Source organism: Helianthus annuus, chromosome 7 (genome assembly GCF_002127325.2).
Source record: "Helianthus annuus cultivar XRQ/B chromosome 7, HanXRQr2.0-SUNRISE, whole genome shotgun sequence".
Classification (NCBI taxonomy): Eukaryota; Viridiplantae; Streptophyta; class Magnoliopsida; order Asterales; family Asteraceae; genus Helianthus; species Helianthus annuus.
Window position 1 is genome coordinate 94206899 of NC_035439.2, and position 72089 is coordinate 94278987.

At 34.9% G+C, this 72089-nt stretch overlaps 4 protein-coding genes and 1 long non-coding RNA gene across 9 annotated transcripts; 2 read left to right on the forward strand and 3 right to left on the reverse strand.

Moving 5' to 3' along the window:
• Nucleotides 1–7549: 7549 nt before the first annotated feature.
• On the forward strand, nt 7550–10338 carry LOC110866309. 5 transcript variants are annotated; one of them, XR_002551320.1, is made up of 7 exons: nt 7550–7933; nt 8260–8348; nt 8677–8897; nt 9149–9325; nt 9505–9836; nt 9930–9988; nt 10056–10338. It is a non-coding gene; the product is annotated as an uncharacterized LOC110866309 (long non-coding RNA). The 5 variants fall into 5 exon arrangements; XR_002551321.1 differs by having other exon boundaries at nt 9505–9616; XR_002551318.1 differs by having other exon boundaries at nt 9026–9325; nt 9930–10338.
• A 14735-nt stretch (nt 10339–25073) lies between these two features.
• LOC110866649 (ATP-dependent DNA helicase PIF1-like) lies at nt 25074–26640 on the reverse strand. Its single transcript, XM_022115791.1, has 2 exons — nt 25740–26640; nt 25074–25654 (listed from the first exon to the last, which is right to left on the reverse strand). Exons 1-2 carry the CDS (start codon nt 26638–26640, stop codon nt 25074–25076), a joined length of 1482 nt encoding a protein of 493 aa, XP_021971483.1.
• A 216-nt stretch (nt 26641–26856) lies between these two features.
• LOC110866651 lies at nt 26857–27969 on the reverse strand. The gene has a single exon (XM_022115792.1). It carries the CDS (start codon nt 27967–27969, stop codon nt 26857–26859), a length of 1113 nt encoding a protein of 370 aa, XP_021971484.1.
• Nucleotides 27970–28112: 143 nt separating this feature from the next.
• LOC110866652 lies at nt 28113–32322 on the reverse strand. The gene is made up of 10 exons (XM_022115793.1): nt 32236–32322; nt 31830–32159; nt 31584–31736; nt 31406–31487; nt 30527–30565; nt 30032–30421; nt 29689–29937; nt 29174–29612; nt 28631–29062; nt 28113–28551 (listed from the first exon to the last, which is right to left on the reverse strand). Exons 1-10 carry the CDS (start codon nt 32320–32322, stop codon nt 28113–28115), a joined length of 2640 nt encoding a protein of 879 aa, XP_021971485.1.
• A 1368-nt stretch (nt 32323–33690) lies between these two features.
• LOC110866653 (putative B3 domain-containing protein Os04g0347400) lies at nt 33691–35412 on the forward strand. Its single transcript, XM_022115794.1, has 6 exons — nt 33691–33876; nt 33982–34311; nt 34387–34443; nt 34556–34624; nt 34719–34850; nt 35161–35412. Exons 1-6 carry the CDS (start codon nt 33691–33693, stop codon nt 35410–35412), a joined length of 1026 nt encoding a protein of 341 aa, XP_021971486.1.
• The last annotated feature ends 36677 nt before the right edge of the window (nt 35413–72089 follow it).

Below are 72089 nucleotides of genomic sequence, written 5' to 3' on the forward strand. Positions count from 1 at the left end.
CAACGATCGCTGAAGCCATTAATCTAAGTGTGGCCTTGACTGAGGAGGCAATCAGGATGAACAAATTTTCAACCTCTGAGGAGAAGAAGGAGACTCATGTAGAGTCATCTGGAGACAACAAGAGGAAGTTCGCAAACTTCAAGCAGAGTACTCATACGAATAGCAACAACAAGGTCAAAAAGAGGAAAGAGTACATGGGTAGACTACCTAAATGCGACAGGTGCCGACGTCATCATACCGAGCGATGTAAAAATGGGAAGTGTGACAGCTGTGGCAAAGTGGGACACAATAGGGAAACGTGTTGGAGTGAGATGAAACGTAGAAAGAAAGGAAAGGGGAAAGATAAGGGATGTTATACCTGCGGGGATATGAGGCACTTTAGGAAAGATTGCCCAAGGGAGATTAAACAAAGTCATGGGAAGAATGTCTAACACTGGAGCTAGGGAAGCACGCCAGGATCCAAACATGGTCATTGGTACGCCTCATAGTAATCAATGTTATGCGCCTGTACAATTTGATATTGTTGTCAAATTTTAACTTCAGAATATACTTGTTTTAATAGTAAGTAAGATAGATATCCAATATTCGATCAAACTAGCTTAAGGGAAGCTTCGATGTGATGCTTGGGATGGACTGGTGGTCGAACAACCAAGCGAAGAAGGTTATCCGCATCCAGATGACGAACGGAGAAACGACCGTAATTCATGGAGCAGGATACGCTCCTACGGATTATCAGGCATTGAAGATACGAAAGCTTTCGCACAATGGGTGTGTTGCCCTCTGAGCTCATGTCGTGGACAAGGGAGCCGAAGAACTAAAACTCGAAGATGTCCCTGTGATAAAAGAATATCCTGAAGCCATCCCGGAAAACTTGCCAGAATTATCTACTCAAGGACAAGTCGAATTTTTCATCGATTTGATTCCCAGGCGCCGCGCTTGCAGCCAATACACCTTGGCAATTTACACCTTCAGACATGCAAGGATCGACAGTGTAGCTTCAGTAGCTGATAGAGAAGGAAGATAACAGACCAAGTTTCCCATTTTGGGTAACCCCAACTCTGCTCATCAAGAAGAAGGATGTGACTTTCAAATGAGCATCAATTACTAGGAGCCGAACGAGCTAACCCACGAGAGTCGGTGACTCTCGCTAAGGATTAACGAATTACGTATTTAACTAACTATGAGGATCCAACTACTATTACATGACTGATTGACGATCAAGTGTCGTTAGCGATGAATTCAGGAAGAAAGTATACCGGGGAAATCGTGGGACGATAACTTGTCTTTAGACGCACACAAGATGGTGTTTCCTACACAATGCACAAAATCGAGTTACACAGAATACGAAACCTTGAGGGTCTAGAAAACATATGATTAGGACCCTAGGGAACCCAGGTCCAAACGTGTAAAGGTTGTTACTTAGACACCATATCTGTTAACTCAATCGAACACTATTAACCTGACATATATGCCATTTCAGTTAACAAAATAGAAAGTACTTGAAAATTCTTTCGTTTAAATCTTCACTTTTGCTTCTAACCGAGTAGATGTTTGCATCTCTACTCCCCTTAAAGTAGTTGTATCGCTTTGAATTTCTTCGCTGAGAGCGAACACACAATTGCTTCGATTTGGTCATTACCTCATACTCATTGTGTCATTACTTGAAAACTCACATATTACGCATGCACCTTTTGCTACGCGTGCGGTTTCATTTCGAACGCTTCATTAAATTCGAATATTATGTTGCTAAATCTAACTACTGGGTTGTGATTCGAATGGCCTACATTATTGTAACGGTTGACTCTTTGCTATCAGGTCAACACACCTTCTCGAAAACTTCTTTTGTTTCAAGATACATTCATGGTTCATTTTTGTAACCATGTTGGGATTCCCTTGTTGATACATACGTTTATTGTCGGGTTACGCTGAAACTAAGTTCAATTGCTTGAACTTATCCATTTCACACGTTTGATTTGAGACGCAATATGATGTATTGGGAGCATCATATTCAAATATTCTTGCAAAAGTTCTTTCATTACGAGTCGTAATGGATTCGGTTGATCTATGACTCCACTAAATCGTTTGATTGACTTCGACACCTTGAGGTGATATTTTCACAAAATTGAAGCTTGTGCTAATTGGGTTACTCACTTCATATACGGATTTAAATTATTTATTTGCTCTAAATCCGTCTCGTTTATCACAATTAAAGCAGTCTCAACACAGTTGTGTGTTAAGGCAATGGTACATGGATTCATTTCATAGCACGATGTACCTCCTAAGGATTCTTTCATTGTCTATCGTATACCTTGCGGTACTTATTGCTTCCCACCTTCGATTGGAAACAGTGGCTCTTTGATGTTCCGAATTCAACTAAAAACATTGCAACATTGGGTAAATCAAATCTTCAGGCTTGTTTCGGTTCACTTTCATTTGATTTCAGGCACGGTGAACTTGTTCAGTCACCATTATTATCTCTCGTCATTTCGATACCTTGTGGTGTCATTGCAAATTTGCAGCTTGTGCTAATCATGGTCGATCGTTTTACACAAAACTACATATACTTTCGTTTGAACTAAGTCATTTAAACATTCCTGATGCAACTACGAATCAAGACAATGATACACCAGATTCACTTGTATTTCATTCAGTGTATATTCGCAATTCGAGAATGTCAACACATAAATCCTTACCATTTATTTATTTGACAGTTGACAGGTCATTTTCATCTCCAAGTTGTTGATTTTGAGTTCATATAGCGGATGCTATGGTTTGTGAAAATTTGCATACTACGACCAATCATTAGAGAATCCTATTGGACAAAACTCCTCTTTTGTGGAACTCCTGTAACTGGATCACACTAGACTACACGTCAATACGACTTATGCCTTTGACATTAAATGCTAAAAGCACATACCTTTTAACCATTGGATTCGTGATATTATATATATTCTTGGACTCACTTGATGTGAATAGGGTTTGATTTGATTTGGTAATTATCTACCTCGGTGCTATTCATATGCATACATACATAATGAAACCCTAAGGAGCTAAGGTAGTACAAATTTCGAGGACGAAATTTTCTTAACGGGGGGAGAATGTGACAACCGTCAATTTTGCATGCATCCGTACAATTAATTAATTTTAATTATGAGCTTAATGACTGTGCTTGATTACATCTGATGCTTTAAACTGCTTACTGATTTATGTTATATACATACATGTGCATTCTTTACATACAGTCACTTCAATTATTTCATACAGACTCTTAGTGACAAACCTGATGCACAAAGCACAGTTAGTACAATGAGCGAATAACTCAGACACGTGCTGACAATGCCAGCACTTAGACAGATACTATTTTTAGGCCAGTATGGCCCAGGGATAAAACACTACACCAGTATGGAGTGTAGGGAAGTGAGGACCATAAGACTATGTCACTAGGTGATAGTGTGAGTGCCGGAAAGTGCCTAAAACGCAATTTAATTACAGAATTCCGCATTTTCAGTAACAATTCAGCTTTTAACACACTCATATTATACAGAGTATTGACTAAATGGTCCTGGACACTTTCCTAAGTGTTGGAATTAAATTCGTTACAAAAAGATGCACAAAAGATGCTTTACGGGTCAATTAAACGCTTTAACGGAACGATGCGAAACCGAACAACCAGACATTACCCGGGACATGAGAATATTGTTAGAAATATTATTTTATTATTTTAAATTAATCATGGTCACAAAAATCCCCATGCATTATGTAAACATGACTTACACCCACTATACTTGTAAATACCCTTAACCTTTTAGTAATTACCTACTAATTAACAAAAATTTTACACTTTACCCCCCCCCCCCCCCATAACCGAAAATCTGCCATAATCATTAACATATATTTTGGTTAATCTTTTGTAAAGAAGATCTTGTATTCATTGGCCAATTTTTCATGTCATAATTCCCCTACAACCTAGATACACATTTCCAAGAAATCACCATCACTCCTCAAGATTTACTACTCCTCTCTCTCCTCCCTCTAAAAATCGGCCCACATACACCCCCCTCTCATCACAACTGATTTCCATCTTCATTTCCCTCACCATCTTCATCTCCTTCACTAGTAAACCCCATTCCAAGCTCCAAGATCCTCCATAGAAGTGAGAAGTTGAAGTGCTCTCAAGAAGCCTTGTTCAAGCCGTTTCTCACTATCATTCTTCATCATCCCATCTCAAGATTACAACCCTAGCCTTGTGCTAGTAGTAAGTCCATTCATACTCTGGTCTCACTTCGATTCTTGTTCGATTATTGAATGTTCTTCACACACAAAAGCTTAAACAGCTTGCTGAGTTGGATTTTCAGCCAACTTCAACAGGCTGTAACGGGATCATTTTAAAATGAAAAACGGAATTTCTAAAGCCTAAAATGAGTATTTTGGAATAACTAAACAAATGGCACTGGAATCATAATTTTTCGAGACCGTTTACTATTTTTAAACGGTTATTTTTGGACAGCAGCTCAAGCTGCATTTTTATTGCAGAAAAGTGGGTTATTTTCGGAGTCACAACTTAAAACCTGAGTAAAATCAACTCATGAAATTTTTACAGTAGATAGACACCATTGTCAGGACGACCCTCCAACTGGAATTTCGTCAAACGGACTTACGGTTGATTTTTAGTGAATATTTCCATAAACTGCGATCAGAAGGTAACAAATCTGATTGCAGTCGAGAAAATGATTTTCTATAAAATATGGGTAACGAATTGGACTTTGATATTTTTACACAATAAACTTTGGAACATGTGTGACATTCTGTAAAAATTTGGTAATTTTTAGAAAAGGTTAACTATTTTATAAAAATCCTCGAAAACAGTCCGGTTTTGAGTAATAAAGCTGAAATAAAGTAAGTAACGTTTTGTTTGTCGATATGTCGGTTTGATTATTGAAAATGAACTATTGGATATATATAAAAGAAAATGATATGCTATTTAAGCATGGACACCTCTATTTACAGAGGAGACTCTGCCGAAATTTTCCGAGAATCCGAACACTTAGTAAAATATTCGAGAAAATAAATACGAAATAGTTGTCTAACTATTTTTCTAATAAAGTTAAAATAATTAATATTATTTTAACAACATAATACCAAAGTAACGTAATTCAAAACACTAAACTCTAAGCCAAGGCACGGCCCGTTCGTCTAATAAACGTTAGACCATTGTAGGTAGTCGTGTTTGCTGAGGAGATTTGGGTTACGAGTACCGAAGACGCAATACTGTGAGTTCATGTCCCCCTTTTCTCTTAACAATTTCCAGTTTTATACTTCGGGGGTGAAATACATGTTACAATTATTACAGACATTTACAGACTTTTACGGACATTTACAGACACTTACAAACATTTACAGACATTTACAGACATTTTTATACATGGTATGATTAGCTAAGGAACTTACTGTTAGATCACGTGAATGGATAGGCTATTATCGTAAGACCATTAATCCTTGTATAAGGACCGAGAGGCATGAGTGATAGATCTATTGGGTGTTGCGAGCCCCACACATGGGCCAGCGTGTGGCTGCATGTGGTGACTATGTCGTTCCGCCGGAAGGACCGGTATGAAGTACGCGTTACAGGTTTGAGTGCTTCCTAGGCCATATCACTTATTAATGTATTAGCTACACATTAATTGATCTGTTTTTCCTTATTGCTACATACCAAGGACATACAGACACATTTTAACAATTTATGCAGACATATATTAATGATTTGTACAAAATCACATACACATGAACTCGCTCAACTTTTTGTTGACTTTTCAAACTACATGTATTTCAGGAAATTAAGTATGGATCTGGCGGGCGTTGGAATTTCAAGTCATGTTAAGTATAAAGATGTCATCCATGGTTTTTGGGTTTTGGCCAGTGTGTCTTAATCTTGGACGAGACACGTCTTCCAAACTTTGATTTCAACTATTATCTTTTGATGAGTCCTTAGCGAACTTTTACACAATTCATACGGTTTGTAAAATTTAAATTTCGAAGTCTACGTTTTAGACAATGTTGTTATGTTTTAAACTCATTTTATGGATGACAAATCTTTGGTATTATCATATAGATTGTTTGATATGGTTGAATGCAATGATAACAAGTAAGTCACCCCAAAATCACGCTTCCGCAAAAGTCAGGGTGTGACAGTGGTGGTGGTGGCGGTGCTGTGGTGGTGGTGGTGGTGGCGGTGCGGTGGTGGTGGTGGTGGCGGTGCTGTGGTGGTGGTGGTGGTGGTGGCGGTGCTGTGGTGGTGGTGGTGGCGGTGGCGGTGCTGTGGTGGTGGTGGCGGTGCGGTGGTGGCGGTGCTGTGGTGGTGGTGGTGGTGGTGAGTCGAAACGGTCCGGGTCGAAAACGGTTCTGGTCGAAACGGTACGCGTCGAAACGGTACGGGTCGAAACGGTACGGGTCGAAACGGTACGGGTCGAAACGGTCCGGGTCGAAACGGTACGCGTCGAAACGGTTCGCGTCGAAACGGTACGGGTCGAAACGTTTTTTTATGATTTTTTTTGATTTTTTAGAATTTTTTTGATTTTTTTAGAATTTTTATGATTTTTTATGATTTTTTTTATTTTCTTAGAATTTTTTTGATTTTTTTAGAATTTTTATGATTTTTTTTGAATTTTGTTGATTTTTTAGATTTTTTTTTATTTTTATGATTTTTTTATAACTACTGGGACTGTTTGTGTAATAAATAAAACTTAAAACTAGTAAATTATAACTACAGGGACTGTTTGTGTAATAAATAAAACTTAAAAACTAACTTCAGTTAAAAAAACTAACGGAGGTCCATTGATTACCAACATATTGAAACATAGGATTATTAATTACCAAATCTATAGGTAGGATTATTATTTTCCAATGGGGCAAAGGTTGGTTTATTAAAAACCAATTTTCTTATATATAAATATAATTTGACCATATTTAGGTTAATATGTTACTTGTATTTCATAACTTGGATAAAAAGTGGGGTATCATTATGAACACAAACAAAAATAAATTTGTTAAATATGGAGTTTTGGCAATTATCAAAGGACTATTCGCCGACATTGGGCAAAATATAAATTAGAGAACGTCATAGAGTTTTATAACTTTTCACAATAACTTTACATTTGAATATTGTTGTTGGCCGTTGGGGTGTGTTTTTCACTTTTTATATGTGAAAAACTTTCATCTAAACGTCGTTTTACTTCACACCTATTAGATGTGGTTTCACATTATTTTTATTTTTAATTGCAAATAATATTTTAGTTTTAAGAATTTGTGATAAAACAACATATTTAAACGATTAAAAGTAGTTCTAAAAAATAACACAAACAGACTAACTAAAACCCGAGTTATAGAATTTTGGCCATTAATTTGGCCCCTCACCAGCCGTTATACAAAATTATATATATATATATATATATATATATATATATATATATATATATATATATATATATATATATATATATATATATATATATATGGAACCCATTAAGTCTAACCAACTATCAAATCAACATCCACCATTGGATTTGGCTGAGATTAAATCTCAGCCACTTAAACTCATAAAAATAACCTCTCTCTAATGGCAGTTCAAAGCAGTTTCCTGGGCCTCCATATTTTCCTGCCCATGTTCTCCCCAAATCACGTTATTTTGGCGGTTCTTAGCAGTTTTGAAGGCTAAGCGCCTAAGTTCATCCTTATAAACCCCCATTCTACCTCCTGAATCAATGCGTCCTCTGGCTCCTTCTTCCCATTCAACTAATCTTTTCTCTCTCATCCAAGCATCTCAACATCATCTGGTATCCATTGCTCAAATTTGAAAAATTAGGAGCCACCAGTGTTCATCGCCGCTACCACGGTTTACGATTACGAGAAGTGGGCACCGCAATACGACCACAATCTGGTAATTCGTTCTCTCCGGAGTCCGGTCTTGGTTGTTCTCCTGCCATGGCTTGGAGCACAGTCAATCTCTCTCACTCTTGGTAGTTCGTTATGTTTCTCAAAGCCCTAATTAAAGAGACTTTGTTAGATGTCTGTTTGTTTTGATGATGTCTTTATATTGTCGATTACAGTTTAGGGTTACACCGCTGAAGTTCTTAAGTTCCAGTTTGCTTTATCTGTTTCTATTTTGAATTTGTTGGTCATTGTGGAAATTGATGGGATGTGTATAGAATTTATGTCTGTTGTATAACTTACATAATGTTTGTAATCATGTTTTTGTGCTTCTAGGGCTTTCCGAATCAAAACAGGTCGTCTGCGATGCTGCTAAGATCCATGGTGTTTCTGATCTCCAATTCAATTCATCCAATGAAGGAATTGTAAGTGTAAACTAACTTTCACTCCTGTTGCATCGTTTCTTCTAATTGAAGCCTTCAATAATCTTCTAAATTCAGTGTGTTGATTACTTGATGGAAGTGGTAATTTTCTCTGACATAAATAGTTTCTGCCCTAAACCGATTTGACCTAATTCTGGCCTATTATGCTTTGTTAGTTTGCTCAATGAACCTTGATAGATGTTTAGATCATTGTGCCAAAGTTAAGTATGAAGTATGTGTAAAGTTCAATTTCATAATTGATTTTTTTCTGTTTTTATAATATGCTAATTTTGTTGTTCAATGTAATAAATGTATTTAGTTTTTTGGTTAGGATGATGAAGAAGAATCGTTAAGCACTGAAATAACATGTGCAACCACGTTGGGAGGTGTTTTGTAAGCATTAAGGATTCATACAAACGTCTTTCCAGTTCATCACACTTCATCACACTGATGGTGAATCTGATGATTTTATTGTTGTATTGATGTTTCTAATTAAAATCTTTGTGGCACGATACCCCGTGATGGCCCTTTCACAAGCTTCCCAATCTAAAGGTATATCCCACCTATACACCATGAAAGTTTGTACCTTTTCAATCTTTCGTTCATCGGTTTTGATCACGTGTATACTAAAATGGGGGACAATAGTTTTGTTTTGAATGTGTCAATTTTTAAAACAACAGACTGAACGGGCTAGAGCTAATAGGACTCATCTCTTACGAATTTGGATGCTAAATTACTGTAAAGATGTGCTTGGTTTGTCATGGCAGCCAATTTTGATCAAGTGTCTACAATTATGTTTTCAGGTACCAAATGCTACCCACCATGTTTCTTTTTTGTCCTACAAACTCTTAAATTTGAGTGTGGTGTCTACAATTTTATTCAAGTTAGAAGTACTGGATCTTAAGGGCATGGAATGAGCTGAAATTATAACACCTGGCTCACCTATTCCTGTACATTTACCAATTGAATCTGCAGTTGAGGTAGGAGCCCGCGCACCTATGTGTGTCTATATACACACATATATATTATTGTGATCCATGTCTTTTTAACTGGTGCACTTTTGTGTGTATATATTACTTCATTGCCTGGGAGGACTTGGAGGCTTTTATGTATATATTGTGATGGTTTAAGCTATTATAGACAAGTTTGCATTTTGTAGGAATACATGGTTCGCAAATCGCAATGATGATACTACTTTGTGCATTTTGAAGCTATAAAGCCAGCATGTCAAATAAACAAAGCAAAAGAAGAGGGTTTGTTGAAAAAAAAATGTAAGCTAACTACCACTTTAAGCACAAGCAATATGCATCTCTTCAATGCAAATGGTATTATAAATAAGTACGAGACCCCATGACAAAAGTAAGGATGGCATTCATGAACAAAAAAACCAGATATTTAAGCTAATTTGGTTTATTGAGGTTCATTTTCTTTGTGATTACAACTCTTGAGAAATTATTTCACCTTCGTCTTGACTTTTATGAGAAGAGGAAGGTAAGATTATAGTCATGAAAAGCATATTGCTTCTATATCCAATTTAATATTAGGACGAGTATCACGATTTTAAATGAAATCAAATATTTACAGGTGCAGCTATGCTCAAGGGAATGACTACCCAGTTCCTCCTCCTCCTCCGTTCCTTTGAGGTCAGATTTTCACTTAAATATTCTGGGTCAATCTGTTACTGAAGAATTGTAGTTGTACTTATTGCAGTCATATTGCATTCTTGCTGATTTATTTTTGACTAAGTACTTAATTTGAACAAGTAAAAAATGGGCATATGGCCACGTGCGTGCGGCAACTGATGGTGTTGGATCGTGATTGGGTCAATGGGCAAATGCACTGGTGAGTGCATCCGTTTTTTTACTCACCCTTACCATTGGATTAGGCCAATATTAAATCCTAATTATCTTAATATCATATATTTATTTTTGTTCGTGGGCTGTGGAGTAGGTAGATCAGAGTACCAGACATGTATTTTCAACATGTTTGATTTTATGTAGTGTTTGAAAATTTTGGAGCCTAATGTAACACCCCGTGTTTTCGAATGTCAAAGTCAAAGTCAAAGTCCAAGTCAACTTAGACTTCATTGACTGATAATAGTTCTTTTTGCTTTTTGTATTATGTGGAGTAAGTGTTGTCTAAATGAAATGATCGAATGTTTAATCAATGCGACCGATTTACGACTGTGAATAGTAGGAAGTAACAATGCGATAAAGTTAATCAATCGATAATCAAGTTAATCAATCAAACACCGAACTCGAACCTCGAATTATGCGAATTTTGGTATTACTATATGTGTGTGTGTGCCTTATGTGTTACTTGTGCATGTTTACTTTATGTTTTGTGTGGTATTCAATCGAATCAATCGAAACTTGAATCGAAACTCGAAAAGCAATCAAACTCAATCAAAACCGACATCGAAACGTGACTTATAGATGATTGTATGTTAGATATAGTAGTTGGGACTGAAAGTAATTTGACTAGGAACTTTACCGTACTCGAATCATCGTCCATCGAAATCGAAATATCAAAAATCGTCGCGAAACACTCAAGAAGGTGTTCCTGATCGAACAGGAATCACCGATCGAACAGGCTAGCCGATCGAACATGTTGTTCGATCGAACAGCCCAGCCGATCGGAGGTCCTGGCCGATCGGCTGACACTTTCCTCTTTTGGAGCCTATAAATAGCCCTGTCATTGTCACTCTTTCTACTTTTGGAAAGCTCTGACCGAACCAGCCCTTATTCTTCACCTTTTCTCAGATTTCTCTCAACTCCGGTAAGTTTTCACTCTAATTCTTGTACGTTTTTTATCATTACACGATTCTACACCTTTCTATCTTTCAAAACTTGATTTCTAACCATGAAATCACCAAGATCTAAGTGTTCTTGGGTGATGTCATCATGGTGTTCTTGAAGAACATCATACTTTGGCCTCATTCAACCGTGAATAGCTTAGATCTGACCGATTTCCACATAAACAAACTAGGATTTGTAAGAATCTTAACATTTCATGGAAGGATTTCCAACTTTCTTTCAACTCTTTTACACTCAAAACCTTAAAATCGATAGAAACGGAGCTCGAACCAACTAACTAATCATTCTAACAGTCAAGAGGTTCAAGATTCGGATTCTATCTACGAGGTTCACCGATTTCGGGTTAAACCTTAAACCGTCGTTCCGAACAGTTCACCGGCCGGACTTGGGTGATTCCTGTCTGAACCGGTGAAGCAAGTAAGAACCCACGTTCTATAGTTTAACTCGCTATCAAAACACCTCAAAATCATATCAAAACAGCCAAAACAGCCAAGTGTTAGACGAAAGGCCGACCAGGTCAGAAATGCTGGCCGAACGGCTAGGCTGTTCGAGCAAACAGCCCAGCCGATCGAACATACCAGCCGATCGGCCAGGCCAGCCGATCGGCTAGCACATGGTTCCACACTTTTCAAACTCCAAGAAGTATGATATTGACGAAGTGATGTTCGATCGAATATGCTACTCGATTGGTAAACATTACTCTTCGGATCATGAGATCCTATGCTTCAGCACTTAATCGATTTTTGCAACTCGTTCGTAGTATGGAGTGCCAGCCGATCGAACAGACTGTTCGATCGAGTGACATCCTGCTGAGAACTACTTCTGAGGTTCCTAACCGATCGGCTAAGCCGGCTGATCGAACAGACCGTTCGATCGATCAACCCGAAAGGTAAGAACACTTCAGTGTTCTCAAATACTACAACGAAAACTTCAAAAGTTCAAACCATCATACACAAACACATCAGAGGAAGAAACAATCCACTCGAATGGACCATCCGATCGAGCCTACCGGCCGATCGAACAGGACTGTTCAAACGGACTTTCAAGCCGATCGAACAGCCCGTTCATTCGAACCTGCTGTTCGATCGACCAGGCTATTCGATCCATTTACACTTGTTTGCATTTCCGCGTTACTCATCGTTATACTATCAAACTATTCAGGCTAACCCTACTCTCAGCGCTCCCTTCAATCCATAATCAATCACTGTGAGTATACTCGATCCCTTTTTGCTTTTAGCACTTTTGGGTGTTACATACGTTACTTATCGAAATCACAACCGAACACACTATTCAAACTATTTGAACGCTAACCGATTGCATGTATTACGTAACTAAATGTATGCTTGTTGTTATGTTTACACGTGGAATGCTGTCTACCTGCCTTAGCAACGTAGTACTATAGTTTGGACTCAGCACCCGTTCACACGGGGGTTGTTAAGGACAATTACTTGCATGGATTACGGTGGTAATCATGTATTGCGAACTGTCTCGGACAGTCAACCCGCAGTCGTTGGTATCGATAGGTCCATGTCGATAATTAACGTGCATCATTTCCCTATGTGTACGTGCTGGTTATGCGTAAACTATTCGAACTCTATATGCTATTATTAAACTTGTATGCTCACCTTTACATTTTATGTATTGACTTTATTTTAACGTATGTGACAGGTGTTTAAGATATTTGATTGCTAGGGAAGTGAAGCTAGAATAAAGCTTTAGAGGCCCCCAACAGATAGTTGTCTGTCAGGAACAAGCAACTAGGGCATAGTTGTCTGTAGATCTTGTCAGGCTGGGTCTTAGAAGCATTGGACAATATTTATTTATGTTAAAATCTGAATTGTCGAAACAGAATTACTTGTTTGGATGTTATCTGTAATAATGTATTTGTTTATTCGGGATACGGTATGGGACGTATCTATAACTGAATTTTATGAATAGTTGTTGTGGAAACTTCTGAACAATTTGTTTCGCTCAGTGCCATGCCCCGATGATTCCGTCATCGGTTGGGGTGTGACACCTAATTATGTTGAAGTTAAGAATGCAATTTAAAGGGCCCTTTATCATCATAATGCTCAGTTATCGTCCTTACAATATGGTTATGTTGCTCATGGGAGGTTGCAGTTAGCATTAACTATGGAAGCCCTCAAAAAGATGACCAACTTGTCTTAAATGGTAAGTTCACTTGGTTAGTTTGTCACACCACACCAAAACACATGTCCACTTGGTTACAATATAAATAAACATATTTCTATTTCAGGATGCCCCATAATGAATATTTTGATTTTCAATATCTTTAATTTTCATTACAATAAAGTTCAACAAAAAGATTTTGAACTTCACAGTGTAAATAGTGGATGCAAGTTGTTTCAAGGTTTTTTTTTTTTTTTTTTTAAGAAAATTGTATAACTGCAATCCAAAGTATACAAAATAATAAGTTTTTAGGTAAATATGGACGCAATTTTTTTTATACTAAGTTTGCCCTTGATTTTGGAGGATGGTAGGTTTGTGGCTGAGCATAAAGGATTTACATACCTACACTTCCGTTAAAGAGGTATTATTGATGGCTAGAAACCTGCAGTTGAATTAAAACAAAAGCAAGGCAGCAGGCTGCATAGTTGTAGCTACACTGTGGGAAATTGGTTAGAGAAATGAAAAAATATTTAAAGGGGTCCAATTCTCATTTGCAAAAGTACTGGACGAAATTAAAGAATGTACTTTTATGTGGTTAAGAGATACAGAGCTAAAATGAGTTATATTGGTATAGAAGGTTGGAGTGATTTTGGTTTGTATATAATAGTGTAGTAGGAGAGTGACAGTATGTACATTGGGCTCTTTAGCTCCTGGTTAGAGACCATTTTGTTTGAATAAATTTTTAACCTTATCTGTTCCCAAAAAAATGGGCCCTTAGGACATATGTTAGACTAAACTCACTTTTATGAAGTGGCAGATGAAAGCTATTTCGTTAGCTACATGTGGTATGAGGGTGGTGGATGTGATCATGGATTTTCACGTGGGCATAATTCTCATGGTATACCACCCCCTTCTTACCATGGCGGTTTGCATAGTTTAATCCATGACAACCATGACCCTCTTTCAATTAATTAGGGGATTTTGATTGGTGGAGGAGAATGGTGGATGGTAGTGGGGGTCATTGTCCATACCATATAGAGTGATGGATTAGGTTGGTGGATAAGGGTGGGGTGACGTAACGCCGACGTCAACTCAACTCTTCTATTCACTCCTCATTTTGCACTCAAATGTAAGGGTTGCTCCCCTCTCCACTCCCCAACCAATCATAGCCATTTGACGGGTCAAGTTGTCGAAAAAATCAACATGGCACAAGGGGTGAGTAGTCCCCGGGTGTTTGAGTGTGCCGCATACAAAATGGGGATGACGACAATGTTACCGCGAGGTAACAACTTTACCGCATACCATCCCCGCTAACACTCGGTTCACCCTTATTGTGGATATGGGCCGATGGCTAATAACAAAAGGTGGGCCCAAAAAGATAAATTGATTGAGGATGGTTGTGAGGTCCATTATAGTTTCGAGCAAAGTGAGGATGGTTTGCCAACATTCTCCATGCTTTGACTACTTACCACAGTTTCATATGGACCCATAGCAAATTTTTTTCCTTTTTAAGTTTTTAGCGTAGTTTTTTTAATATAAACATCCTTACCAAATGTTTGTTACAATAAAGGGATCCTGGCTTTTAATGGATTATTTCTAAGTGTCCCCAATAGATGATATTAAAAATACACCAAACTTAAGGGATGGGCATCGGGCATCAAGTCAGCAGACTGAAAAGAGCCCCCCCATCTGAGGTCAAAGAGGACAATCCAAAATCCAAAAAAAAAATGAGGCAGTAAACCATGTTTGAATGTTATTACACTTTCCGCTCATGTTCTTGTACGTTACCACACATATGTTTTGCCTACCGTTTACTTTTGCATTAAAATGACACCATTTCATGTTTTAGTACTCTTATCAGTTTTATTTTCTAACGTTTTGTGGTTGTAAACTGTTGACGTTCGTTTTCCTTTTGTAGATTAAAAATGGTGCTTTTGTTTGTAATGTTGTTTAAATTTGTGTACACTTAATATAGATTAGCTTTGTTTGTTACGTTGTTCAACGAAACCCGTCCACCGGACGAGTATTAAACTAGTTAGATATTATTATGAACACAAACAAAAATAAATATGTTAAATATGGTTTGAAATAGAGGTGGCAATCTTGATCCAAAAACTTTTAAGTGGGTTAGTTTGGGTTACTTTTAAAAGAGTTAAATGCCCGGATAGTCCCTGTGGTTTACCCTTTTTCACCTTTAGTCCCTAACTTTCTAAAATTACAGCTATAGTCCTCAACTTTTCAAATTTTGTTCCCGAATAGTCCCTGGCGAGAATGAGGGTTAGTTTTCTCAATTAAGTTGGTGTGAAATGACTATAATACCCTTGCTATTAAAAACCTAATAAATAAAAGAATATAATTAAATAAAACCTTATGACCCCACCCCACCTCTTCTTCGATACAACCTGCAACATCCATGATCCAACCTCCTTCCACACACTGCCTCATATCACCCCCACCCCTTTCTTCCCCGGCCAGCGACCAACCACCAATCGTGCTTTTGTAGAAGAATAAATGGAAAAAAAGTCGTGCTTTTGTAAGTTATACTCTTGCAACCGAAATTGTTCTAATATGTTCCACTAAAATATGTCCAAATTGCAAGGAACCTATGATAAAATTAATAAATCAGTTGATATCAATAAATGTAGTATGAATCAATTTAGCAAAAGTGACAGAATCCAAGCTGTTCTAGCAATTATGAAGAAAAAATTATGATCTATGAACACAATAATAACAATTTTAATGGTGAATTAGTGGATTACTACACCTATACGAATATAACCGCCACTAGCAGCACTGAACACGTGACCGTAACCGTTGCGGTTCGTTGCGTGAACCATAAGTTTCTCTTTATTGAATCATTAACGACTAACGTTAAAGTCATCAGAACATAAAGTTTCGCCGGAAAATGTAGATCTAGCATGTACGGATCAAATCTATTGTGAATCGGTGTTAAATTCCGACGATGAATGTGTATTTTGTTCCGAGCTACTACATCATCATCAATGTCATCAGCCACCACCAAAACCCTTCACCATCCTTCGGTAGTGGTTCGTTTTTCCTAGAGAGAAGAACGAAAATGAAAGAGAGAAAGAAAAGGGGTTGGGTGTTTTAGTGGTGTGAAGGTGGTGGCGGTTGGGATTTGATGGTGGTGGTGGTGTGGAGGTGTGAAGGTGGTGATGATGGTTTGGTTATGTAGAGCAGACGAGAAAAAGAGAAGAAAAAGGGAGAGAGTGGGTAGGTGGGTAAAAGGCTTAGTTATTTATTTATTATTAAGGGCATTTTAGTCATTTCACTCTCTATTTAACTGAGAAAACTAATCCCATCTAAGCTAGGGACTATCCGAGAACGAATTTACAAAACTTAAGGACTATAGCTGTAATTTTAAAAATGTAGGGACTATAGGTGAAATCTGAGCAAAACACAGGGACTATCCGGGCACTTTTCTCCTTTTAAAATTATATGAGTTAGTTTGGGTAAAATATTTTAACTAAACGGGTCATAACCGATCAATTGAAATTCCATCTTGTTATTTTCGGGTCAAAGGGGGTCGACAACTTTAAAGAAATGGGTCGATGTGGGTTAGCACCTTAAATAAACGGGTCAGATTTCGGATCAGAATGGGTTTCGGGCCGGCACAAGTATCCGCACAAGACGTGTTATGACACGAAATACGTTTTGGATCAGAACGGTTTCAGTTCGAATTGAGTTTCGGACCGAGATGGGTTTTGGCACACGACGGGTTTTGGATCGGAACGGGTCGGTTCGAATCGGGTTCGGGCCGACACGGGTTTCCGCACGGGACGGGTTTTGGATCGCAACGGGTTTTAGGCCGACATGATTTTTCGCACGGGACGGGTTTTAGGCCGACACGGGTTTCCGCTCGGGACGGGTTTCGGATCGCAACGGGTTTTAGGCCGACACGAGTTTCCACACGGGACGGGTTTCAGATCGCAACGGTTTTAGGTAGGGTTGTAATCGAACTGAACGAACACGAACAAGGTCTTGTTCATGTTCGTTCTTTAAGGAAAATAGCATGTTCGCGAACGCATACGAACATAAGTTACTGTTTGTGTTCGAGAGTTCCCGCATTTCGGATGGCGCGAGTCGATAAGGGGCTTTGGCTACGGGGTTAGCTCCAGGAATGAGGTCGATACGGAAGTCGATATCACGACTGGGCAGTAATCCGGGAAGATCATCAGGGAACACCTGAGGAAATTCACGGACCACAGGGACGTCTTTAACTTCGGCCTTCTTTTTCTTTTCCTTCTCCGCTACTACAATGTTAGCCAAGAAAGCTCTGTATTCCTTGCGGAGATACTTGCTAGCTTGGACACATGACTATGAGCTTGAGACCTTTCGAAGCAGTTTCACCGTACACACATAATAAATCACCATTCGCGAGCGAGAATCGAATCATCTTGTCGAAGCACACAACTTCAGCATGGTTTTCACGAAGAAAGTCAATGCCTACTATGATATCAAAACTTCCGAGCTGCATCGGAATAAGGTCGATTGGGAAGATGTGATTGTTGAGCTCAAGAGTACAATCACGAAGAACATAATTAACGACGACAGTTCTTCCAGTAGCGACTTCAACTTCGAATGACGAGGGAAGATGAGAACGCTTACGACTAAGGAGCTTCTCGAATTCAAACGACACAAAGCAGTTATCGGCTCCAGTATCAAACAAACACGATGCATAAATACCATTCACAAGGAACGTACCATTAACCACGTTGTTGTCAGCCTGGGCTTGACGAGCATTGATGTTGAAGGTTCTGGCGCGTGCTGCTTGTTGCTGCTGCTGGGGTTGCTGCTGCTGCTGCTGCTGGGGCTCTTGCTTCACAACCCTGTTCGGGTACATGTTTGCAAAGTGGTTAGGGTCACAACATGCAAAGCAGACTCAAGCATTGACCGCGGGTGCCTGAGCTGCGTGTTGGCCTTGCGGGGCTGGGAGTAGAGCTTGCTGAGCAGTGGCTTGAACTGGGGGCTTGACGAGGACCATAGTGACAATTGGCAGTAAAATGGCCGTATAAATTGCAATGAGCGCAGAAGCGACAGGCAAGACCCACCGGGTGATGATATGAGCATGTCGGGCAGAGCGGGTGGGGACCTGTGTAAGCACGCTTTGCTGGCGGCGCTTGAGTAATTGGTGCTGGTCGATGATGAGACTGCTGCTGAGCCGGTACGGCTTGCAGAGGAGCAGCAGTGGTAGTGACAGCACAGTTCTTGTTGCTGGAGCTGTTGTTGTTGTTGTACTTCTTCCTGCGGCGTGATGACTTTGATGGTTGAGCAGTGGCGGTTTCGGCGGTCGATGCAGTGGTAGCTTGATGCAGAGACTTGGAGGGCTTATCCAAGAAACCAGCTTTTACTCGCTTGTCATTGATCTCGGCGGCAAGCAAGTAGGTCTCTTCACTTGATGACGTCTTCGCGACATGAACAAAATCGGCAACACAATCGGGTAGAGCTCGAATGTACTTCTTGATGGCCATGTCTGACGTCTTGACTTGATCGGGGCAGATGATGTTGAGCTGTTTAAAGCGAGCAGTTAGGGCAGCGCTATCTCCATCCTTCTGCTTAATGTTCCAAAACTCATCCTCCAGCTTTTGGCGTTCATGGCGAGGGCAGAATTCGTCCATCATGATGGCTTTCAGCTCTTTCCATGTCAGCTCATAAGCTGCATCATTTCCGCGTTTGTTTTGTTCGGCCGTCCACCAGTCTAGAGCTCGGGACTGGAAGACGCCAGTTGTGTTTAGGGTACGGAGATTTTCTGGACAGCCACTTTGGCGCAGAGTGACTTCGATGAAATCAAACCATTGAAACATAGCTGTTGGGCCATCTTCTCCGGTGAATTCCTTTGGTCCGCATGTCTTGAACTGTTTATAGCTGAAAACAGTCTTGGTAGCGTCTTTGGGAGCTTCGGTTCTCGACTCCTCAGAAGATTTGCTGACGTTTTCATAGACATCGCTCACAGCTTTTGCTACTTGCTTGGCGATGATAGCAGCAAGACGTCTGTCTCTCTTTTCTTCGCGGGTAAGTGGGGTTCGGTGTCCGGATGACGACATGGTCTGCAACAGACATCGTCGTAGGTCTCAGACACATTAAATCGAATCTCACCTCACACGTCTACTACTTACTAAAGCTTAGGAACAGATCAAAACACGTATCGCATAAACACATAAGCACATAATCACCGATTCACGTAGTCCCAGAAGCACATAAGCACGTAGGGCACAGAAGCACAGAAACACAGAAAACACATACGTATTTAATCACAGAGGCGGCCAGAATACAGAAACCTATCCTTCAAAGTTCGCGTGTCGTTCGAATATAGCGATCGCGTATAGCATATCGAGTAGCATAGTATAGTCGTATAATATATCGAGTATAGTATAAGCGTATATCATAGCATGATATTGTCTAGATTTGCAGCGACTTGTTATCGTCTTGAGATAGGAGAGCAATGCGGGTCATGTGTGTCGATCGAAATGATAGCAAAATCGAACAATTCTTCACATAAACAGATAAATATACACAAAACACATAAAATCGACGAATTATCAGAGTCAGCAGTTGCGGGCTCAGAATCGAAACACATAAAAATCGAGAAGTAGATTGTCTCCGGCTATTAGACATTGACTACCCAAGGCGATTTGACTATTCTCATTAGACTTGTCATCACATTTCGACTTTCGGGATCGTGTTTCCGCCTTGATTCTTGGGCATCCAGCACGTATTCCCTAGGTCATACTCGTGAGTTCAGGTCGATGGAGTCCGTCGAGGCTTTGGTGAGATAAATAAAAGTCAGAACAAGTTGTCAAGGTTAGGGTTTCACCCCTAGCTTAGCAACTTCTTCCTTGTTTTAGTGAAATTGAGGAGATTATTCATCAAAATATGGATTTCACTCCTGATTTGGTATAATTCTCCTCGTTAAACAAGCGTTCGTTATTGAAATGTAGTGAAGAAATCATTGATAAAACAACATTGACCTATCGGTTTTCACACCTAATCCCGACTGAGTCACTTGTCGTTGTCTGAAAATTCGAGTGCGGTGATGATGAGAATTAGCAGGATATATATCACATAAGCTTGGTCTGTTGGTTCCTAACTGTAGTCTAGGTCTCTAAGACTTCGACCAATACTAGGTCGAGTCTAGCCTAATTCCCTATAGTTATGGCTCTGATACCAATCTGTCACACCTCAACCGATGGCGGAATCATCGGGGCATGGCACTGAGCGAAACAAATTGTCCAGAAGTTTCCATAACAACTATCATTACCATTCAATTTATATAATACGTCCCATACCGTACCTCAAATAGCAAACAAATTATTACATATAACATCTAGTCAAATATTCTGTTCCGAAAACTCAGATTTAAATATAAAAATTGTTTTTCTATGTCTAGAGACTCGATCCGCAAGATCAACAGACAACTATGCTCTAGACTCTTATTCTAGCTTCGCCTTCCTAGCAGCTAAGCATCTTAAACACATGTCACATACGTTAAAATAAAGTCAATACATAAAATGTAAAGGTGAGCATACAAGTTTGATAATAGCATAGTAGGGTTCGAAATAGTTTACGCATAACCAGCACGTACACATAGGAAAACGAAGCATGTTAATTATCGACATGGCTCTATCGATACCAATGACTGCGGGTTGACTGCCCGAGGCAGTTCGCAATACATGATTACCACCATAATCCATGCAAGTAATTGTCCTTAACAACCCCCGTGTGAATGGGTGCTGAGTCCAAACTATAGTACTATCGTCGTTAAGGCAGGTAGACAACATTCCACGTGTAAACATAACAACAAGCATTCATTTAGTCACGTAATACATGTGGTAACGGTTAGCGTTTGAAATAATTGAGTAGTGTGTTCGATTGTGATTTAGAATAAGTAACGTATGTAACACCTAAAAGTGCTGAAAGCAAAAAGGGATCGAGTATACTCACAGTGATTGATGGATTGAAGGGAGCACTTGAGAGTAGGGTTAGCCTGAATAGTTCAATAGCATAACGATGAGTAACGCGTAAAATAGAAACAATTGTTGGAGGGTCGGACAGCCTGGTCGATCGGACGGTAGGTCCGATCGGACGGCTTGACCGTTCGGTTAACCAGTCCGTTCGGACATCCTGTCCGGTCGGTCGGTAGGCTGATCGGATGGATTGTTCGAGTGGATTGTTTCTTCCTTTGAGAAGGATGTGTTTGTGTATGATGGTTTGACTTTTGAAGTTTTCGTTGTAGCATTTGAAAACATTGAAGTATCCTTACCTTTCAGGTCGATCGATCGAACGGACCGTTCGATCATTCGGCTTAACCGATCGGTTAGGTACTTCAGCAACAAGTTCTTATCAGGGTGTCACCTGGTCGGACGGCTTGACCGATCGGGTGGCACTCCAACGCGTTGAACATGTTGAAAATCGGTTAAGTGTTGAAGCATAGTATCTCATGATCCGAAGAGTAATTCAAATCAGACCGTAGTCCGATCGAACAACATTTCGTTCAATACTAGACTTCATGAAATTGTTGAAGTGTGGGGCCATGTGCTAGCCGATCGGTTGGCCTGGTCGATCGGCTGGCTTGTCCGATCGGCTAGGCTGTCTGTTCGGACAGTCAGCCCGATCGGGCAGCTTCTTGACCTGGTCGTCCTGTTCGTCTAACACTTGGCTGTTCTGATGGTTTGTCGTTATATCAAGGTGCCTTGACAACGAGTTGAACCATAGGACCCTCGTTCTTACTTGTTCCTCCTGATCAGACAGGAATCACCCAAGTCCGGCCGGTGAACTGTTCGGAACAGAGTTTAACGTTTAACCCAAAATCGGTGAAACTCGTGAATAGAATCCGGATCTCGAGTCGTGCAACCACCGAAATGATTAGCAAGTCGGCACAAGCTCCGTTTCTATCGGTTTGAAGGCATTGAGTGTAAAAGAGTTGAAAGAAAGTTGGAAAACCATCTTTCAATCCTTTTCACTGAGAAGTGTTCAGATCTATGAAAGATCTTTGCTTGTTTATGTGGAAATCGGCTAGAGAAGTGGAAAACCATCTCAAACACCCGTGACCCCTCGTTTCGCACAATCTGGAGACGGCTGCTAACGCTTGTGATGTACATTCTGCAAATATAAGTTTGGTTAGTTAATTAACATAGATATATGACATATTGAAATTCAGGGCGGCCCGTCTCCCATCCTGATTGTCCAGTGCGACCCGTTTCCCATGATGGACGCTGCGTTTGTCCAGGGCGGCCCGTCTCCCATCCTGGTCTTTGTGATTGTCTGGGGCGTGTCTCCCATCCTAGTCTTTGTGATTGTCCATGGCGGCCTGTTTCCCATCCTGGTCTCTGTGATTGTCCGTGGCGGCCTCCTGGTCGTTGCGATTGTCCCCAAGGTTCTCCTTGTTGCTCCTGGCTTTATGGGCTTCCAACCAAGAAGAATTTCTAATCAACAAAAAAAAAAGAGAAATAATGAGGCAAAACTTGAAACGGTCATACAGTAACAAATTTACATTTTAAAAACTACCTTAAAGTTACGATCAAACTGGTTGGCCACGTTGCTGGTGTCACGAAGAGCAACAACCACTAAAGGCGTGTCACCTTCATTATAGGTCCAATGAACTACGCCAGCAGGCAATGCCAATATATCACCTTCCTTGTATTTGTAAACCTTCTGATGCTTGTCAAAAAGTTGTTCCCTTCCACCCTCTAGTGGAAACGATGTCTCAAACGTTTCCACGCACCCGGGAAGCACTGTTCCCTGAAGACCTTGACCTGTGTACAACCAGACATTATATTATAACAACAAAAATCAAAGACCAAACACACATCACTACCAAGGTACGTACCTCGTACAACATAGATGAGAAAATAGGTAGGGTTTGGTTGACCCGTCAACACTTTTTATCCATATTTTAGAATTACAAAAATAATGAACATACTTAACATGATTACTAATATAATCGTATGCCTCTTAATACGCTTTGTGTGGCTTTCGAAAATGTCTTTTTTTGACCCATACTAAAATGACTCTTTTTAACTAACATTTGTTTTGACCCATTATCCAGCCAGCCCGTCTTTTTTACTTCTAGTTGGAATAGATACTTGCAAATGAATATACATGTATACATATAATTCTATACATAATACCTACATAGGGGCACCTGAGATGTCACTTAAAAAGGCTTTTAGCTCTTTAGTCACCCCGCTAAATGGATAAAAAGTGATCTTCGTTTCGTAAGAGTAACCTATGAGATACCATCAATGTCAAAAGGAGTAGTGTTTAAATTCAAGCATACCAAGATCCAACAAACAATGCATTTAGTAGCACTATTTACATAAATCAATCAAATATAAATAAAGTTTTTCAGCAACAAAACTAACCATAATGTAACAAAATAGCATATAACAGTAACACACAGCAACATAAATTTCCTTATAAAACAAGATTATCACAGTAAAATGTTATAAAAAAGCATACAGCTTTACGGAGCTTCTTAATCAAAGCCTTAGGCTTCCTCTTTAAACCTCTCTGGAACCTACAAACACACAAATTACATATAAAAACAACAGATCTATCAAAACTATGTACCTGAAATAGGTTTGATAAAGGACATCCTGATCATGATTATAACTATGTACATGGCCCAGTCATAATCATGAAAAACTTAAGAATAAATATTACATTAGGCTATATATGTAACAAGATGCATAAGGATCAGTTCTAATAAGCTATATTCAGATTTTAAAAAGCAAAACTAATACGAGTTCACACGCTATATGAACACACAAAACTAAACCAGTTACGTTTTTGCAAATATGTACCCCTGACTTATTGGCAACCTATATCAGTTTTCATTAATCTTGCAGTTGGCGCGATAACAGATGCTGGTTGGTAAATCAAAAGCATTCCTGTTCTAAAGGGTTTATGTATTGAACCTTAAAGGTCTTGTAGTTTCATTAATCTTGCAGTTTTTGGATTAAAAAAATAAAAAAATCTTTTACCAATAATCCTAAAAGTTAAATAATGAGATACTACATTTAATAACCATCTTGATGGCACTTTCAAACCCAAAAAAATAAAATAAAATTAGATTAAATATAAAAATTCACTAGTGATGAATAAAGATAAAATAAAACCCTAATAGTGATGATTAACCAGAATACATAGTTTCATAAACACAAACAGATAAACAAAATTCAACTGGCAAATGATAAAAACTGAAATAACTAATACATTAGTGGATTATATCATTATAAGAAAGGTGCGACTTACAGAAGCCGGTTTTGATCATAAAATACTCCATAGAGCCTCCGATTGCAGCTGATACGACTCCAATCTTCAGGTACCAGTCCAGAAACTTCATTGAATTACAACGAGAATGGTAAATTAGAGAGCCATTAATCGATTTGAACTCCCATTCATCAATTTCAAATGCAACTCTGACGGTTTGAGGCTTGGATGCGAAACGATTCAATTGTCGCATTCAGTTGGAGACTTCTTTGTGGGCAACGTACATTGATTGGGGGTAAAATTGGTAGAAAAGGATGAAACATCAGGAAGGATGAAGACCTTTAGTCTGCCTTCTTAAAATTGTGAAGGTAAATTACTTTTTTATGTCTATAGGAAATGCTTTATATATATTATAGACTAGGTTATCATCCGGGAAATGCTTCCCGGGCTGGAGAAAGTTATTAATATACTTATTATTTATAAGCAACACATACTGAAAATCATAAAAAATAACTGCCATGTTAATGGAATAAAAAAGCAACAGTTTACATTATAAGCTACCAAAGACTTCTTTATAGACGACATTAGACGTCTTATTTGTTGGTTTTCCATCGGCATCGAATATCAATATTTTAACTCCTTCTCTGGTCTTGACCCTTGATAATGCAACGTACAACTGACCATGAGTGAACACAGGATCTTTCAAATACAGACCAACTTTTGATAAGGATTGTCTTTGACTCTTGTTAATTGTCATGGCAAAACAAACTGATAAAGGAAATTGTCTTCGTTGGAATTCGAATGGTATTTTTTTGTCTGACGGAATCATATTAAGTCTTGGAATAAAAACTCTTGTGCCGATATTACCGCCAGATATCACTTCAGCTTCTATTACCCGTTTGCCTAGAAAAGTAATTTTTAGCCTTGTACCGTTACATAAACCTTTTTGTTGATCGATGTTTCGGAGAAGCATGACAGGAACACCAACTTTAAGAACTAATCTATGATTAGGCAAGCCAGAAATCCTAAGAGCATTCAAGTTCTCTGTTGAGTATAAACCTTCTTGAAATGAATCAAGCATTTGTTCAGTTTGACATATGCTATCGGAACTCAAATACTCTTTAGTATCACCTGGAAATAACGAAAGCAATCGATCATTAATTTCATGAACTACGTCATTTTTTGGTGCTAGAATTGCTCGCTCAGAAAAAAAAACCAGGATTCCGAAATTGTTCCATAATTAAAGGGTAGACGAAGTCAATTAAGCTTTGTATTGGATCAGAATTATCGGTGATTAATAGATCATCTGGTATCTGAATAATTGCTTCACCATCGTTATCATCTCCCAACTTACCTTCACCAATATCAAGCAGCCATTTCGCAAAATCCCTGATAGAGTCCATCTCAGAACTTTCAGCTCCAATTGTCAGGCGCATGTTTTTAGTCAACCTTAATAGTTTGCACTTTGACCATATATATGAAGAGCTTAAAGAAGCACAAACTATTTGTTGTCTAGTACCATTAGGAATAACCGGTAGGATTTGTCTAAAGTCACCGCCAAATACAAAAACTTTCCCTCCAAACGGAACATCAGAACGAATACTCCTACCGTCAGAAAATACGTTAGACATCGTCCTATCTAAAGCTTTAAAGGCATGTTTATGGACCATTGGTGCTTCGTCCCATATGATCAATTGAGTTTCCTTTAATAATTTCGTGATATCACTATTTGGCTTAATATGACACATGAAATCTTCAGTGAGATTAATTGGGATATGGAAGCGAGAATGGGGTGTCCTTCCACGAGAAAGTAATAATGAAGCAATGCCACTTGAAGCAACATTTAAAACTATCTCACCTCTACATCCAACTGCTGAAGACAAAGTCTTCCATAAAAACGTTTTTCCAGTTCCACCGTAACGATAGACGAAAAATAACCCTCCTTTACGGCTTGCAACTGCTGCCATTATTTCGTCAAAAACAGATCGTTGTTCATCTGTCAAACATTGATGCAAATTATTAAACTCAGCTTGTACTTCATCTACGTCATGTGATAGCTCTTCATTGATTAGACGATTAGTAGCATCACGTAACGAATCATCATCAGGGAAAGGCATCGTGTTAAATCCTCGTAACGACGAACCATTCGAAAGTAAATATTTTTCAATTTCCAACAAAGTAAGGTTTTTAATTTGATGTTCAGGAAGAAGTAAACCTAAAAAAAAAATTAATTGTTATTGATAATCAAACGGAAAAGTAGAACGTAAAATAGAAAGACAGGTAAGAACCTTGAATATTTGTTTCTTTTTGACGTCTGTATAAAATATCATCTGCTAAGTATTTCCACGTGTTCTCCCACACAACTCTGGCCGTGAAAGTGTATTTGACAACAGCAAGGTAGCAAATAACGCTCGGAGATACCCAGCATGTCCTTCAAAACTTGCTTCTTTAATGGCCTCAACATATTCATTGTCATCATCTAAGAGCCCCATTGCGTAGCAAGCATCTCTAAAAGTCAGGAATAACTGACCGTTAACAGTACGTATTTCCTTAAAGGATCTGGGACCTCTAACTTTATTGAGAAGTATCCTCAAAAAATAAGGTTCGCCTAATGCAGGAGACACAGAATGTATACGGCCAACAGTTTGGTACGTCTTACGTACCTGCCAAGATCTATCTTGAGGTTTCCAAACAAATTTGGAAGGAAACTCGACATAAGTCAACTTTCTAGCATTTTCATTTGACTCGTTTAATTTCATCCATTCAACAAATATTGAAGAAGCAACAGAAGGCTTGCTTAACACATTATCAATATCGTCATCCGCACCATACACAACATTCTGTTGACCCGGCATATGAAAGGGAAGCCTCATAACTGCAGGATACCTATAATGAACCTCGTTTGAGAATTTTCTCCATGATACCTCACAAGCTGAAATATATCTGCAATCATAATATTCCTTGATCTCATCTCTTGGCTTATTCTTAATGGTTGGATTTGAAACACCAGAAACAACCGCAGTAGCCATATCAGGGCCTTTATTAATGTACTTGAACAAATATCTAACTGAACCAGATTGATTACACCATTCTACATTGATGTGTGCTTGATATCTTTTTAGAAGCCTTTTGTTATATGGAACAACGCTTCTGTTGTCCAAACTAACACCAGATTTTATAACTGTGTGACCGGAATCTCGTCTTCGGTATACAGGGAAACCACTTGAATCAACAGTTGTATGTGGTGAAAATTTCTTTGGAAAGTTTTTTGAACATCTTTTATCAACCATGCAAGGACAATTCAAATTAGAATTTCCACATGGACCGTGAATCATATAATCACTTACCAAGGAATAAAGTTCCGGATCTTCATTTTTATCAGGAATCTCAGCGGATATGAATGGATCTATGTGATCTACAGTAGGAAGTTTGTGATCGACATTCATAAATAAGCATATATGTGCATGAGGAAGACCACGCTTCTAGAATTCTACCGTATAAACAACTAAAAAAATAAAAAACACATATTGAGTACTTTATAAAAGTAATTGCAAATTATAAACGAAAAAAAAGAAATGTAAAAAATAAACTAAATACCAGCATTAATCTCACCGAGATAATTGGAATCCTTCAAATCTTTGAGTATGGAATCAAGCTTAATTTTAAACAATCGACACAATATGTCAGGCCTGTCTTCAGCTTTGATGGTGGAATCTTTTAGAAATCTCTTTACTTCTGGCCATTTTGGATTACAAGTTATAGTTATGAAGAAATCTGGATACCCGAACGACTTACATAAGGCCATTGCATCAAGGTATTTTTGTTGCATGAATCTTGCACCTCCAGTAAATGAAGAAGGTAGTATAACAGCCTTTCCAGTGTCTTTTAAAGTTTGTTTACCTTTAGCTTTATGCTTCTGAAGATTTTCAAATGTCTCATATCGAAGTTTTGTTTGTTGTCTCCGAATGAAATGTAGTCTCTCGCTCTCGATCATAGTATATGCAATAACCAAAAATTGTTGCAACAACCTTCTTCCATTAAGAATTAAGGAAAAACCATAATTTCTATCTTGGATCCTATATGCAAAAAAATTCTCTCATGGTGCACTTTGGCTTTATTTTCTTTTGTGTCGCAATGAAATCTCTATGGGGAATATCAATTCTATATCCATCATCACCATATGGGAATAGCAACGGATATTGCAAAGCAAGATATGATGGATGTAATTCACTAATACGCTGGAGCATTCTAGACTGAGTCTCCACAAGAATATCACGATGATCTATAGCTTTATCTATGTCTCCGACAACCAAAGCAGCAATTTCAGACGTGGTTGGTAAGTTATATATTCTGCCATCTTTTTCTCTTTTATACATAAGACGGAGTTTAAGGTTGGCCTCTGGGGATTCGTGAAAATGGTCTCTGACCATCCTATATGTCTTAACCAACATATTTTCTGAATCTAATAAATTCCTCAAATACTGTATCATTTCAACATCAAGCTCTTTATCATTAGAGGACGAAGGTTTGCTTGTTTTCCTGACAAAATATAAATAAACAACATAAAGTTAATATAGCATAATAATAATAGAACATCGTTTTTTATAAATAAATATAAGTAAAAAAGATGGTGCTTATAATGAATCATACCCGAATAATGTCTGTCTGTTTGTTATTTCATTTTCAGTGTCATATATGTATAGCTGACAAAACTGAGGTTGATTTCCATTAGAAGGTTTAAGACTACCGATGCAATGATAGTTTTGGCCACTTATACGATATATAAATGGAGCGTTGCCCTTGTTAATAGTAGAATCAACCTTTCCACCCATAGATGTAAAAGAGAACATAGAGTTGTATCGTCTAATATTCTTCTGGAAAAACTTGCTTTTTTCATCTGTGGAAGAAAACAAATTTTGATAAGGCGGATGCGCATCCTTTAAAGGCGGTAGCTCAACTTTACCATACCCACAACACATACCATAACACAGCTTATTAATAGTTATTCGACCTTTTCCACCTTCTGATGTCCATAACTTTGCACTACAGATTTGGCATGTAAGAACTTGGTCACCATGGTCCAAATAATCTACTAAAAAAATATTAATGGTTATATTGCAGTTTCAGTATAATATATCACATAAAAAGATGAAATAGAATTAAACCTTTAGATACCCCTTTATAAGGGTCGTCCACTCTAACTAAAACAACATCATCTTCATCGGAATCCAAATTGACCATAGGTATAGGAGTGGTATCACGTTTCTTGTGCTCAAGCTTACGTTTACCAGAAGACAACCTTGTAATTGTAGAAGTAGTACCAAATACCACTTGATTGTTACTAATATTGATGCGAGGAGAAATGGAATATCGACGATTTTCATTTGACGGTGTGGATTTGGTTCTGGAGTTATCTAAAGGTTACATAATTTATCATAAATGTTAGTATAAGCATCTTGTTTAGTAAAATATAATAGAAAAGTAAGACAACAGAAAGATAAGACATACCTGTTATGGTTGAAACTAATGAACTTGTATGATTTATACTTCTATGAGGAGAAAAGGAGTATATGTTGCGATCAATATTATTAGAAGACTGCAGCGAACTTATGTTTTCAGGAAATATGTTAGGAACATTTGTTGATGATGATGATGATGATTTCTTTGATCTCTTGTTATTATTAGAAAACTGTAGTGAACTTATGTTCTCAGGCAATATGTTAGTAACATTTGTTGATGATGACGATTTCTTTGATCTCTTGTTATTATTAGAAGACTGCAGCGAACTTATGTTCTCAGGCAATATGTTAGGAACATTTGTTGATGATGACGATTTCCTTGATCTCTTGTTATCAAGTATTATTTTTCGAAGCTTACGTCTTTCAGCAGGTGAATCAACTTAATAATTAAAAAGGTAGAATACGTAAGAAACATAAGAATTAGTAGCATTCGAGACATAAAATGTAAAAAATTATAGTTTTAATTAGATTTAACAGCATTTACCATTTGAGATATCTGAAAGAGGAGTTTTGATAATAGGACCTAAAAAACACAAATATGAATACAAATTTAATATAAAAAATGCATCATTTGTGTTTAGGTAAATGAAAACTGAATAACTTAGTATGTCACTTACTGTTAAATATTTGTTGTAATGAATTCTGATCCTTTAAAGATGAACGCGAGTTATATGATCTTTTTGACATAGTATATGTGAATAATCACAACTTCATTAACAACAACCACAAAGAAAATTATTAGAAAACAAAATTGTTCATATTAAAATTGTAGAATAGCTAAAGGAAATGGAATTGGTGATAATTACATCTTGTATGTAACATGCACTAATGATGAATACATATAGAATTACCTTCAAAAATCTAGATACGGATGAACTGGAACATAAAGAATTGAAATGTGTGTATGAATGTCTTTGAAAGTGAGAAGTTGTCTCTTTTGAATTTCATTAAATATTATGCATAACAAATATTCTAATGCAAAATGAGAGGCTTAAATAAGGTCTTTTATATATTTTGCATTAATTGAGATTATCTATTAAATTTGCTGAATTGATTTTCGGCTATATTCAGTTATATAATTTCTAAATTTAGTTTAAAGGTTCCATTTATACATAGTCACAAATATTACAATATCATGTTCAGAAATGTGAATTTTAAAGCATTCAGTATAAATAAAAAGATTATAAAGGAAAACACCAAAACTTCAATTATAAAAATTAGAATCGAGTCTAATACATAAAACAAAGTTCAAATTCAAAACTTTAAACTCGTGTGACTAAACAAAAATAAAAAATAAATTCTTAATTAGTAACTCTGTAGACTTCAATGAAAATCTTTCCCATTTTTTCTTCATCGATCTTACGCTTTGTAGAACAACTCGGAAATGCTGGATCAACGTTGTACAGCTCATAGAGATTACGTTTACCTTTTGCGATATTCTCCTCCTGTAAATGCAAAATATTTTTTTATTAGTTACTTAAATATTTAACAATTTACTATAATAAGTAATAATATGTATTGCTCATAAGCAATATTTTTACCTGTTTAGTCAAAAGGCTCTTTTTAACATGGGAAATAACAGAATAATCGCTGCTTATCGCAGTGATATCATAAACTTCATCAAATTTTTCGATATATTCATGGGTAACTTGAATCTTATAAGCAAACAACTTCCCAACCAAAGATTTAATCTCCTTGGAAATGTTGAATATTCATCGATCTGTTAATATTTTACAAATGTTAAAATAAAGATTATAGAATAAAAGTATTATAAACTGAAAATATACCGATTCATTATCTTTTAGCAATTCAGCAGCAGATTTATTCAAAACCTGTACAGCTTGATCATGAAATAATATAAGATGAGTTGAATCAGTATCGTCCTCAACTTCAATTTTGATCTTAAATTTCGAAAGAGGTTTTATGATGTGTTCAAAACATTCATAGTTAGAGCAGTGATAAACTTCATATTTCTTAGAATCAAAAGAACCATCAAGTGGAAGATATTCCTCAATCTCCATAGTAGCCTCATGCAAACACGTTGGACATGTCATGTAGTACCAACCAAAACCAGTAAATATGTTCTTGATGATACCGAATATGATAAGAGACTTTGGCTAAAAAAATTGCAAAATACAATAAATAGTTAAAATAAATAATTGAAAAGTTTAACGGAAAATTAATTACACATACCTTAGTTGTCTCCCATAAAACATCAATGCTACTGAAAGATGCATTGTTAAAAAACTCAGAAGAGACATCATGAGATTTTGAAAACATGATTGTTTGAAAACAAAAGCCAAAATTCAATTTGAGATAATAGGTTTAATGTAAAACCGGTTGTATTTATAAGGTTACAAAATTCGTTAAGTTTGAAAAAGATTATGAAATAACAAATGTAATAAGTAATAATATTTGGAAAGATTTGAATTGCTAAAATATAATGGAAATTTCAATACTTTAATTATATGAATTATTAAAAAAAATTAGATTGTCTTTAATATGGAAAGTAATTAAAATCGTTTATATTTAAAATCTAAATAATTCAATTGTTAAAATAAATAATATATATTTTTTTCTTATTTGTATATTAAATAAAGAAAGATAAATAATAAAAAATGTTAACAAAACAAATTATTACATAGCCGTTGCTTATTAATAAACGTCACTTCAATACCTTGTTTCAATGAAATACCATCATTACCTTTAATTAATCAATTCTATCAAAATTCAAAAAAGACTATTATCACTTCAACAACAACAAACACCATCGGTTAGGGTTTTCAAGTTCCTTTCTTACATAATCTTGCAGACAATCAAAGTGTACAGAAGAAAGATTGGTGTATAATTTCAAAGAAAAGGTAAGATTCGTATCTTTAGTTTTGTTAATCGGTTAGTATTTTTTGGATCATACATTGATTTATTTAGATATTTAAGTATAGATCTGATAGAGAATGAACAGGAAATCGATTAAAACAGAAATTCAGTAGTAATTATAGATTGCATGTTAAGAATATCATGGATTTAGAGTGTTAACAAACTTGATAGATGCTATAACTCATAAAAGGAATAAATTTATACTTAAAGAACGAAGGCAATGGTTAAATTAATTAATTATTTTCTAAAATTATGTAAATATTATATCTGTATGTTAACATATAGCTACTGGGAATATGGAAGTAAATAAAGAATGGGTAACAAATAACTTTTTCTTTTTACAAATAATCATAACATTAAAAATTATGAATTTTAGTCAGAATTAGATGTTTGGATCAATTATGCAAATTTAATGTGTTTTTGATGATTCTTAATAAAACTTTATAATAACTTATTTAACCATAAAAAATATGAACTCCAAATAATAAGTATTATGCAATGCAGTGTACAAAATGGTTCTATGGTTTGTTCAACTGATGGAAGATCCTAAAGAGCTTTCGTTGGTATCTGTGCTTTCCGTTTCTAAGTTGATCAAATATAAGGTTATCACAATATGAATTATTTAAATATGTTACTTTGTACCTAATACAAGCCGTATAATGTAGATGGTACCTGTTGCATTTGTTAAAAAAATGAGGCAATGACTGGCAACATATGAACATAGAGGTTCGTCATGAAGACGGTAGACATTGGATGGTAAGACTTAGACACATGGATGATCTACCAGTATTAACAGATGGTTGGAGGGTTGTTGTTAATAATCTTCATTTGTTAAAAAACACATGGCTGTTATTTAGAAGCATCGGGGAAAAAGTGTTGAAGGTTTATCCTTTCATAAACAATGTGCATGGTGAATCATACATAACAAAGAACAACTACACAAAACTGGGTCTTACGGTAAGCATAATGTTTGATAGTAAATTAAATGTGAACATTGTAGACACTTGAAATGTAATACATATTTAGTAATTATCATTATTAATATGTTTTAATAACTTGCAGGTAATTCCAGATGAATTTATTAACATGTTCTACAGAAACCACGAGCTAAACGGCAGTTACCAAGTATTTGCAGGTGGTAAGTACTGGGATCTAATGGCAACTAAACTACATGTTACTTATGCTTTTAAGGATGGATGGCCGAAACTGTGTGAAAGTTTGAACATATGTGATGGTGACACACTGATATTCGATAAGATTGGTAATGTGATATTTCATCTGAGGGCATTCAGGAATGGAATCGAAGTTGGATTGGGTATTAAAAAAGAAGCAGTAGAGAGTGATTTCTGTGAAATAATATCTCAATCAACATATCAACGAAATGCTTATTATGTAAGTATCTTCCAGTTTAAAAAAAAGGTTTATCAAATAAATTTGATTAGTAATATTTATAAATTTTATTTACAGAACTTTGTTGAATCTGATAATGGAACGGATACAAGTGGAGATACGTTGATGAATGAGGTAGTGTGTTATACTTTGTATTTTTTTAATATAACTTTTATTAATGAACTAATGTAGTTTTTTATTTTATGTTTTTTATATAAATTAAAATTGAATAAAAATTTAATATCAGGTTAAAGACATTGGAAGTGAAACTGAGAAGATGTTGAATACAAAAAAAGGAGTTCAAGGTAGTGACAAGGTAATAATCACTTAATATAAATAGAAACAGCATTCAATATGATTAGTATGTATTTGATTTACAAATTTATATGTTTAAAATATATACTAAATAGATTGAAAAGAAACGCAAAAAGGTTGCACAAGTTGTTGTTTCAACATCAAAAAAGGGAAAGGAAATTGAAGAAACTCCAGAAGTGCTCAAACCAGATGTTTCAAGCTGTCGTATATCATCAAAAAAAAGAGAGGTAACAATTGATTTATTTAGTGATTGCTATAGAACCAAAATTAGAATTATTTATTGGTTATTATTGATTATTGATATTAAACTTCAAATGTTGTTAACTACTATAATAGGGTAACGAAAGTTGGAGAAGAAAGCCAAACCAGACAACATAGTGGAAAACGAAAGAAGGCTGAAATTGATCAAGAAAATTATGAGTTTACAAAAAAAGGAGAAAATAGATTGGTATGATAATTTGTATAATGAGTTGTAGTTAAATAATGTATAAATTATAGGGTAAATTATAATAATATAATGTAACATATTTTATGTAGAGGCTTCCTGTTGAAGTAGCGAGGAGATCTGGTCTTACAAAGAAGCTTCATGCATTGAAGATTAAAACTCTGGATGGAAAAATAATGGAGAACGAAGTGGAAACCGAAAAAAATGGTGACGTACCGCGTTACAAAATGGTCAATTGGGGTAACTTTATGTCTGCAAATAGTTTGAAGAATGGTGACATTCTTCACTTCAACTTTGTTACCTCAACACAGGTGATGGAGTTAACAAATGTGGATCGAATTTAAGGCATGTCGAAGGATGGTAATAGATCTTTTTGTTGGTTTATGGGTGGTTAATGGTTATGGTTTTTTTGGATACTTATATATTTGCATATGAACATGTTGTTGGTAGTTTGTTTTCTAAAAGTTTAGTTAATATTTCAGTATATATATGATGGGAAGTTTTTGAAACATTATATAACAATATGTATGAATGTTAACAATATTGTTTATATTAGGATTATATAGTATCATTAGTTGTCAACTGTGATCGCACATTACTAATACTAAGAAGAAAAATAGATATATATTATTTAGATTATAACTGAAAACAAATTATCACTTATTTCAAAAGAAGAAAAATCGACAATATTGATTTCAACGATACTGTTAGTTGGCATCATCATAAAGTTGATAGAGAGTACTTTGACCATTCTCAATTATCACCACCTAATCAGAAACCTTTAAATTTGTCTCACTTAACTGTTGATCATCAAACCTATAGAGTTCAATGAGTTTATGCAACCAAAATTATAGCAAAACAGAAAAAGTAACCAAATAACCTTATTCTTGTAGCATTTCGTACAAAAACCGATTATACAAATATGGAATTGATTAGTTAACAATATTTTCGAAAATTAACATTTAGAAACTTCATCACCATTTTTGAATTCGATTTCGTTTTTTTTTTTTGGTTTATTCAGTTAGGCCCAAGTCATTCTACTATATAAAGCATCAACATAGCATCTTCAATTACAGGTTTCAAAGCCCTTTCATAATGGTTTATATTCCTTTCGATATTATACTGTTTGAAATTCTAATTAGGCTCAATGGTAGAGACATTGAGCAGTACAAATGTGTATGCAAACAATGGAATGAAGGGCTATCATCATGGCCGTTTGAATGGTTACACGTCAACTATTCTAAACAATATGCGGTAATATATTATACTTATCTTGTACTTACATTCAAAATTTAAATTACTTTTAACAACAATGTCTGTTTTTTCTTCAAAATTATTTCCGATTTATGGACGCAGGAAAGTTTCTGGGAGGATTGCCCAACGCTATATAAAATCATTTATGACGAGTACTTTCCTCCTCAATCGAAACGCAGAAAAATAGAAGAATATGAGGCAATGGAAGAAGATAACACGATTGGTGAAAAAAATCATTAGTCTTTTGGAACATTTAACTTATGGCTTGTTTGTTCGTTATAATAACTGTTTCCTACCTTATGAATAATATTTCCAGTTTTAATTTTGTTTGGATTAAAAAAAATTGTGATATGCAAATCAATGGTTTTTGCTTATTATAATTATAATCTGTTATATAATATGTGTAATATCCATTTTTTAATTATGTTTTTTATAAGGAAAACATCAAAATAATAATTCATAACATATAAAAAATAAAAGAAAGAAAAAAATAATAAAAAACGGAGCAACATACATTATCACGAAATATAAGTGATTTAATAAATCTTGGGAATAAAACAACATCTACAACTTGTTTTATAGCGATCAATTGATCGAGCATTTAGTCTTGTTAAAATCTCAAATAGAAGCATATCAAATGGCAAATAAACCATTGTATTCAAACTTTAAAAACTTTAACAATGGATAGTAAATAGGTTAGACATCTAATTTATATGTAAATGGATTTAATAATTTTTTGTATGGGCCTGGTTCGATCAAATTATAAATAACAGTCCTTTTTTATTCATATAGATATGTTGTATAATATAAAAAGTTGTTACAAATCAGTTTACGAAATATTAAACTTTTACAATATTGAACTTCATATATAACCGAATTATAATAAAAAAACATAGTTAAATATTAAACTATCTATCACGATCATACCATAAATATCATGTATACTTACCCTTTGCGTTATTTACAGTAAAGTTTTTTTTCTAAAAATAAATAGAATCAATTAAGGTAAACATTTATTTATAATTTTTCAATTTAAATTCAAAATCATTTAAACTCAAATGATGATAGACCGTCAAGCAACTGTCTACATAAACATTTATAGCGATCAATTGATCAAGCGTTTAGTCGTGTTAAAATCTCAAACAGAACCATATCAAATGGCAAATAAATCTTTGTATTAAAACTTTAAAAACTTTAAGAATCAATATTCATATATATATGTTGTATAATATAAAAAATTTTTAGAAATCAGTTTAAAAAATATTTAAATATTAAACTATCTATTACCATCATACCATCATATCATCTAAAATGACACTTTGCATTATTTAAAATAGAGGTTTTTTCTAAAATTAAATACAACAAATTAAGGTAAACATTTATTTACAATTTTTCAATTTTATTTCAAAATCATTTATAGTTTATATATATTTTGAAACTTTCTAATCTCGATTTATGTAATTAACAATACCAATTTTAAACATTAAATAAAATGTCAACAAATTTAAATATCAACAGGTGAATATGTTAAATTGTATTGTATAGAATCAATCAAGATAATGAAATATATTATTTTCGACAGAATTTTTTAAATATACGTTTAATTATTATTTAAGAAGAAGTAATAAGGTCAAAATAATATTTAATAATAAAAAAATAAAAAACGATATGTACTAATTACAAGTAGTATAAGAATATATTGTAATGAAAGATATATTGTAATGAAAGATACAATAAATGCTGTATTTCTTTTATTTATTTTCGTTAATAAATAAAGTAAAATGAAAACAATGATTGTATGATGATTACAATAATACAATATAATAAGATCATTAAATAAGAAGATAAGTTTATTCAATTATAAAATAAAGGGTTATTTATAAAATAAAAACTCATTGAAAATCCATAAGAAAACTAAAACCATGTGTTGAAACAAAATACCACAATCAAGGCAAACAGTGAAATTGTTTATTAACTTCAAAATTCAAGGATTATCCCACAAATTAAAACCACCAATTCAAAATCCATAATAAACCCAAAACCATGTGTTCAAACAAAAAACCATAATAAAAAACAAACAGTGAAATTGTTTATAAAATGCGGGAAATTATTTCTCAGTTTTCGGAATCAATGTCTTAGAAAGACCAACAACTTCATCTTCGACGATTTCATCACTCATGCGGCGCTTTGTAGAAGAACAATGTAATGCATCATCTACTTCATAAACTTCACCTAGATTACGTTTTACTTCACAAGAAGACGCCTTCTTACTGCTTCCAGCTACATTGGAGATAGGCGTAACATTGTCACCGGTGAATGACACATCATCCTAATAAAAAAAACAATAAGTATAAATATTAAAAAAATAAAGTAAAATAATAAATTATTATATTACCTTAGTAACCTCACAAGCATTAGACAGATTGGCGGACAACGAAACACCATACGATTCCGACTGCTCATGCTGCAATTCGAAAGAAACAATAAAATAAAATACAAGTGGTTATATTTATATAGAACGAAAACGAAAGGAATATGAAACAATAAGAATTACATAATTACAAAGTAGACCTGGTTAATGTTGAATTTGGAGTAGAGAGCAACAATAATCGTCGTTTGTTGCCATTGCAATACCGTAGTTCTCAACTTGATATTCAATGTTATAGTCGCTAATATTTATGACAAACGCATATTTCTTTCCAACCAATGTGTCAAATAACTTAGGATAGGGATTGGGTATCTCACCGGAATTAACAACCTATAATTTTATACAACTAATTGTTACTTAGTAAGAGTACAAAAATGAATAACGTGGTTAACTAATTGGATTACCTGATCTTGGACAGCAAGTAAGTCTTTGGCCGATTTCTTAAATATTTTGAAAGCTTCATAATCAAACAGCGTTAATGAAACAGTACCAGATGAATCTTGGACCCTGATAGGTATCTTGAAACTATTATATTAAAATTAAAAACAAATGAAATTGTTAATATTAGTTAAAAACAAAGTAATTTCAGTTTACAATTGTATAAAGAGTTAAAAAGATTATCAAACCGCGGAATTGCATAAATGTCCACTCCTTGACATTCGTTGTTGGTACAAACCAAACCCTTTGTTTCAGCAGCATCACATGAACCGTCATCACCCTCTTTGGTTACAAATCTATCCTCGACACGTGATTTGCAGTGGTTACAACCATTGTAATACCAAAGCTTATCCGTACATATGGCCGTGACTGTGCCAATAACCAATACCTTCTTTTTCTAATAAAAATAAAGAACAATATTAATCTTAAAATGAAACTTTAATACATACCAATATATAATATAGGAATTACAAAATTAAAAAAAAAAAACTATACCTCTAATATGGTTCCAAGTAAACCAATACTAAATATACATCTCTCTGAAAGAAGAAATTTCTTCAATGTCAGCGTTATCAATAAAAAGTCTACTTAGATCAAAACTGTTGGCCACTCCACGCTTGCCTGAAATGAAATAGAACACACAATTAAATCAATATTTACATCATAAAAAATATAAAATATGTGTAAATATAATAATAAATTATAAGATACTAAACAAATAAAAAAATATGTGATGAAGATTTGTAACGTACCCTTGTAAAGATTTACTGTACCAAAGGGGCAAATGATAATAACAAATTTCTCACGTTTTTTGTCATTCATGTACGTAAACATGTCAACAGCAAAAGAATCCCATAACGTAACAGGACATTTTTGACCTCTAAAAATAAGAAAATATAATATAAATCAACCAAAAACACTTTAAGACGTAGATAAAATTGTAAATGTTGTCTACTAAATAAAAAACTAACTCAAGGTCTTCAATTTTCAGATTCAGTCTTTTTCCTTTGCTACCATCTTTCTTTGTTGTGTCTTCAATGTTGAAACACACTTCGACAAATCCAATAAAATCTAGGAAAAAAAATAAGCTGTTAAAAAAACTTAACATATAACAGAAACAAAATAAAAAAGGATGTAACACACATACCAATAGCAGTATTAACTTCTACTTTATTCTGAAAACATCTTTTAGATTGACAAAATTAAATTTGTATTTCGGACCACACCAGTCAAGTATTTTCTCAACAGAAGTGTAAAAATACAAAGATATTTTTTCATTCCTGTTGACCAATTTAGAAGATGACTTATTAGCAGCAAGAGAAGGTTTAGTAATCTGAAGACATTCATCAAGCTGCAGGAACTCTTCGAATCTTTCTAACAACTTATGAAGGCAGCTAGCTTGTATCATATTGCCCTAAAAAAATGAAACGACGAAATTAGATATATAGATTTCATATAAAATTACTTTTTTTAGATTTAACAAAAAAAATTTAGTTGAATATATACGGTACCATCTCATCCATAATGATCATATCAAGCCGATATGTTTCATTCTTATTCTGATTCATCATTTTCCTTGATGTGCTAACGATCTTGACTCTAATGGAATAGTTATTTGAATAACTATTTAAATCATTAAGCATAGTAACCTTTGCAACCTCAATTTCACAGCTGAAATTTAAAAATTAAAGAGTAAGTGCAAATAGAATTAGCATTAGCATCAATGTAAATTTAAAAAAACTATAAAATTGGAATTCAATTTACCAATACACGTTGAGATTTAAGATTGAATGAAATGAGAAAAGTGATTTGCAATTGTTGAACGAAATCGATTTATATAGGATGCCAATGAATAATGCAAATTTGGAAACGGTATTCATATTAAAGGAAGTTTTCCTATTCGAAATAATAAAAAAATAAAATACTTTTATTAGCTTGGTACACAAAATAACAGTTGTATATAGGGTGAATTTGTATATGAAGTCTAGTGTTAATTTTAGAAACGGACAAATTAATACAACTGAGTAGCTAATTTATCGAAATTGCAGTTAAAAGTTTGTATCTATGCATGAAAGGTTTAGAAAGAGTGCTAAATCTCAAACCAAATTTAAATTGAAATTTTATTTTTAGAAGTATATTGAATCGATAGTAATGGATCATCATTATTAGGCAGTTATTAACAAATTTGTAAATGGTATTCATATTAAAGGAAGATTTCCAATTGGAAATAATAAAAAAAATAAAATATTTTTATTACCTTGATACACAAAATAACAATTGTATATAGGGTGAATTTATAGAGAATCATATAATATAATGAAATATAAAAAAATTAAAATACTTTATTACCTGCATACACAAAATAATCGGTATTTTATTGATATAAAATAACCGAAGCTAACAGAAAATATAATTTTAATTTCATAACATAATTTCCAAGATATGAAATCTAATGTTAATTTTAGAAACGGATAAATTAATACAACTGAGTAGCTAATTTATCGAAATTGGCGTTAAAGGTTTGTATCTACGCATGGAAGGTTTAGAAACAGTGCTAAATCTCAAACCAAATTTAAATTGAAAGTCTATTTTTAGAAGTATATTGAATCCTAGTAATGGATCATCATTATTAGGCAGTTATTAATAAATTATCTTTGATGGTTAGTCAACGTTAAGTCGAAAAATAACAGAAACACATTGTGCATAAAAATGGCTGACATTGTATCTTGAACTCATGAACCATAACTTAATAACCAAACATGTTGTTCAAAATCATAGATAGGCAAAGGTTTATATCGAAAATATTGTTCAAAACATAGTATCCAAACATGTTCCAAAAACAAACTAAAAACATACAAAACCATAAAATATTGTTCCAAAAGAGTTGTTACTAAAACAATAAAATGAACTACATCGAAACTTTCTTCAAAATCAACTTATCTGCATCAGGAGAGTAGACGAAAGTGCATCTATGAGGTGCATTGATTCCATTGGGCTTAGTGAACTTGGTACGCCATGCATTCGCAACATATCTAAATCCTCCACCATGTTTCTCTGGTCGAAAAGTAACAACAGTATCAACTCCAGCAAGATTTTGAACTGTCATCTTCCGAGATACATCAACACGAGCCATACTTGCAACTTTGCTATTTAGTCGCTACAAAAAAAAAAAGAAAAAACAAATTCAACAACAAAACAAAAATTATAAAATTTAAGAATAATAATCAGCAAATAATTCTTACAAATATATAATTAATAAAACTTACGAAATGACGTGGATGATACTCCCATTCAAATTCTAAAGGTTGATAATCAGGGTCCTTTTTCTCATCATCAGATTCACCAGTAGAATCTTCAACATCATCATCATCGAAATCATCATCAATGGATACATCACTGTTGTTGGACCGTGTTCCGACCCTAAACGGTCAGTTGAGAACGTTCATCTTCACATACAAAGGCGGAATCAATGCACATGAAGTTACACAGCTATTCCTATTCAATTCCTTTCTTTTTATTCCTTTCTGATACTGATTTGACAGAGTTTCACACCTAAAGCATACACACAGTTTCGCTCCAACGTACACCAACAACTATATGAGGTTTCGCTTATGTCTACTATATATAGTCCCAGTGGTTTCGCTTATAGTGCATGACAAATAAGCGGAACCTCATCAAAACCTAATAAGCGAAACCCCCTTTGACACACAAGCGAAACCTCTAACAAACATGATCACATAAGCGAAACTACTATAACATACATGTTTTTGACTTTCTAGACCTTATGTTGACCTAACTTGACCTAAGACGTGATGTAGACGAAGTCAACAGACATTCCATGCATCAACAGACTCCCCCTTGGATGTTGACGAAGTCTTCAGCTCCGAGTCTTCAGTCTTGGTCTTTTCTCCCAATCTCTGTCTTCACATTATAAGCACTATATCTTCACATGTTCACGATCACATCCTGGCTCTAACTTCCATCTTCCCTTTGACTGTTGATCCAGACTCCCCCTGATCCAGACTCCCCCTCTCAGTATGCTAGAATTTGAGGTCTTAATCTGGTTCAAACTTTGACAATTAGCTTCCGTGGGAATGATGAAATCCAAAACCTGTTACTCAACCAATAACATTACAATCTATCTTTTCAATAATAAATCACAGACTTAATCAGCTTTAGAAATCTACTCAAGTATTCAGGTCCAAACTAATGACCCTGATTACTCAATTAATCTACCAAGTTCAATTTAATGACCTTGGTTGATCATTTGGCGAATCAAACTGATTTAAAACATTTTTCAAACATTTTCTGAAAACAACAAGTATCAAGTTAATGAACTTCTTTTAACTTTGAAAACATATTCAAACTCCAACAAAGTAAGCTCTCCTCATTTTTCAGTCCAGAATCTCCTGCATCTGCTTCAATCTTCTGAGACTCCAACAATCAACTCTCCACTTTGGTTTGTCAAAAATAAAGCAGAAATGTAAAATCTTTTGGATTTTATAGTGTGTTCTAAACTAAGAAATGAAATACAGAAAACTTAAATTGCAGAAAGTAAACTATTTACAAATTTATTTTTGGCGAGCGTGTCAGGGAATCATATCAGCTTTTCAGACAAAATACTAGTACCGTTAAGCTTCATTTCATGCTCAGATTTAAACAATTCACCTTGATTGTCGATATACCGATCCATCTTAAATTCTCACACAGATTTCAATCTATTCAGGATACGATTTAGATGACTTATGAACTTAGCTCATTCATGTGTACCACCTCTTGAATATACTCCCGTATCCAGAATCTCAATATTCAGTCTTACAGGTGAGTATACTACAATGATATCTGTACATAAATTAGGTATGCGAGGGCCGAGGGATCTCAGGTCGATACTTCCGTATGCGCAGAGAGATATCAGCTTCGACTTTTCAGTATGTCCGCTTTAGAGGATCTTTTAGATACAACAGCAGCGACTATCAATTTTATTGTTTCATCTGCGTGCTGAGGGTTTATGCTGTGTTTCAAGCATTTTGGTGAAAGTATTATCCAAGGACTAGGTCAGAACTTCCATTCAGTAGAACTCCCGGAATAATACCCCAGATATCACTGAGTATAAAAACCTAGTATATCAGAATATGAGACCTTTCAAACGAGATTTCAGGGGTTACCTATATATCCAAGTAGTGTTCCCCACAAATTTCGCAAGTTTGAAATTTTAGGTTTATATCCCGAATAAATCTACTAAATGTGCGAAAACCTATCGACACATCATTAGTGAGATCGTTTAACTCATTTAGATTTTACAAATCTTTAGCATACTTTAATTGTCTAGCCAATGTACTATCGTTTTCCCTATATACACAAGCTCTTTTTCAGATTTTGTATTGTTTTTGTATTTTTTGCATTTTTTACTGTTTTTGTATTTTCTGAAAATAGACTATATACATCTATCTACTCTACTCCCCCTAAATACCAAAACAAGTAAAAAATCGACAAACCATTGCAGATTGTTTCTCGTCGTCATCTGCAACAGTACTCTCATCAACACTCACAATTCCATCCGACACCGAAAGCAATTTCATACCATTAAGTTTTAACAAATATTGAAACCGATTTTTATCAAAAGCTTTGGTATGCAAATCAGCTTTTTGTTCGTCAGTGTGGATTTTCTCAATTCGTATCAACTTTTTCTCGAAACAGTCGCGAATAAAGTGATGACGAATTTCTATATGTTTAGTTTTAGCATGATGTACTGGATTCTTTGTTATATTTATTGCGGCCTCATTATCAACAAAAAGAGGTGTGTTAAGAAACTGCAAACCGTAGTCGCGCATCTGTTGCTGTATCCACAGGATCTGAGAGCAGCAACTGCTAGCAGAAACATACTCCGCTTCACATGTAGATAACGCCACAGACGTTTGTTTCTTACACTGCCAGGTAACCAATCTAGGACCAAAGAACTGGCATCCTGGAGTTGTTGATTTAGCATTAACTTTGCAGCATCCGAAATCCGAATCGGAATACCCTTCGAGCGTAAAGTCACCTTTCCTAGGATACCATAACCCCAATGATGGAGTACCTTTCAGGTAACGCAATATCCTTTTCACAATAATCATATGCGATGCTCTCGGGTTAGACTGAAATCTTGCTGCGAGGCACGTTGGGTACATGATATCAGGACGTGAAGCTGTTAGGTACATCAATGAACCTATCATGGATCGGTAGAACGTTTCATCAGCCCTGTCTCCGGTGAGATCTGGGTGAATTCCATGATTTGTCGCAAGTGGGGTAGCAGCTGGAGTAGAAATTGACATCCCAAATTTATCTAGAATATCATGAACGTACTTCGTCTGGTGAATGAAAATTCCTTCAGGAAGTTGTTCAACTTGAAGACCCAAAATGAATTTCATCTCCCCCATTGATGACATTTCGAATTTTTGCTTCATCACCTATTCGAAATCTTTACACAATTTCTCATTTGTTGACCCAAAAATTATATCGTCTACGTAAATCTGAACTATCAGAAGATGACCATCAACGACTTTAGTGAAGAGAGTGGCATCCACTTTTCCACGTATCAACTTGTTAGCGAGTAGGTGTTGAGACAAAGTCTCGTACCAGGCTCTCGGGGCCTGGTGTAAACCATACAACGCTTTGTCCAATAAGTAGACCTTGTTTTTGTGGATTGGGTCAGTAAAGCCCGGCGGCTGACCGACATAAACCTCCTCTTTGACCTTCCCATAAAGAAACGCTGACTTTACATCCAACTGATATACTTTGAAGTTCTTCCAAGACGCAAATGCTAGGAAAATTCTGATTGCCTCTAGTCGTGCCACAGGAGCATAAACTTCTGTAAAATCAATCCCCTCCTGCTGACTAAAGCCCTGAACAACAAGTCGAGCTTTGTTCCTTACAACAACTCCTCTGTCGTCCCTCTTACACTTGAATACCCATTTTGTATTGATTTTCCTTTGACCATCTGGTAAATCCACTAACTTCCACACTCCCAACTTTTCAAACTGACTTAACTCTTCTTGCATCGCTATGACCCAAGAGTCTTCAGTAAGCGCCTCTTTGTAAGTTCTGGGTTCGATCTGCGAGATAAAACAACTTAATGAAAATTCAGTTTGTAAAGGTGCTACTGTAGAATAAAAACATGTAAGGCCCTGGTCAATTTGACGTCTCGTGCGAACGCCTGCTTGCAATTCTCCTATGATCAACTCCTCTGGATGATAAGAAAGAGTTCGCGGCATCACTTCGCTTGGAACATCTACATTTCCCTCCAGATTAGTAACATTCTGTCTGCATCTTGTTTACCAACTTGGTTTGTTTTACTTGATATCTGGATCTGCTCCCCCTCAGAATCTGAATCACCATGGTCAAATACTGGCATGTTATCAGCTTCTTGATCATCATTCACTGCCGACTGATTACCAGGAGCAACGTCATCATCATGTTCACCAGCATTACTAGGACCTGCTTCATCTTCATTTGAAGTTTCCCGAGGTCTTCTAGAATACTCCGCTGGGAACCTGAGCTGCGACTCATATTCTCGCAAAATATCCAGCTCATCAAAGAAATCTTCATCTTCCTCTGATTCTTCTCTCATGTCAAACGAATCCCAAAGTTCGTCATAATGATAACGCCATGAATCTCCAGGATTCTGTGGCGGCATAGTGTAACCTTGACATTCAACATTTGCTGCTTCAATAATCCGCTTCTCACTTGGAACGAAGACACGTCGCAATGGATTGGCATAACCAACAAATATACCCTCAATGCACTTCGGACCAAACTTTCCATTAGGCTCTATAACTATACAGGGTGACCCGAACGGTTCTAGATACTTCAAATTCGGCTTGCGATTATTGATTAGCTCAAAGCACGTTTTGTTGAACTTTTTGACAGTAAGAACCCTGTTGAGCGTATAGCATGCAGCGGAAACAGCTTCAGCCCAGAAATTAATTGGTAATTTTGAATCTGCGAGCATCGTTCTGGCTGTCTCAATTAGCGTCCGGTTTTTGCGTTCTGCAACTCCATTCTGCTGTAGAGTGTACGGAGCACTAAACTCATGCAATATACCTCTTTCATCACAAAATTCTTCCATCTTACTGTTTTTGAATTCAGTACCATTATCACTTCTAATTCTACTGATAGGCCTCTGGTACAGATTCTCAATTCTTTTAAACAACGCCATTAAACTGTCAAACGTTTCATCTTTCATTTTCAAGAATGAAACCCACGAAAATCTGGAATAATCATCAGTTACGACCAAACAGTAGTAATCTCTTGTAATACTCTTGACATTCACCGGACCAAACAAATCCATGTGAAGCCTTTCCAGAGGTCTCGAAACTGAATTGACTTGCTTTGTAGGATGTGACTTTTTCTTCTGTTTGCCTTTGACACAACTAATGCACTCCCCTTCCAGATGAAAACCTTTGACATGAACTCCTGTGACCAAATCGTTATGCACCAAATGATTCATTTTTCTAAGATGTATATGCCCCATCTTCCGGTGCCACAATCTCGATTCTTTCTCAGTTGCTCTGGACACAAAACAATGAGCCTGACCCGTGGTTGTAGTAGCTACGCTCATGTCCACGTACAGATCATTGACTCTTGGTGCCCTCATGATGATCCATTCCTTAGGTATCACAAATCCCGGTTTCAATATCAAACATTCTTTGTCAGTGAAGTGAGTAGTATACATCCTGTCGCAGATCTGGGAGATACTCAGCAGATTATTCTCAAGCTCAGCAATGTAGTTAACTCTCTCAAACGTTATGATTCCGTTGGATAACGTTCCTTCACCTATAATCTTTCCTCCTTGATTACCAGCAAAACCTACGTAACCACCGTTGATATTCCTCACATCATACAGTAACGCGGTATTCCCTGTCATGTGTCTTGAAGCTCCACTATCCATGATCCATCTGGATACAAGTTTTGGAAGATCCTGCACATAACAAATTATCACTTAAACAACTTCAAGAAAGATGCCGATTCATGCTTCGCGATCCAGGAAGCTCCGGCAATTCAAACTGCTTAGTCAAACATGGTGTCCACCCAGGCCTCATCAGCCTTAGGTGTAACCTTGATTCTTGCAATTTGAATTTTGAAATTTTCAGCCTTAACAGGTGGAAAATTCGCATCATAATCAACCGGAATTGATTCTTCAGCCTTTTTCACCTTAGAAGTTGAAATTCTCTTCTCAATTTTTGGCTTCCAAACTTGTTGAGAGAATGCAACCCTTTTGTAAAATTTGTCGCTTTTAGTTACCAACTTCTTTACAGGTTCATTTTTCACACTCTTTTTCTCAACAACGATTGGTGTTTTACCCTCGTTGTCATCTTTCTTTTGTTGAATCTTCACAGTTTCAGTCTTAGGCTTTACGTTGGTACACTTTCGTGCAATGTGACCAACTTGATTACATCTAAAGCAAGTTCGAGTATCAACACCTCGACTCGTGCCTTCAGACTGAGCCTGTGAAGTTCTCTTTTCAAAGAACTCTTTGTTTGATTTTGAAAAAATTTCTTTCTCTTCATCAGCAAGTGAACTCGAACTGTTCACAAACACCTTCTTCTCGACAAACTTCTTGTTTTGAACATTCCATTTCTGATAACTCCTACCACCCTGATAACCTCCCGACCAGTTGTTTCGATTGTTATTATAAACACGCGGTGGATAAACAGCTTTCTTGTTGTAAACTTTTTCTTTCTCAAAATTCATTTTTCTCTTTGTTTGAATCAGATTGTTCACTTCTGACAACTCGACTTCGACCAATTTGAAAACATTTATCAATTTGTTCATGTTAACATTCTCTATCGGAAACTCTGAATCCGATAACAACTTATCTGAACCCAATATCTTGTACATGACAAGATTTGATTCTTCATTTAAGTTGTTCTTGGACTTTTGTTTCGGAATGTATTTGTCCAAGAAACACCCATCTTCCTCAGTAGTGTCACTATCTGTTTTAAGCACATTTTCAACAACATCTTTTACAATATCATTTTGGACACTATCGTCATTGGAAGATGTGAACGTGATATCAATGTTCTCCGGAAGTTTAACTTCACTTTCTTCCTCAAGTTCAACCAACCCAGATTCCTTTTTCGTGTAATTATGCAAAATCGGCGGTGGAACTTTGTGAAAACCCACCCCGGTTCCATCAGAATACACGTCTTCGCCAGCTTTGTTTTTGCCTATGGGTTTTGGAACAATATGTTGCAAAACAAAGCTTCCAGAGCTATAGCTGTTAAGCTTCAACTGGATTCGCTCGTTCTCAATTTTAGCCTCTTGAAATTTAAGTTTCAGTTTAGCAATATCATCCAGTTGCTTGTTGATTGATTCTTCTTTTACTCTCAACACTGCTTTTAAATGCTCGTTTTCTTTAAAAGTTTTACCATTTCTATCATCATTATCTTTCATGGTGCTTTTGAGTTTTTCAAACTTTTCAGAAATCTGACGGTTTTCAAGAATTAACCTTTCATTTTCATTTTTAACTTTTTCATGTTCAATTTTATTAGTTTCAATTTGAGCACTTAATTCTCTTATCCGTTTAGTTGAAGCTTTAACTGTTTTGTCACGACCAAGAATCTGATTCTCAACGTTTTTGACTTTTGCTGTCAGATCTTTAATTTTCTCACCGTTGAGATACGTGACAGTGTTACAAAATTTGCACTCTTTGTTGCAATTTTTGCAATCAGCATATCCTTCGATCTTTTTACCTGACGCATTTTTTGACAAGTTTGAGCTGACCTGGCTTTTTGACTCAGACACGGAGTTAGAGTCTACCTCAAGTGCTTTAGCAGCCAGCACTTTGTCATCCATTTTTCCCAGGTTCTCTGCAGTCAACTCCTGCGTTGTATCGATAACTCCAGTATCAATCTTCTTTGATTTTTCGATCTCTTCTTTCTCTTTCTCTTCTTTCTCTTTTTTCTCTTTCTCTTCTTCTCTCATTTTCTCGGTTGGAGTTCCCCACCATTTGTTATGCCAATACTCATCCTCATCTTTCATTTCCTTGATTAAGGCTTCCAGATCAAGAGTTTTGTGATCGATCGCAATATTACCATACTCATCAAGATAACACTCCCTGTCCGGATCCCATCTTTTCGCTCTCTTTGCTTCCTGATAGATACCAGAAAGTCTAATCATTTTGTTTTCAGAAATCATTTTTCTGTATCTATACTTCTGTTCTTCAGTACGATTGTCTTTCCATGGATTAGGTTCATTTTTCGCCATGAACGCGTAACCAACCGCATCTTCCTCTGGTAGAACTTCTTTGCTCCAATCATACCCCTCATCATCGTAGATCACCGCAAGAGCCCTAGATTTGTCTCTGTTATCTTCAGCCTGCTTCAATCTAGGCGGCTCAGATTTATTCTGGTGATAAATCGCCTTCTTGTAGTAATCATCTCTGAAAGGGTTCTCCGATTCATCAGCATAAGCATTTCTGCATTCTCGCTTGAAGTGACCCTTCTGCTTACACTTGAAGCATGTCACTTTGGATTTATCGAACCCCAGCTTGGTAGATGGACCACCAATTGTCTTCCTGCTGGTAATTTCCATAAAACGCTGTGCTCTACGAACAGCACTGGCCATAGCCCAACGAATATCGATCAGCTCCATTTCTTCAGGATCTATCTGATCATAATCTTCCTTCGTCAAGTTGGTATTTCCAATCTTCCTAGCTTCTAACCCTTCATATGATTCCAACACCGACGCCAAGAAGACCGTCTGCTGCTTAGCCGACTCCTCGTCAAAATTCTGAGCATTCTTTAGATCTATTGCGATGTTGCATTGAAAATGATTCTTTGCATCAGAATGACTTGCAGATGATGAAGATCCACTGTGATAACCGCTGCTTTGACTGTTTGACTTTCTTTGCTTGCTGTCGACACATTCTCAGCAGAAAATGCAGTCTTGGGAGAAGTAGCTTTCGGCATCATGCTTTTCGGATAGTATACATCCAAATTCTGCTGGTAAGATGAGTGATTAACTTTGTACGTCTTCTTCAGTTCCAACACGTGACTTTCAAGTCTCTCAATCACCAAATCTGGAGTAAGATCTTTTGGTAAGATGGTGTTCTTCAGCATTAACGCATAATATCTCCAATCCATCTCGTCTGGCAATGAATCGAACAGTTTGTCAACAAGTTCTTCACCAGGATATCTGATTCCATGTCTTGCTAATTCCAGCTTCAAGTGACCAAACCTTTCTATCATTTTACACACAGACTCATTCTTTAAACACCCAAACATATCAAATTCTTTCCTAAGTAGTTTCATTTTGTTTTTCTTAATTTCTTCACTACCTATACATTTCTTTTCTAACTTCTTCCAAAGATCTTTTGCATTTGAATAATCAATTAGTGAGATAATGTCTTCACGAACAGATTGAAATAACAAAGCCACGTATTTTTGCTCAGCTACAAACGATTCAATCTCATCAGCTGAAGATAGAGTTTCACCATTTTTGTTTCCTTGATCATAACCGGTTTTTAAACTCTTCCAACTGGGAAATGCAAATGCCATCATCCAATCTTCAAACTTTCTGGACCACCGACTGTACTCCTCGATAGCCATTAGCTTTAGGGGTTTATTGAATGTTCCAAAAGCACTTTCCGATTCCCAAGCTTCCTTTTTCTTTTCTTTCGGCGGATTCTCGTTCACATTGCTTGACGATGTATCATCATTTCCGGAATTTCCAGCAAACGCGTACATGTCGCTGAACGGATTCAAGAATATATCATCCATCTTGAATGTACCTGCAAAATCAACCAACACTTAGAAAAATTTTCGAGATTTTGTAAAACACTGACAAATAAGCGAAAAATGCCAGATAAGACAGATAAGCGAAATATCACTTGGACAGACAAGCGAAACTAGATGTGACAAATAAGCGAAACACTTGTTTGACAAAAAAACGAAATTAGCAAGTTGTCCAGATAAGCGAAACTCCAATGTCTGTATGAGCGGAACTATGGTGAATGAATAAGCGAAACTAACAAGATGTCACTAAAAGCGAAACCATCTTGATCGTTCAAGCGAAACCTATGAGCGAAAGTATGTATTCCAAGCGGAACCTATGTGTTACAAGCGGAACCTATAAGCGAAACGTCCCTAAAAGCGAAACTACTAGGTTATTTCAAGCGGAACCTCCGATTGTCCGTATAAGCGGAACCTAGTTCTAACCAGTTTTCACCATGTTTTAGTTCGAGTTTTAACTTGAAACTTTCTAGGGTTTGTTATTACTGTGTTTCACACGTTATAGTCAAAATTCAGGCCATTTCAACCGTAGGAACCAGTTCAAACTGAAAAAGTATGAGAGAAAGTGAGTAGAAATGAGAGAATTCTGTAGATTCAAGCTGTAGTAGTATGAACTCCTCGTCCTGTGCTCTGATACCACTTGTTGGACCGTGTTCCGACCCTAAATAGTCAGTTGAGAATGTTCATCTTCACGTACGAAGGCGGAATCAACGTAAATGAAGTTATAACAGCTATTCCTATTCAATTCCTTTCTTTTTATTGCTTTCTGATACTGATTTGACAAAGTTTCACACCAAAAGCATACACATAGTTTCGCTCCAACGTACATCAACAACTATATGAGGTTTCGCTTATGTCTACTATATATAGTCCCAGTGGTTTCGCTTATAGTGCATGACAAATAAGCGGAACCTCATCAAAACCTAATAAGCGAAACCCCCTTTGACACACAAGCGAAACCTCTAACAAACATGATCACATAAGCGAAACTACTATAACATACATGTTTTTGACTTTCTAAACCCTATGTTGACCTAACTTGACCTAAGACGTGATGTAGACGAAGTCAACAGACATTCCATGCATCAACAACTGTCAGAACTACCAACAACGGATTCATCAGAATCAGAAGGTTCAAATAAAGCGGCTACCTCCGGATCAAGATCAGAATTGATATCATCATCATGATGAACATCATCAACATTGTTTACCAAGTGAGTTGAAGATGGAAATCCAGGATCAGAATTAAACTGTAAACCAAATCTAGGCATAACGACCTCAGATCCATTGACATCAAACAATGTCAACTGAAAGTTGTAATCAAAGATATAGCGTAAAACAACCTGATATTGAGTACGAACACCTAGATGTTGTACAATGTTGTTCCAACCATCGGTAAAAAAGTAACATTTGCTATCTGAATCTTTCTCTACAAAAACATCTAAAGAGTCCCATGGATTAAGATGAACCTTCATTGGTCTTCTAAGTTTACCAACACCAATAGTGTTTTTAACAACATAAGTGGGAAGAAGCTAAAATAAAAAAAAATATTACAATAATATTGTAAATATAAAATAAATATTATACATTATATACTAAAAAAAACGTTTTAAACATACCAGTGTATTAACACTTTGATCATTGAAAACATGGCAGAAAGACTCTATGTATTTCCTATTCGGCAAAGATGAGATGGATAGAAACAAAGTGATGCCTGGATCACATAGTGGATAAGGTGTTTCCTTGAAAAAAGGTGTGAGTATATAATTATACGGATTAACTTGCTTGAAAAGAAGTATACAACCATCAGATAAACAAAGGTCAGCTACAAAATTATCCTTCTGTAAAGGCAAAAGTACCATTGTTCTTGGAGAAATTAACATTCCAAATTAACCTTTTCGTTGATACTCTTTATGACTACCATATTATCACCAACTGCAGAAGATAACCATATCTTTGAAAACTGAACAGGTATAACCTTCAGAGTAAAAAAAAATATAAAAAAAATGTTAAATAAATAAAATAAAAATTACAAAAATAAATGAACATCAATGAAGATGAGAGTACCAAAAACTCTCTGGTAAGTGCAGACATTGACTTGTAAAAAGACATTATTGCGTTTGTAATGTTGATCCTGAAATAAGAATGAAAACATTCATACCAAAATCATGTTAGTAAAGTAAAGAAAAATATAGCATGTAAAAATATGAAAACTATAACCGATGTACCAAAAAAACCCTAAAAATTCAACATTCAAATAAAAACACATATCTCACTTCCATATATAATAATAATAATAAATCATATGTACAAAAAAATAATGAATCAACATGCATAGAAACAGCAAATCAAAAACCCTAAAATCATCAAAAACTAAAAATTATAATACAAAATAGAATAAAGATCAATTAACAGAACTGTGAACAAATGATCATTGGGATAAAAACCCTAATCTAAAAACATAAATCGACGAACAGTAAGTCAAAAGATTATCATTAAAATGAACAACAAAAACAAATACTTCAAAGTAAATAAGGACTGTAAAACAAAACATAAATTAAGCAGGAAATCAAAAAAGATGATTAAGTGATGATATTCAAAAACCAAAAACAAATACGAAGAACATGAAGACCAAAAGATAAACCTGATATACAATAAATGACTGTAACTTGAGTACCTTCAAAAACTTAATCGGAAGATGATGTAAAGATTGTATCGCCGATTGAAGATAGATGATGTGATAACAGGGATGGAAGATTGGACATAAAGGTTTGTTTATACCAAGAAATAACTGACAAAGAAAGAAAATAGAGAGAGAGGTAATGATGGAAATCTTGTAGAGAAAAGAAATAATGAAAACATTTGGGTTATATGAGATCTGAAAAGTCGGGTACCACATCAAATAAATCGAGATCCGCGTGACTCATTTTCAGCCCATATTGTTTTCCCGCCAAAATGAAAATCTAGATGCTCTAATCTAATGCCACATCAGCCCAAATCTTTATGTTTATTATATATAATAGATAATAGATTATAGATATAGATATTATAGATAGAGATATATATAGATATAGATTATAGATATAGATTTATACTAAAATATCTTTATCTTTGGACACTATTTTTTAATAATATGAATCATCGTATTCGTAGCAGGTTAAACACAATTAATTATAATCTTTGGAAACTATTTTTTTAATAATATGAATCATCGTGGTCGTAGCAGGATAAACACAATTAAAAATTTAATTTTTACAATTCAACACTTTGTATAACAAATTATATATACATCACTAAAACAAATACGATGATGGCTTGAACTCAAGCAACGGTTTGTTGCTGTTAGTTGTCGTAATTCAAATTTAAGATTCAACTAGTAATTAGACTCGCACGCGTTGCGGCGTGGGTACATTTTAAACTTTGAATCGATTAGCCCAAACGTTATGTGATTCGTTCACCATATAAAGCACACATTTTGACATATCCAAGTTAACTCAATAGCATTCTGATATTGGATCAAGATCATTACCTAAAGCAATCAAATTTTTAATGTACAATCATAACGTATCTATATGTGACTGATTCATACATAGGAAATGTCCCGAAAAAAGCATTAAACACGTATAAACGGAAAACTGACACCAGTAATCGAAAGACATAATCACATCAAGGATTGAAATTTTACTTGTAGCACGTTGAAACATCAAGTGGATTAGTCCAATGGTATGCGATGCATTAACTATATGAAAGACGTGTGTGTTGATGTATTGAATCTAACTTAGTGTAATCTATATAAGCATTGCAGCTGGATAAAAATTAAAGTTAATCGAATTTAAACCATCCAAAAGAAACGGAATCGACCTCGGGTTGGTTCGTATAGTGGGGTTTCACCCAATCACTACACCACCCTTACCTTTTCATCAATACTTACTGCCTTCAAATGTACAGTAACTCAAATTTATACCGTAGAATGAAAGCGTATTATAGTTGACCCGACTCGTCGTCGAACAAAATTTACGTCAAAACACAGGCCATGTACTTTCTATTCAGATTTAAATTCAACGGTGGCTTCTTCTTTTCTTCTGATGTGTTCAAGCCCGCCATTGTTCAACCGGCAAAAGATAAATAGGGGATCACAAAATTTACGTTCACACAATCCTCTTGTATTAATAATCCACTAACCTCTTGATGGGCTTTTGTCGTTTTTGAACTTTTGTTGTTTTTGAACTTTTGTTTTAGCTTAAATGGTCGGTGGCCAATGCCACCAACTTTATCTTTTAAGATATAGTTAATATTCTTTAACAAATGTGTCAGAGGAATAGGTTATATTCTATTTTATTAGGATAAATGTTCTTTAACAAACGTGTCAAATTTATAGATACCGAAACATTTTATATTCTAGTTTGATTTTTATAAATAGTTTGTTTTGCAACTTTTCTTTGAAGTATATAAAACAATTAAAGTCTTATTGTTGGTTTTATTAATTTGTTTTTTATATAGTTTACCCATATAAATATGACATTTTTAATATCATATAAAATAACTCAGAAATTGAATATATACATCAAAAGTTAACAAAAAAATATCAAGTGCAACCATCTCACTACAAAAACCACATTTGCGACCGTTCAGACGTCGCAAATGCCATTTTGTTTGAGAAATTCTTTTAATTCCATTTTGTTATGTGTGATCGCTTTTGTTACCAAACTAGTTTTTGCCCTGCCCGCGTTGCGGGGTAATAAGTCAAATATTTCTCTCTCACAACAAGTATGTCTGTACAGAGGGTAAAATCGTAATTATATTTTGAACTGGAGGCGAAATCATAATTTTTAACTGAGAGCAAAATCATAACTTTGAGCTAGGGGGGAAAACATAATTTTATTTTGAACTGTGGGCAAAAACGTAATTTTGAGCTAAGGGCATAATCGTAATTTTGAGCCAGAGGAAAAAACAACATTTTATTTTTAACTGGGGCAAAAACGTAATTTTAAACGGAGAGCGAAACCGTAATTTTAAACTGGGAACAAAATTAAAAATGAGTTTTTGAACCGAGGGCAAAAGCGTAATTTTGAGCTAAGGCAAAATTATAATTTTATTTTGAGCTGAGGGTAAAAACGTAATTTTAAACGAAGGACGAAAGCGTAATTTTAAACTGAGAATAAAATTAAATTAAAAATGAGTTGGCCCAATAGGAAAGTGACAGGCAGCTAATAATTTTGAACTAGGGGAGAAATCATAATTTTATTTTGAACTGTGGACAAAAACGTAATTTTGAGCTGAGGACAGAAGCGTAATTTTGAGCTAGAGGAAAAAACAACATTTTATTTTGAAATGGGGGCAAAAACGTAATTTTAAACGGAAGGCGAAACCGTAATTTAAACTGGGAACAAAATAAAAAATGAGTTTTTGAATCGACGGCAAAAGCGTAATTTTGAGCTAGGGGCAAAATTATAATTTTGTTTTAAGCTGGGGAAAAACGTAATTTTAAACGAAGGACGAAAGCGTAATTTTAAACTGGGAATAAAATTAAATAAAAAATAGGCTGGTCCAATAAGAAAGTGCCAGGCAAGCTGTCTGGCACTATTCCCTGAGCTTGTAAATGTATATGTAGGTAATTATTTTTTGTTTTGTGTTTTTCTAATTAGTAATTGTTGTTGCAACCAGTTTGTATTTTCGTCACTTATATGATTAGGGCCGGCCTAGAGCAAGTGTGGAGTGGGCGACCATTCTGCGCCCAAATCGAAATGGGGCCTAATTTTTCTTTTATATATATTTTAAAAAATCTGTATGTTTAATAAAAAAACTTAAAAGGTCTGGATTTGTGAAAATGTTAAAGCCCAACTGTTTAGAAGCCCAACTATTTCGAAGCCAAACTATTTTTGCTAATCAAATTCAGAAGCCCAACTGTTTTAGTGCGAATAGGGCTCAATTTTTTTTATCTCGTAGGACCATTTTTTGTGATTTTTGGAGACGACCCTGAATATGATATTGATTTTGTTTTCATCGTTAATTTGATGACTGATTTCCTTTTGGTCGCTAACTTGGCAACATTTGGTTTCGGTTGCTAATGTTGTAATCTTTTTGTCTATAGAAAACCCTGGTTGCTTTTGCCTACTTTCTAGTATTGTTTTGGAGTTAATGTTTGAATAACATGAATGTTGTATGTTCTGTTACGAGGTACATTAACATTTTACTTTCGCAAAATCTTATGAAGGTGACGCTAAATGTTAATCAAGAATCTAAATGGGGTGCACATCTTTTCAACCATGATAGATGGTGGTGTCAAACAAATCATATGAAAATATTCGTTGATTATTTAATATCCATGGGCGATGACATGATGTGTACCAAAAGAAAGCATAAAGGTGTCCTAAATTTCACTCAAAAGTTTTATTGGATGCATGTGTTTGTAATCATCATTATATGGTTTCTTTTGATTGCGAAATGACCAACATCGTTTCTTGATTGGATTCAAATGTAATACACGGGTAAAAGTTCAAGAATGTTGGATGTCGATGTATGAAACAAATAGCATCACCATAAGTGATTGTGCAATATATGACCTCTCATAACACCAATATTGTTTATTTTGTCCACTAAAATCTCACGGATTTGTTTGTGGTTTGCCCAGATAGATACTTACCAGGAGGTCACCGGTTATCCAGTAGTACTCCCACATGAGCACACTTACCAGGAGGTCACCTGTTATCCAGTAGTACTCCCACATCATCCAGAACCATCACGCCAAAACGCGTTGATGATATTTGAGGCGGGAAATTCCTTATCGCCTGTATCTCTCATGTATTCATGTCGAAAGAATTGAAGTTGTTACCTTTTATGCTCTCTTTTCGACGACAGCCTTTCAATCTTTCCACAAATTCGAAATTTAAAACGAAATTCTCTAGGGATCTATGAATCAAATTATAAATAGAAAACAAAAGAGCAACTTTGGTAAAGAAACAAATTAGTTCAACGTTAGAGCAAAGGACACATAGGTGGTTACGAGTTAACGTAAGTGTACATAAGTAAACGTCACCTGAACACGGCCTATTTAGCTAAGAGTGTTTACGGGGTTCAACCAAAAATTGATCGAAACCCCTTTCAAATTGTGAATTGAATTTATGTTAGCTTTATGTAGTATAATAAACTCAAAACCCCTTTGACTATAACTGTAAAAGCTTCTTAAGCATTCAAAATGAAATTTATTTTAAACACTCTCTTTCATAGAATCTATTATCTATTATATATGATAAATGAAAGTGATTTGGGCCACGTGTCACTTAATTAGGGCATCCTCAATTCTGTTTTCCCGCCCAACAATATCACACTTCCATCCCTTTTATACTCCCTTCGTCTCCTCTTTTCCTTTTCAAAACCCTAGATCTGAATCTTCTTCTCCTTCTCCTTCTCTTTCTCCTCTACTCTTCTCCCTTCTGAATCAAAGATCAAACCAAATCATCTCATCATTAATCATTCCAAGCGTCACCAGGTAAGCCCTATATCTTCATTTATTTCAGTATTATAGCCCTAATTTTGGTTGCAATCCTAACTCGGTTTCCATACAAAGTTTCTAATTAAACCCTAATTTCTACTCCTAATCTCATCATTTGGTTCTAGGGTTATTGTCATCGATTGGTCATCAAAGTTGAGATCCGCTTACCTGCGGCTAGATTTCCGCCATGAACTGGTATGTTTGAATATCTTCAGAAACTAAGGGTTTTTTTTCTTAATTGTGATGATATCAGTACAACATCTGTTGATTATTGATCTGTGAATATGCTCACCGATTATTCTTTTTGAAATTAGGGTTTCATTTGCTTGAGATTTGAATCTTCCGATTGTTGAAGCCTTTGAAGCCGATCCTTTTAAATTTCTAGTTCCCGAGGTATTATCTGTTTGTAACAGCAGTGGTTTAGCATCTACAGTGGATTCAACATCTACAGTGGATTCACCATCAGGTGGTTGGTTAATTTTTGGTCAGGTTTCCTGTTCAGTTTTGATGTTCACTTATCTAATTTTCATTTTATTTTTAGGCTTCTATATGATTTTGAGGTTGATTGATTGGTCACTTGCTATTGTTGTTTGATGTTGTTTGCTATTGTTGTCAAGTAAGGTAAAAATGGCCATTCTGATTACCTGAATATTTCATATGATATCCTTTTAATTTTAATCGCCCAACAAGTTTTTTGGTTTGTTTCTTTCATATTTCATTATGATTTGTATGCTTTTAGGGTTTGATTTTATATTGGTCATCACATTAATGGTGAGTACTCAAGAATATTGGATGGTTTAATTAGTTTTATTATGGGTATTTTTGGATGATTTCATCCATTTCTTTAGATAGTTCATGATTAAAGATGCAGTTGAAGTTATCATTTGAGTGAAATGAATGTTGATTTATCAGAAGATGCAGTTGAAGGTATCTTAAATAAGGTAATAATTGCATTACATCCCTGTTGAAAAATAGAATTGATAAATTTAGGGAAAGTGAGGTTGAAAGATGATAACCCAACAGTGGAGATCTCATTCTACAGCTTCGATAAATTAAGGGTATTCTCATATAATTCTTCCTAGATGCTTCCAATGAACTGACACTTTGGACATCTGTTGTCTTCAAATATCTATTATCTATATTATCTATTATATATAATAAATGAAAGTTATTTGGGCCACGTGGACCAAATAACTTTCATTTATTATATATAATAGATAGAATAGATAATAGATGTTTGAAGAACAACAGATGTCCAAAGTGCTGATTCTTTGGAAGCATCCAGGAACCATTATATGAGAATACCCTTAATTTATCGAAGCTGTAGAATGAGATCCTCCACTGTTGGGTTATCATCTTTTAACCTCACTTTCCCTAAATTTATCAATTCTATTTTTCAACAAGGATGTAATGCAATTATTCCTCTTAATTAAATAGACCGACCCTTGCTTCCTCTCAAAGGGTTATGGAGTGGTTATAACAGCTGATCATGCTAAGGACTGTTATATCTAACCACTGCTCCTTATAAAGACTGATGGACTTAAAGACTGATGAGGCCTATCCACTGTTGAAGACAAATCCCTGTTAGAGACAAGCACTTATGTATCTCATCTCTGATTATTTGTTTCTTTGTTCTTTGATTATTTGTTAGATGTACAGATTCTACAAAATGTAGTTAAGAGCTGCACATAAATGTGACCAGTAATGGCTTCGGTAAGTATCGGTAAGTTGTCTTTGATTTGTTATTGTTTATTCAGATGCTTGCATTGGTGTACCATGTGATTACCAGTAGATTGATTTTTATATGTTTGTAGTTTTTGTTTTTCACAATCTGTTTTGTTGTTTTATTCACCCATGTTTCATTCATAGATCTCTATAATCCATATTTATGGTTTCAAATCTGTTTCCGGCGTTATTTACAGTTGTAGCACACCAAATATTTATTATTTGTATTGAGTTGGTATATTGGGATTAAATATTGAACTGGTGGAATTATAGCAAATGCAGGTTATGCTTCAAGTTGTCTCGATCTCTTTGGAGCTGGTTAGGTGGCTTTGGGAGGTCTGAAAAACAGAATTGATAAATTTAGGGAAAATGGGGTTGAAAGATGATAATCCAATAGTTGAAGATCTCATTCTACAGCATTGATAAATTTAGGGTTATTTTCAAATAATGCTTCCTAGATGTTTGAAGACCAACAAATGTTCAAAGAAGCAGCACTGTGGACATTTGTCTGTCTTTGTCGTTCTTCAAACATCTGGGAACCATTATTTGAGAATACCCTTAAATTTATCGGAGCTGTAGAATGAGATCCTCCACTGTTGGGTTATCATCTTTCAAATCCATTTTCCTTAAATTTACGTATTCTGTTTTTCAACAGAGATGTAATTCAATGACTCCTCTCAATTGTATAGACGGACACTTGCTTCCTCTCAAAGGGTTATGGAGTGGTTATAACAGCTGATCATGCTAAGGACTGTTATAATTAACCACTGCTCCTTATAAAGACTGATTGACTTAAAGACTGACGAGGCCTATCCATTGTTGAAGGCAAAGCTTTGTTAAAGACAAGCACTTATGTACCTAAAGCCTGATCAACGAAAGGAAAACCACTGCTCAGAAGCAGTAGTGGTGCAGCTTCTACAGCGGATTCAACTTTAGTATTTATGTATCAGTGTTTCTTATGTAACAGTGTTTAGTGTAGCAGTGGTTCGCTATAGTTTATCTCTCGAGACAAACCCTATACAAACTCAAAGACGAACCACTACCCAATAATAAGAGTGGTTCAGGATTAACAGCAGATATTCTACCTTTGTTTATGTTAACAGTGTTTATATGTAATAGTATTTATCACATCAATGTTTTATACTCTGTTAGATTGTTAGATGTCATATGTCTGAGATGTTTATATGTAACAGTATTTATCGCATCTCCCCAGCATGCTAACTGATCTGTACTATAAATTGAACAGTGGTTTGATCTTTATACTACTAAATAAAAATGAAGTACACTTGGATGATTAATAAGCTCCTCATTTTGATTGTTTGGGTGTAGTATTCTTGAAATTGGTCTTTTTTTGTAAACAGATGTTTATGGGCCAACTTCTTTTTAAGGTCAAACATTTGTTTAAGCGCAAACATCTGTTTATGTCCAAACAGATGTTTAAGGTCAAATATTTGTTTAACTCCAAACAACTGATATAGAAGGTCAAATATCTGTTTAAGGTCAAAAATCCTCAAAATAGTTAAAAATGACAGTTTTCATTAATCCTTAAAAGTCTGTTACAACCACTGTTTTGGTTTAAACATCTGATTGTTAAATGTTATCCACTGCTGAAAGACAACCTCTGTTTCTTCAATCTTCATGTTGACCACTGTCTGACTAAACATCAGTGTTTCAATAACTGTTGGCTATCCACTGATAGTTAAAAAAATAGTCACTGCTCACATTTTTATTGTTGACGTCTACTGATATTGACCATCATTGGTTTTCCTAAAAAACATCCACTGCTCACATTTTTATTATTGATGGTGTTAATTACGGATTGATTGAAATTATCAAATAAAAACTAGAATTACAATGAAATTACCATTTTACCTAATCGTTACATTCCAATGAGATAAGAGTTCCTCCAACATTGTTTTCATGATAAAATTTAAAGTTAAATTAAAAAATAAAAAAAAATCTTGATGACTATTTGTTGCAAATCAAATCAGTAATTAATGCTAATTTCTTGAGCTTTAAACATTTAAAATATGCAAAATATGCAAAATGTGAATTTCAAACTAATGGTTATTATCTCTTAATTAAAGTTAAAATAAAAATTAGAAAAGTCATCATGACAATTGCTTTCAAACCAGATCAGTAACTACTGATAATTGAAATTCAATATATATAAAAATGGTAATTTAAAATTGACATTCTCTCTCTTTTTTTCATACTTTGCATATCATTTCTAATATTTAGTTACTTTAATAGGGGAAGGTTCATTTGAGAAGAAAATTTAATTGAGAAGAAAAAGAACAAAGGGTAATTTTGTAAAATATTAAATAGTTTTTTCACTTATCTCATTTATTATCATTTTGACTAATTAATTAGTCACAAAGACTATTATCCTCCATACTAACATTTTTTTTCCTACACACAATAAAAGTTATCCTACATATTTCGAAATTCATCCTACACGTTGAAATTTATCCTACACAACTCGTAATTTGTCCTACACAACTCGTAATTTGTCCTACACAACTCGTAATTTATCCTACAATAAAAATTATTTTATTTTATTTTTAAAAAAAATATATATTGTGAAGATAAGTTACAAAAACTTTAATGTATTAGCTATTAAAGAGAAAGACTACAAATTTATGACATATGTAGATTTACCAATGTACCCTTGTAGTAACATTAAATACTTATATTAAATGAAGTAAAATAAAGCATTCTTATTGGTTGAAATTTGTTCTTTTTTCTTCTTACAAAAAATTTCTTCTCATTTGAACTCTCCACTACTTTAATAAAGCAGGATATAAGGATATACACTACTTACCTTCCCAATAAACATCAGTTCCCAATAAATCTCTGCCCTCAACATTTTATAATCAAACATCAGTTCCCAATAAGATATAATTCAAACCACATATTCTGGTTTCACATTCAAAATTCAAACCATATTCAATAATCCTATAAATAAGATATAATTATCTGGTTTCACATTCAAATCTCGCTCGCTCATATATGTGAGCGTATCTCTCTCTCTCTCAAATGCATCTTTCTCGTGATTCAGCCGCTAATCTCTGATTACACTTCTTTGTTCGAATGTTTGTTGATTATGTTTACATGTTATCGTTCCAGTATCATTATTCCAACATCGTCGTTTCAATGAAGCTTCCCATCACACATCAACGTTTCAATATCGATGTTGCAGTATAATTGTTGCAACATCGTGAAAAGTTGCATGCGCTACTGCTGTAAGATAAGATTTTATCTTACTAGAGCAATGGTCTTTCCTGCCTTTTTTGTATTAAAAGAAGCATAAAGTTTGGTTTAAAGCAGCTCTTTATGAACAAAGTTAAGGATTAAGTATATGAGGACAGGGCTACTCTTCAACAGCTGAAGAAGTGTTTTCATGTACTGCATCTTGGTCTGTTCACGAGAGATCAGGTTTCTATAAATCCTGATGTTGATGCATTGAGTACTTCCGTGGAGTTCATGGCGATTGTCGAAGATATACATTGATGGAGTTTAAAGCTAAGAGCACTAAATTTTAAGCTAAAAGCACTAAATTTTTGCTGTTAGGTTCTTAAATTTCTTGGTGTTGTTGTTAGATTTTAAATTTCGTTGTAATTTTAAGCTGAATAAGTATTATTATGTAATTTTTAATATCATCTGATTATTGCAGATGATGATGTTGTGTTTCATGTTGTAAAAACCAGGGAGTTGTCAGATAATAGATTGCTTTGCCCGATTAGATTATGTGTTAAATTATAGTTCTTTAAGTCATTGTTTCGTTTTCTTGAATTCTATGTAATTTTGTAAAGAAGTACAATAACAAACAGTGGTTTGAACATCTATTTGCATTTTGCTCAATAGTTAATGGAAACCCATGTTAGGTTGAACAGTGTTTTGAAGAGGAAAACAATGTGAGAAGACAGTAGATCTTATTAAGTTAAACATCTGTTCAGGCTTAAACTGATGTTTGGCCTTTAACAGATGTTTGGCCTTTTATATCAAAGGTTTGGACTTAGACAGTTGTTTGACCTTAAACAGATGTTTGGCCATAAACAGATGTTTGACCTTAAACAAATGTTTTGCCTTAAACAGATGTTTCGCTTTCTATATCAGATATTTAGAATTAAACAGACGTTTGACCTTAAACAGATGTTTGGCCATAAACAGATGTTTGGCCTTAAACCAAACATCTGTTTAAGGTCAACATCTGTTTGACTATTGCTCAACATTTGATTGACTTTTGGTCAACATCTGTTTGAATTTTGGTCAACATCTTATTTTGTAAAGAAGTACAAAATCAAACATTTTTACAAAATCCCAAATCACCCTATAATTTAAGTGCATTAAAGTAAAAGTGGAAATGATATTATTCATGTGGTCCTGTTGTGCTTTTGTTTGACCTCTAATATGGGTTCATGATCTAATCCGGTGATTTGAAGACATTGTTGTTGAATCAAATGAGATGGTTGATGTAACAGTGTTTATCACAACAGTGTTTATATGTAACAGTATTTATCACATCACTTTAGTGGTTTGATCTGTACTATAAATTGAACAGTTGTTTCATCTTTATACTAATAAATAAAAATCAAGTACACTTGGATGATTATTAAGCTCCTCATTTTGATTGTTTGGGTATAGTATTTTTGAAATTGGTCTTTTTTTTGCAAACAGATGTTTATGGGCAAACATTTGTTTAAGCTCAAACATTTGTTTAAGGCCAAACATCTGTTTATGGCCAAATTTCTGTTTATGGACAAACATCTGTTTAAGCTCAAACCTTTGTTTATGTTACCAGTGTTTATATGTAACAGTGTTTTTCACATCAGTGTTTTATAGTCTGTTAGGTTGTTAGATGTCATCACCTCAGTGTTTTATATGTAACAATTTTTATGACATCAGTGTTTATATGTAACAGTGATTATCACAACAGTGTTTATATGTAACAATATTTATCACATCACTTTAGTGGTTTGATCTGTACTATAAATTGAACAGTTGTTTCATTTTTATACTAATAAATAAAAATCAAGTACACTTGGATGATTATTAAGCTCCTCATTTTGATTGTTTTGGTATAGTATTCTTGAAATTGGTCTTTTTTTGCAAACAGATGTTTATGGGCAAACATTTGTTTAAGCTCAAACTTTTGTTTAAGGCCAGACATCTGTTTATGGCCAAACTTCTGTTTATGGTCAAACATCTGTTAAGGTCAAACTTCTGTTTAAGTCCAGACAACTGATATATAAGGCAAAACATCTGTTTCAAACCATATATTCTGGTTTCACATTCAAAATTCAAACCATATTCAATAATCCTATAAATAAGATCTAATTATCTGGTTTCACATTTAAATCTCGCTCGCTCATATATGTGAGCGTATCTCTCTCTCTCAAATGCATCTTTCTCGTGATTTAGCCGCTAATCTCCGATTACACTTCTTTGTTCGAATGTTTGTTGATTATGTTTACATGTTATCGTTCCAGTATCATTATTCCAACATCGTCGTTTCAATGAAGCTTCCCATCACACATCAACCTTTCAATGTCGATGTTGCAGTATCATTGTTGCAACATCGTGAAAAGTTGCATGTGCTACCTTCTTTGATGGGAGAGTTGCAGCTTGAACGGACGATATGTATCTTCTATCGTGAAAAGTTGCATGTGCTATCTTCTTTGATGGGAGAGTTGCATTGTTCGATTTTCATTAAATCGAAAGTCAGGTTTTGTTGCGTCAGAAAGATTTTCTCCTTTTCTAGAAAGTATAGATTCGTGCAAAATCGTGAAAAGTCAGATGTGCTACAATAGTTGAGAAGAGACCTTTACATTTTAGGTTTGTTTCTTATTTTGATTAACTTTTGTTCTTTGAATTTCGAAATTTTGTCCCCTGGGTTTCTTGGTATTTAATTTTACAGTTTTCTCATAAAACTTGGGGTTTGAAAAGGTTTGTGCACTAAAGGACTGCTGTTTTGAAATATACATTAATATGTTTATATTATATATACACGTTTTCACAATTACAAATTTCAATATATAAACTCATAGTCACTTCGCCTATTTTTCATCAAGTTTTCCTAAGAAGATATCATACTTTCAGGAAAGTCGAGTAATATAGTTTATTCAAATGGCTTTATTCACAAATGCAAAATCAGATCATTTAAAGCAGCGTTTTGTCAGGCAAATCGAGGAACAGGTGTATGAAGATAGGGCTACTCTTCAAGAGCTGAAGAGATGTTTTGAGGGATTGCAAGTTGGCCTGTTCACTAGAGAGTAGGTTTCCAGAGATCATATGCGGATGCCTTCAACTTCCGTTCGTGAGCTTTGTGTTGTCAGTAATATAGAGTGCGGTGATAGAGACGTGTAGTTCATGGCGATGCTGAAGGACATACATCGAGAGGTTCAGCAATTGATGGAGTTGAAACTAAAGTTTCTTAATTCTTGCTGTTATTCATAGATTTGAACTTTAATATTGTTTAGTATTTGATGTAATTATTGGACTTTTAGTTTTAAGGTCATGAATAAATGAATAAATTTAATTTTATGAATCTACGTTATGTTTTATTTTTACTTATTATTTAGTGTTTGAGTAAGATTTAGATTATGTTGATGTTGAATTGTGTCTGAACATCTGTTTGGTAAGTCAACAGATGTTTAATAGTGTCAAGGATTGGTTTGATGGTAAACCTCTGTTTCTTCATTCTTCATGTTGACCACTGACTGACCAAACATCTGTGTTTCAATCACTGTTGGCTATCCACTGATAGTTAAAAAATAGTCACGGCTCACATTTTTATTGTTGACATCCACTGATATTGACAATCATTGGTTTTCCTAAAAAACATCCACTGCTCACATTTTTATTATTGATGTGGTTATTTAATTATAGAATAAAATTATCAAATGAAAACTAGAATTAAAATGAAATTACAATTTTACCTAATCGTTACATTCCAATGAGATAACGCTTTGTAGATTCGTAGATGTTTGAAGACCGAAAAATGTTCAAAGAAGCAACACTGTGGACATTTGTCTGTCTTTGTCGTTCTTCAAACATCTAGGAACCATTATTTGAGAATACCCCTGAATGTATCAGAGCTGTAGAATGAGATCCTCCCCTGTTGGGTTATCATCTTTCAAATCCATTTTCCCTATATTTATGGATTCTGTTTTTCAACAGGGTTGTAATGCAATGAGTCCTCTCAAATGAATAGACGGACACTTGCTTTCTCTCAAAGGGTTATGGTGTGGTTATAACAGCTGATCATGCTAAGGACTGTTATAACTAACCACTGCTCCTTATATAGACTGATGGACTTAAAGACTGATGAGGGCTATCCATTGTTGAAGGCAAAGCCCTGTTAAAGACAAGCACTTATGTACCTAAAGCCTGATCAACGAAAGGAAAACCACTGCTCAGTAGCAGCAGTGCTTCAGCATATACAGCGGATTCAACTTTAGTATTTATGTATCTGTGTTTCTTATGTAACAGTGTTTAGTGTAGCAGTGGTTCGCTATAGTTTATCTCTCGTGACAAACCCTATACAAACTCAAAGACGAACCACTGCCCAACAACAACAGTGGTTAAGCATCAACAGCAGATATTCTACCTTTGTTTATGTTAACAGTGTTTATATGTAACAGTATTTATCACATCAGTGTTTTATACTCTGTTAGATTGTTAGATTTCATATCACTGAGATGCTTATATGTAACAGCATTTATCACAACACCCCAGCATACTAACTGATTATTAAGTTCCTCATTTTGATTGTTTGGGTATAGTATTTTTGAAATTGTTCTTTTTTTGCAAACAGTTGTTTATGGGCCAACTTCTTTTTAAGGTCAAACATTTGTTTAAGCGCAAATATCTGTTTATGTCCAAACAAATGTTTAAGGTCAAATATCTGTTTAACGTCAAACATCCTCAAAATAGTTAAAAATTATAGTTTTCATTAATCCTTAAAAGTCTGTTACAACCACTGTTTTGGTTCAAACATCTGGTTGTTAAATGTTATCCACTGTTGAAAGACAACCTCTGTTTCTTCATTTTTCATGTTGACCACTGAGTGACCAAACATCTATGTTTCAATCACTGTTGGCTATCCACTGATAGTTAAAAAATAGAATTACAATGAAATTACAATTTTACCTAATCGTTAGAATTTTACCTACGAAATCCTAACAAGTGTTAACTCTAGCGTGTAATAGTTTATAAATATTTCATTAAATTTCTATTTTCTATGTAATAGTTTATTTTAATCTCCCAAACCAACAGATGTTAAAACTCCTGTTGTATCAACAACTGTTCGTACTTCAGTGGTTTCAACAGCTGTTACCCAAACAACTGCCACCACATAAAGAAGCAGAGGATTACCTTGTGAAAGAAGGGGTTAAACGGATGATTGAAGAAAGACTTGAATCTGCTTAAACCACTACCAGGCCACCATCTCCAAACTCATCTTCTTAAAATGTGTGTTGAAAGCATTTCTCCTGTTTGATTGTGTGCAAAGTTTATTTCCATTTTAATTCCGCTGCATTACTTGTTCATCTTCTTAATTCTTAAACAAAAACACAATAAAAAAGAAACTCAGATCCTAACAACCTCTAGTATGGGTTCATGATCTAATCCGGTGATTTGAAGACATTGTTGTTGAATCGAATGAGATGGTTGATGTAATGTGGTCGTATTAATAACAAATAGTAATTAATATAACTAAGTTTCTCGAGCCCGGGAAGCAATCCCGGGTAAAAACCTAGTCAAAACATAAACATAACAAAATGAGAATAAAGTGTACTGTTAAAGAAATGAGAATAAAGTGTACTATAAAAGCTTCTGAACCATTCAAAATGAAATGAATAAAAAAATTGTATATATTATTATAATAATTAAAACACTATACCGGTACCGAATTCCCGAACCGAAAGATCTTAAGTACCAATTCGGTAAGACTTTTGGCGTTCCTGCTACCAGTTCGCTACCGGTTTTTACCTTCATATACTGGTACCATAAATGGTATTTTCGGTACCAATACCGATTCAGTATTGGTAGGAACCAAGCTCATCCCTACCCCTGAAACTAAAAATATAAATCATTAAAAGTTGAAGAAAATCAACAAAAAAAGTTGCACGATACCGTTATTGTTCGTACGGTACCCGTGATCAGGGATGAGCATATGGTACCGGGTAGCAGTACCGAATTTCCCGAACTAAAAGCTTTTCAAAATCAATTCTATTTTAATCTTCATGTACCGATAACCGTATCAGTATTTTGGATACCAGTGCAGGTTGGCACAAGCTTATCCAACTTAAAGAGTAAAGAAGATAATAAAAGTATTAAAAAACTGTATATATTATTATAATATTTAAAAAATGAATAATATAATTATTTAATAAAAAACTGTATATATTATTCTATTTTTAATATATCTATATATATAATATATATAATTATTTAATTTAACAAAAGTTAAAGAAAAAATTAAAGTAAATTAAGAAATGAATCCTGAGATTTTATAAAAAAAGTTTTTTAATTATTTTATCAACCATTGTCTTTAATTTTTTATTACATATATCACTTATTTCTTTCACAGATATTTAACTCTAATAAAAATATTATTTTTATAAATCGACACCTTCAATACGCATCGTATAGGCCAATACGATGTGTATTAAGGTTGGTTCAAACTTCTAGGTCAGTCAAAGGCTGATAATGTCCCCTTATAAAAAAAGTAATACGCGTCGTATAGGTCTATATGATGCGTATTGAAGGTGTCGATTTAATTTTTAATTTTGCAAGGTAGCTTTCTGTCACGCGGTAGCTTTCTATCACGCGAACGAAGAAGCAGCACTTTGGACATTTGTTAGTCTTCAAACATCTAGGAAACATTATTTAAGAATACCTCTGAATTTATCGAAGTTGTAGAATGAGATCCTCCACTGTTGGGTTATCATCTTTCAACCCCATTTTTCCTAAATTTATCGATTCTGTTTTTCAACAGGGATGTAATGCAATGATTCCTCTCAATTGAATAGACAGACACTTGATTCATAGGACTTACTTGAATCGTCTCGGATGTAATAACAGTAAGTTTAGCATTCGTGCCTGCTTGAATTGAAGGAAGCAAAGGATGACGAAGATGAACATTGTATTTATCACGAAAGTACTGAACAACCGAGATAACAGCTCCTGTTTCATCAGCTACATTTGGAACAAGAAGTCCAACAATTCGTTCATTATCTGTTTTTGTCTCCACAATCTGAATAACAAACCGTGGAGAATTTGTTTGCGTTGTCCTTCTTGATGCATATCCGATGATCTTCAAGAGAAAGAGGTTTAGAGTGATTTTTAGAATACGCTAAAATATGGTAAAATACGATAGAATATGTCAAAACACACTAAAATATGCGAAAATACGCTAAACTACTGCAAAAGTACGCTAAAATATGTCAACATACGCTAAAATACTCTAAAATACAAAAAATACGCAAAAATACACTAAAATACAAAAAAAATATGCTAAAATACGCTGCAATATGTTAAAATACGTCATATTATGATAAAATACGCTAAAATACGTCAAAATACGTTAAAATACGCCGAAATACGTAAAAATAACTTAAAAATAGGTTAAAATAAGCTAAAATACGTTAGAATACGCTCAAATACGTCAAAATACTATAAAATACGCAACAATATGTTAGAATACGTCAAAATAGGCAAAAATACATCAAAATATGCAACTAATGATATTTCCACACGTGTATACATATAACATGACACTATACAATACAAGTGGATTATAACAACCCTCCTAGAACCCTTAACGTAACCTTAAACGTCCCTAAATATACCCCGTATGCGAGAAACGAGCCCGAAATACCCTTATACTTATAAAAATCGAGAAAAAAC

Coding starts and splice junctions, on each gene's coding strand:
- LOC110866649 (XM_022115791.1), bottom strand. CDS start 26,640: ATGCCTTTCCCTGATGATGATTCGTTACGTGATGCTACTAATCGTCTA. Junction 25,655..25,739: donor GGAACAATTTCGGAATCCTG/GTTTTTTTTTCT, acceptor CGTTATTTCCAG/GTGATACTAAAGAGTATTTG.
- LOC110866651 (XM_022115792.1), bottom strand. CDS start 27,969: ATGAATGTCGATCACAAACTTCCTACTGTAGATCACATAGATCCATTC.
- LOC110866652 (XM_022115793.1), bottom strand. CDS start 32,322: ATGTTTTCAAAATCTCATGATGTCTCTTCTGAGTTTTTTAACAATGCA. Junction 30,566..31,405: donor TCCGAGTTGTTCTACAAAGC/GTAAGATCGATG, acceptor TGTGTTTTTTAG/GTCCTATTATCAAAACTCCT. Junction 29,938..30,031: donor ATTAGTTTCAACCATAACAG/GTATGTCTTATC, acceptor TGTAACCTTTAG/ATAACTCCAGAACCAAATCC.
- LOC110866653 (XM_022115794.1), top strand. CDS start 33,691: ATGGATGATCTACCAGTATTAACAGATGGTTGGAGGGTTGTTGTTAAT. Junction 33,877..33,981: donor ACACAAAACTGGGTCTTACG/GTAAGCATAATG, acceptor AATAACTTGCAG/GTAATTCCAGATGAATTTAT. Junction 34,851..35,160: donor TATCATCAAAAAAAAGAGAG/GTAACAATTGAT, acceptor TATTTTATGTAG/AGGCTTCCTGTTGAAGTAGC.